Consider the following 72,089-nt stretch of genomic DNA (forward strand, 5'->3'; position numbering starts at 1 on the left):
GATATCTGGCCAGCGACATCGCGCATCGACTCCCCGAGAAGGGGCAGCTCATCCCCACTCCTAGGCCCCATGAGAGGGTGGTATTTCTCCCCCATTTCCTCCGCGGACTGGGCTTCCCTCTGCATCCATTTGTCCGGGGGCTCATGTTCTACTACGGCCTGGATTTCCACGATCTGGCCCCAAACTTCGTCCTCAACATCTCGGCGTTTATCGTCGTGTGTGAGGCTTTCCTCCGCATCCACCCTCATTTCGGCTTATGGCTAAAGACCTTCAACGTCAAGCCGAAGGTGGTGCGCGGCAGCCAGGCGGAGTGCGGCGGTGCCATGGTTGGCAAGATGGCCAACGTCCTGTGGCTCGAGGGCTCCTTTGTGGAGACCCTGAAGGGGTGGCAATCGGGGTGGTTTTACATCACCGAGCCGTGCGACCCCGAATGGGTCGCAGCCCCCGAGTTTCGGTCCGGACCCCCTACGTGGCTCACCTCCTGGAAGGTGACCGGCCTGTCGTGGGATAAAAAAGGAGAGCTGACCGGACTCCAAACATGCATCCAAACCCTGGTGGACAAGAAGCTCAAGCTTGTCAACGTAGTCCAGGTTATGTTCATCCGCCTGATCCTCCCGTGTCAACGACGGGCCTTCAAACTGTGGGAGTTCGACCCGGCACAGCATCAAACTCTAAACAGGCTCTTTGACACGACGTACGAAGATGCCTAGAGGATGCTTTTCAAGGGCGCCGAGCCTCCCGCATCCACTGCCGAGGATCGCGGATTCAGTACTCAGCATCACGCTCATGCGGTAAGCTGTTTTTGTCCTTTCACAGGGTATCAGTTTTTCATAGTTTGACTCTATGCGGGATCTGAGTTCCCTTATCTTTGATAGGATTGGGTGGCGACGTCCGACAGATCAACTGTCCGGCTCCTCTGCCCGAAGGCCCAGCGGACGCTTGCTTGGCGAAGCTGCTGGTTCCGGCGCCCTATGTGGTGCCGGAGAAGAAGGCCACGAAAAGGGCCATGGGGACTCGAAAGAGTGCCCGGCGCCAGGAGGTGTCGGATTCGTCATCCGACGGTCCCGAAGCGCCTTCCTCTCATGAAGACGAGGAGGAAGAAGAAGAGACCTCTCCCCCTCCAGCGGGAGGAGACAAGAAAAGGAAGGCCGCCCTCTCTGAGGAGGCCGGAGGGTCCAAGAAGGGGAAAACCCTTCCTCCGGACTGCTCCACCGACGCCGACGACGACGAAGAGGAGTGGCAGCCCAGGGCCAAGCCCCTGGCGAAATCGTAAGTGTCCGGATACCAGAGTAATTCATAGTATTCGTTTTTTGCACAGCTTTCCCTTATGTCAAATATGTTTATGCAGCCCACCCAAAGACCGGCTCGACGCATCGTCGAGCGGCTCACTGGACCCGTCGGAGGTGAACTCGCTTCCGACGGCTTCATCCCCCCGCCCTGCGGACGACACCGAAGTGTTGTCCCAACAGGTTCCAAGCCGGGAGGAGGTGGTCCTGGAGGCGTCGCAAGGTGACCTCCCGGACTCCAGGAGTAAAGGGGATGAAACCCTCCAGGGCTCTAAGTCCAGCTTAAGGCCGGACACAGCTCCAGAATCTTCAAGGGTTCCAGAGTCCGGCGGGCGACCTCCTTCCAAGAGGAGCAAGCCTACCGTTCTGGTGACCTCCGTCCAACCGGAGGCGCCGGACAATATGTTGGAGGCGCTCCAAGGTGCCTCCATCGACGAGGGGCACCGCACTATTATGAGTGCGGTGATCCAGAAGGTTCAGTCCGCCAAAAGCGGACTGGCTGAAGCTTGTACAAGCCTTTTAACAGGCTTTGAGGTAAGTAAAGAATGTTCAAATAATGTTACTGCATAGACAGTAGTCCCTGATGCTCTGTTGGGCGTTCGGGAAGAAAAGCCGAATAGAGGATCAAAGAATTCATAGGAGTCTAACAAAAGGAGTCAATATGCGTATGCAGGCTTCTCTGCTAGCGTCCGCCGCACTGACCGCGAAAGTGGACATGCTGAAGCAGAGTCTCGAGAAGTCCGAGCAAGAGCTCGGGCGTGCCAAGAAGCAGCTCGAGGAGAAGGAAGGTAAGAAATACCCTGTTTGAATATGTATATAAAAAATGTGCAATTGCAAAAAATGACAGGATTGACATGGCTATTGTAGGGGCCACATCTGAGGTGGCGACCCTTAAGCAAGCGCTGCTCGAGGCCGAGAAGAGTGCGGCCGTGGAGCGCACCGAGCGGGAGAGGTATGAGGCTGAGGTTGGCAAGGTGCGGCAAGAGCTCTTGGTTCTCATGAAGAAACATGAGAGTTTGGAGCTTGACTCGAAGACGCGAGCGTCCGAGCTCGTGGAAGCTATAGAAAATGCCAAGTCTGCCAAGGCCAAGTCCCAGGAGACCCTCCAGGAGTTGGATGAGGTGAAGAAGATTGCGGCGGGTAAGGCATTCTTTATGCAAAGCAAACACATAAACGTGAGTTACCTGTTACTTACCCGAATCCGGAGCTCTCCAGGAGCGTTCGCAGATCTTCCCCAGAGTGTATCCGATGCCGCCGCATTCTATCAAGCCGAGGAGGGTAGCTCGACAGAGAAGGTGTTCTGGTCTCAGTACGCTGAGGCCGGACACCCCGTGCCCCTGAACGACCAGCTGAAGCAACTGGTCGAGCTCCACAAGGCGGCCGAACAGGCCATGAAGGGCCTCCTAGTTCGGCTGTGGCCTGGAGAGGCTCTGCCTGGGAGCTATTTCGGGCTGGTGCGGCGGTTGGTGGAGGCCTGTCCGAGGCTTGAAGACATCAAGCGCTCCGTCTGCATTGAAGGTGTCCGTAGGGCCCTTGCCCGTGCTAAGGTGCACTGGGGCAAGCTGGATGCGGAGAAGCTTGTGAAGGACGGGCCACCGCCGGGGAAAGAGCATCGCAAGCCCGAGAATTATTATAAGGATGTTCTGAAGGTTGCCCGCCTTGTTGCGGATGAATGTACCAAGGATGTATTTTTTGAGTAAAACCCGCTCATGTTATCCTGTGCGCTGAAAACTTGTTCATATGCGCTAAGCAATGCTGCTTGAATTTAAAATATTACCTTCTGTGCGGCTGTTTATCGATACTGAGAGATGGCGAGTCGTCGGCTTCTGCCCCCGTGCCGCTAGTGCTGGGGTGTTCGGGGATAAACCTGGGCGCTCTTTTCCCCATATTTGGGTCCTTCGAGGGAGGCGCTCAGCCCAACGAACGAGGCAATCAGACTATAATGCGTGAACACTCTCACTTAGCCATAGAATTCTATAATTTTAAATTTCGGTGAAGCCCCTAGTATTCGAAAGACCGATTTCGGGGCGCTATCCACGCCTTGGCCGGATAGAGCCGACTCCTCGCCCGAAGCGGCATAAGTCTTTAGGGACTCGAAAAAACCTCTCGAATAGCGACCAGCTCTCGCTTCATCATGACAGTCAGTTTTAGCTTTCTCCACTGAGGTGCTCGGCCCAGCTCAACTGGGGCACAATCGCAGTGGTTCTCCTAGTGCTACCTTAGCCAATATAGCGGAACGTAAGGCACCAAAACATAGGAGCCGAGCAAACCCAACTATTGACCCAAGACATGATTCGGAGCCGATGCATGTAATGCTATAAGTTCAGGGTGCCACACTTGTTAAAGTATTCGGACTTCTCACACCATGTTGAGGGGTACTGAAGCCCCTGGCGTATTTTGGCCATACCAAAGTGTACGGGTGCAACATGTCATTAAGGAACATATATATATATATTAAAAAAAGGTAATGCAAAAAATAGACGAAAGCTATGCATTGTTCATTAAAATAGCTGCGATCAAAGCAGAACGATACAAGTGATGCGATAAATGAAAAGTTGGACTATTTAACTTGTCTGCTTCAGGGGCAAGCTGCGGGATAGTATGCGAAATAGGTATACTGCTCGTGATAGAGACCACCTGGGATTTCCATAATGCGCCATGGCTTGTCTGCTTCCCTGGTCCTTGCATCGTTTGTGCGGCAATTGAACTGCCGAACAAGCCTTCCGAAGAGTAGAGTCCTGGAAGTAAGAGAAAAGTATAAAAAAAAGTCGGCAGCCCCTGGTGCAGTTTAAGCCGTGTTTTGGGCGTGCCGTGATGGTGCCCCTCCCCCTATGCCCATGGTATTTCTAGAGCGTAGTTATGTACGCGAAGTACTGGCGTCGCCTTTTTGCGGGGGTTGGGGTTGGGGCCGCATTGCTACGCCTGCTTGGAACGTGCCAGGCGGTCTTGTTGTAGGTTACTCCGGCGCGCTTGACTGTGTCCGGACGTTTAATGGCCGGACTGGAGAACTGCCTGGAGAGGCTGCTTTGTACTTCCGCTGCAAGGGCCACCGTGTGCTCCTCCGTTCGGAGGGAGCGTTCGGTGTTTCCATTGACCGTAATTACTCCTCGAGAGCCTGGCATCTTGAGCTTAAGGTATGCGTAGTGCGGGACCGCATTGAACTTGGCTAATGCGGTTCGGCCGAGCAGTGCATGGTAGCCACTGTGAAACGGGACTATGTCGAAGATTAACTCCTTGCTTCGGAAATTATTCGGAGATCCGAAGACCACTTCAAGTGTGACTAAGCCTGTACAGCTGGCCTCTACACCTGGTATTACGCCTTTAAAGGTCATTTTGGTGGGCTTAATCCTCGAGGGATCTATGCCCATTTTCCGCACTGTATCATGGTAAAGCAGGTTCAGGCTACTGCCGCCGTCCATAAGGACTCTAGTGAGATGAAATCCGTCAATAATTGGGTCGAGAACCAATGCGGCGAATCCGCCATGACGGATGCTAGTGGGATGGTCTCTTCGATCAAAGGTGATCGGGCAGGAGGACCATGGGTTGAACTTTGGGGCGAATGGCTCTACCACGTATACGTCCCTTAACGCGCGCTTCCCTCCCTCTTAGGGACATGGGTGGCGTATATCATGTTCACCGTCCGCACTTGTGGGGGAAAACCCTTCTGCCATTGTTGTTCGGCGGCCGGGGCTCCTCGTCGTCATTGCTATGCAGCCCCTTGTCCTCATTGTCGGCGCTTAATCTGCCTGCCTGCTTGAACACCCAACAGTCCCTATTGGTGTGATAGGCCGGCTTTTCGGGGGTGCCATGTATTTGGCACAAGCGGTCGAGTATTCGGTCCAAGATGGACGGGCCCCTAGGATTCCTTTTGAATGACTTTTTCAGCTGACCGGATTTAGAGCCTCTGAATCCGGCATTAACTGACGTATCCTTAGCATTGTCGCCGTTGATGCGGCGCTTCTGCTGGTTGCGACGCGACCTGCCACTAATGTCCTTGGTGTCCGAACAACCAGGGTTCTTAGTCATATTGTTGCTACGAGCAAGCCAGCTGTCTTCTCCCGCGCAAAAGCGGGTCATGAGTGCCGTGAGTGCTGCCATAGATTTCGGCTTCTCCTGTCCTAGGTGCCGGGCAAGCCACTCGTCACGGATATTATGCTTGAAGGCTACTTTTTGCGTCTGGACAGTCGAGTATTTGATTTTTCTTTGTTAGGAACCGTGTCCAGAATTGCCTGGCCGATTCGTCTGGCTGCTGAATTACGTGGCTTAGGTCGTCAGTGTCTGGGGGTCGCACATAAGTGCCCTGGAAATTGTCGAGGAATGCGGCTTCCAGGTCCTCCCAACAGCTGATTGACCCTATTGGCAGGCTGTTAAGCCACTGCCGGGCTGGTCCTTTAAGCTTGAGTGGGAGGTATTTGATGGCGTGGAAATCATCGCCGCGGGCCATGTGGATATGAAGGAGATAATCCTCGATCCATGCCGCGGGATCTGTTAAGCCATCATATGATTCGATGTTTACGGGTTTGAAACCCTCGGGAATTTGATGATCCATTATTTCGTCTGTGAAGCACAATGGCTGTGCGGCGCCTCTGTACTGGGCGACATCATGACGTAGCTCCAATGAGCTTTGTCTACTGTGTTCGGCGCTGCCGAATTTGTGGCCGGCGTGACGGTTATCGTCTCGAGCCGTGGGGCGCCTACGCGATCCGTAGATCGATCTTATTTGCCTTGCCTTGTCCTCCAACATGTCTTGTAAGTCCGGCGCATATTCCCGTGCCTTGGTGCGGGGTGCGGCTTGGGTGGACGGCCATGAGGCCTCTCTGTCGCGGCCACGAGGTGGCCTGTCGGCCGCGTCGAGTGCTTCCTCCTATAATCGGGGTAGCAACTTGCGCTTCGAGTAGCACTTGGAGGGGCGTTCGGGTTTATGCTCTTCGGCCACAAGGACTTCAGTCCATCTATCGACTAGCCGATCTTGATCAGCTTTAAGCTGTTGCTGTTTTTTCTTGAGGCTTCTTGCCGTGGCCATAAGCCTGCATTGAAAACTCTCTTGTTCGACGGGATCCTCTGGCACGGCGAATTCGTCGTCGTCGAGGCTTGCCTCGTCTTCGGAGGGAGGCATACAATTATCATCCTTGACCTCTCTGTCGGTCGCTCTCTCATGAGGGCTGGTTTCTCCATCCTCCTGTGCTAAATATTGCTCGGGGGGATGCTCTTCGGTGCTTTCCGGGGTATTATTATCTCCCGTGCTGGAATCGCCGTTTTTGTGTTGGCAGGATTTTGAGCGGCGCCGCTGACGCCGGCGCTTTTGCTGTTTCTTGGAGGGGTCATCCTCCGCTGTTCCATCGCCCTCTCCCTCTTTTGGGGTGTCCACCATGTATATGTCATATGACGAGGTGGCTTTCCAGGGCCTAGTAGGCGCTGGTTCTTCATATCTCCTTCATCGGTGTCCATACCGTCGATGTCTTCGGAGTCGAAGTCGAGCATGTCAGTTAAGTTGTCGACAGTGGCTACAAAGTGGGTGGTGGGTGGGTTTTGAATTTCTTCATCGTCCGTACCCCAACCTTGCTGACCGTAGTCCGGCCAGGGCTCTCCTGACAAAGAGAGAGACTTCAGTGATTTCAGGATATCGCCGAAAGCCGAGTGCTGAAAGACGTCCGCGGCCATGAACTCCATGATCGGCGCCCAATCGGATTCGCTTGGCAGGGGCACGGAGGGTTCGGAGTCCGGAGAAGAATCCGGCTCCATGGAGTCACGAGTCTTGCAGAGTACGGGGCTGGTGTTCGACTCAGCCGCCGTTGGGATCGCAGCCCCCGAGGTGGTGTCCAACCACCCATCCTCAATCAGCACGGTCGGCTCCAAACTAGGGGTCGGAGCCGATGCGGGTGCGGCCTCCAGGGCACTGTTCGGCGGCAGAGCTAGATCATGCTCGTCGTGATAGTGCGGCGCGCTCGGCAGTGGTTCGAATCCGTCGAAGATCAAGTCCCCGCGGATGTCGGCCGTGTAGTTTAAACTTCCGAATCTGACCTGACAGCCAGGGGCGTAGCTTCGACCTGCTCTAGATGGCCGAGTGAATCGGCCCGCAGTGCGAAGCCGCCAAAGACGAAGATCTGTCCGGGGAGGAAGGTCTCACCCTGGACTGCATCGCCATTGATGATCGTAGGAGCCATCGGGCCTAACAGCGATGGCACAGAGGAACTCTCAATGAAAGCACCAATGTCGGTGTCAAAATCGGCGGATCTCGGATAGGGGGTCCCGAACTGTGCGTCTAGGCTGGATGGTAACAGGAGGCAGGGGACACGAAGTTTTACCCAGGTTCGGGCCCTCTCGATGGAGGTAAAACCCTACGTCCTACTTGATTAATATTGATGATATGGGTATTACAAGAGTTGATGTACCACGAGACCAGAGAGGCTAAACCCTAGAAGCTAGCCTATGGTATGATTGTTGATGTGTATGTCGTCCTACGGACTAAAACCCTCCGGTTTATATAGACACCGGAGAGGGTTAGGGTTACATAGAGTCAGTTACAATGGTAGGAGATCTGAACATCCGTATCGCCAAGCTTGCCTTCCACGCCAAGGAAAGTCCCTTCCGGACACGGGACGGAGTCTTCAATATTGTATCTTCATAGTCCAAGAGTCCGGCTGAAGGTATAGTTCGGCTATCCGAACACCCACTAATACAGGACTCCCTCAATCGCGGTGATGATGACGGCCCCCGGTGGCACTCCGGTGCCACCGGAAGCGAGGGGGAGAGAGTCCCCCTCCTTATTCTTCTTCCTTGACCTCCTCCCTAGATGGGAGAAGGGTTTCCCCTCTGGTCCATGACCTCCATGGCACGGGAGGGGCGAGAGCCCCTCCGAGATTGGATCTGTCTCTCTGTCTCTCTCTGTTTCTGCGTTCTCAGATTCTTCCCTTTCACCGTTTCTTATATTACCGGAGATCCGTAACTCCGATTGGGCTGAAATTTTAACACGATCTCTATCCGGATATTAGCTTTCTTGCGGCGAAAGAAGGGCATCAACCACCTTACGGGGTGGCCACGAGGGTCAGGGGCGTGCCTGCCCCCCTGGGGTGCGCCCCTGCCTCGTGGGCCCCTCGAGCATCGTCTCGCGTGGATTTTTCTTCCCAAAAATCATATATATTCCAAAAAAATCTTCGTCAGTTTTTATTCCATTTGGACTCTGTTTGATATGGATATTCTGCGAAACAAAAAACATGCAACAAACAGGAACTAGCACTGGGCACTGGATCAATATGTTAGTCCCAAAAATAGTATAAAAAGTTGCCAAAAGTATATGAAAGTTGTAGAATAATGGCATGGAACAATCAAAAATTATAGATACGACGGAGACGTATCACTCATCGACCGCTATCCAGCATGCATCTAGATTATTTAGTTAAAAATAGAGTAACGCCTTAAGCAAGATGACATGATGTAGAGGGATAGACTCATGCAATATGAAGGAAACCCCATCTTGTTATCCTCGATGGCAACAATACAATACGTGCCTTGCTGCCCTTACTGTCACCGGGAAAGCACACCGCAAGATTGAAACCAAAGCTAAGCACTTCTCCCATTGCAAGAAAGATCAATCTAGTAGGCCAAACCAAACTGATAATTCAAAGAGACTTGCAAAGATAACCAATCATACATAAAAGAATTCAGAGAAGATTCAAATATTATTCATAGATAGACTTGATCATAACCCCACAATTCATCGGTCTCAACAAACACACCCCAAAAGAAGAATACATCGAATAGATCTCCACAAGAGAGGGGGAGAACATTGTATTGAGATCCAAAAAGAGAGAAGAAGCCATAGCTACTAACTATGGACCCGTAGGTCTGAGGTAAACTACTCACACTTCATCAGAGAGGCTATGGTGTTGATGTAGAAGCCCTCTGTGATCGATGCCCCCTCCGCGGAGCTCCGGAACAGGCCCCAAGATGGGATCTCGTGGATACAGAAAGTTACGGCGGTGGAATTAGGGTTTTGGCTCTGTATCTGATCGTTTGGGGGTACATAGGTATATATAGGAGGAAGGAGTACGTCGGTGGAGCAACAGGGGGGCCACGAGGGTGGAGGGCGCGCCTAGTGGGGGTGGGCGCGCCCCCCTACCTCGTGCCCTACTGTTTTCTTTCTTGACGTAGGGTCCAAGTCTCCCGGATCATAATCTTCCTAAAAATCACGTTCCCGAAGGTTTCATTCCGTTTGGACTCCGTTTGATATTCCTTTTCTTCGAAACCCTAAAACAGGCAAAAAAAACAGCAATTCTGGGCTGGGCTTCCGATTAATAGGTTAGTCCCAAAAATAATATAAAAGTGGATAATAAAGCCCAATAATGTCCAAAACAGTAGATAATATAGCATGGAGCAATCAAAAATTATAGATACGTTGGAGACGTGTCAAGCATCCCCAAGCTTAATTCCTGCTCGTCCTCGAGTAGGTAAATGATAAAAGCAGAATTTTTGATGTGGAGTGCTACTTGGCATAATTTTAATGTAATTCTTCTTAATTGTGGTATGAATATTCAGATCCGAAAGATTCAAGACAAAAGTTCATATTGACATAAAAATAATAATACTTCAAGCATACTAACAAAGCAATTACGTCTTCTCAAAATAACATGGCTAAAGAAAGTTATCCCTACAAAATCATATAGTCTAGCTATGCTCTATCTTCACCACACAAAATATTTAAATCATCCACAACCCCGATGACAAGCCAAGCAATTGTTTCATACTTTTGACATTCTCAAAACTTTTTCAATTTTCATGCAATACATGAGCGTGAGCCATGGATATAACACTATAGGTGGAATAGAGTGGTGGTTGTGGAGAAGACAAAAAAGGGGAAGATAGTCTCATATCAACTTGGCGTATCAACGGGCTATGGAGATGCCCATCAATAGATATCAATGTGGGTGAGTAGGGTTTTCCATGCAACGGATGCACTAGAGCTATAAGTATATGAAAGCTCAAAAAGAAACTAAGTGGGTGTGCATCCAACTTGCTTGCTCATGTAGACCTAGGGCAATTTGAGGAAGCCCATCATTGGAATATACAAGCCAAGTTCTATAATGAAAGATTCTCGCTAGTATATGAAAGTGATAACATGAGAGACTCTCTACTATGAAGATCATGGTGCTACTTTGAAGCACAAGTGTGGTAAAAGGGTAGTAACATTGTCCCTTCTCTCTTTTTCTCTCATTTTTTTATTTGGGCCTTTTTTATGGCCTCTTTTCTTTCTTTTTTTATTTGGGCTTCTTTGGCCTCTTTTATTTATTTTTCGTCCGGAGTCTCATCCCGACTTGTGGGGGAATCATAGTCTCCATCATCCTTTCCTCACTGGGACAATGCTCTAATAATGATGATCATCACACTTTTATTTTTCTTACAACTCAACAATTACAACTCGATACTGATACGTCTCCAACGTATCTATAATTTTTGATTGCTCCATGCTATATTATCTACTGTTTGGGGAAATATTGGGCTTTATTATCCACTTTTATATTATTTTTGGGACTAACCTATTAACCGGAGGCCCAGCCCAGATTTGCTGTTTTATGCCTATTTCAGTGTTTTGAAGAAAAGGAATATTAGACGGAGTCGAAACGGAACGAAATCAACTGGAGAAGTTATTTTTGGAAGGAAACACACCTGATGGACTTGGACCCCACGTCAGAAGATACGGGAGCTGCCGATGAGGGTGGGGGCGCCCCCCCCCTAGGGCACGCCCCCTGCCTCGTGGGGCCCCCGTGGCTCCCCTGATGTGCTTCTTCTGCCTATATAACTCCATATACCCTAAAACTTCCAGAACACACAATAGATCGGGAGTTCCGCCGCCAGAAGCCTCCGTAGCCACCAAAAGACAATCGGGACCCTGTTCCGGCACCCTGCTGGCCATCTTCATCATCCCGGTGCTCTCCATGACGAGGAGGGAGTAGTTCTCCCTCGGGGCTGAGGGTATGTACCAGTAGCTATGTGTTTGATCTCTCTCTCTCTCGTGTTCTTGATTTGGCACGATCTTGATGTATCGCGAGCTTTGCTATTATAGTTGGATCTTATGTTTCTCCTCCCCCTCTTCTCTCTTGTAATGAATCGAGTTTCCCCTTTGAAGTAATCTTATCGGATTGAGTCTTTAAAGACTTGAGAACACTTGATGTATGTCTTGCCGTGGATATCTGTGGTGACAATGGGATATCACGTGATTCACTTGATGTATGTTTTGGTGATCAACTTGCGGGTTCCGCCCATGAACCTATGCATAGGGGTTGGCACACGTTTTCGTCGTGATTCTCCGGTAGAAACTTTGAGGCACTCTTTGAGGTTCTATGTGTTGGTTGAATAGATGAATCTGAGATTGTGTGATGCATATCGTATAATCATACCCACGGATACTTGAGGTGACATTGGAGTATCTAGGTGACATTAGGGTTTTGGTTGATTTGTATCTTAAGGTGTTATTCTAGTACAAACTCTAGGGCTGTTTGTGACACTTATAGGAATAGCCCAACGGATTGATTGGAAAGAATAACTTTGAGGTGGTTTCGTACCATACCATAATCTCTTCGTTCGTTCTCCACTATTAGTGACTTTGGAGTGACTCTTTGTTGCATGTTGAGGGATAGTTATATGATCCAATTATGTTATTATTGTTGAGAGAACTTACACTAGCGAAAGTATGAACCCTAGGCCTTGTTTCCACGCATTGCAATACCGTTTACGCTCACTTTTATCACTTGTTACCTTTCTGTTCTTATAATTTCAGATTACAAATACTCATATCTACTATCCATATACCACTTGTATCACCATCTCTTCGCCGAACTAGTGCACCTATACAATTTACCATTGTATTGGGTGTGTTGGGGACACAAGAGACTCTTTGTTATTTGGTTGCAGGGTTGCTTGAGAGAGACCATCTTCATCCTACGCCTCCTACGGATTGATAAACCTTAGGTCATCCACTTGAGGGAAATCTACTACTGTCCTACAAACCTCTGCACTTGGAGGCCCAACAACATCTACAAGAAGAAGGTTGTGTAGTAGACATCAAGCTCTTTTCTAGCGCCGTTGCCGGGGAGGTGAGTGCTTGAAGGTATATCTTTAGATCTTGCAATCGAGTCTTTTAGTTTCTTGTTTTATCACTAGTTTAGTTTATAAAAGAAAACTACAAAAAAATGGAATTGAGTTTGTCTCATATGCTTCACCTTTTTAATATCTTTCGTAAGTATGATGGAAAGGATAATTGTGCTCAAGTGCTAGAAGAAGAAATCTACAAAATGTTTGGCACTAAATCTTTGAATGATGAGCATGATTGCAATGTTGTTAGTACGAATTCTTTGAATATCCATGATGCTAATGATGATTGCACTAGTTATGATGAAAATGCCTCCTATAAACATGTCAATTTTTGTGGAGTAGACTGGGTTTGCAAGTACACACCAAATAGGGAAGATAGATATTGCAAGAGGCATAAGTACTTAGAAACCAAATTGTTGCAAGAAGAGCTATATGAATGTGCTGAAAGATTCAATATTTTTCGTGCTCCTTGTGAACTTTGCAATGAACATGGTCATTTAAAGCTCCAATGCTATTTGTTTCATGATCAAGTCGTGTCCAAATATTGTGATAATTTGATTACCCTTGAGCATCATAAAGAGCTTAGCCTTCTTTTGGGTTATGAAGAAATGAAACGTATAACTAAGGATATTCCAAAATTTGCCCTTGATAAAGTTCTTCGTTTTGATCTAGAAAATATTTATATGTATTGTGCGGTGAATTGCATTGAAAATCCTTATATTACCAATTACATAAAGAAAAGAAAACAAATAGAGGATGAAGAGAATACTAATGAAAGGGAAGAGACTTCCCAATATTCTCCTATTATTTCTTATGATGAATCAGGTAACGAAGAGGAGCCCTCTATTCAACCAATCTCATTAATAAGGAACTCCAAAAAGAGGATTGAACCCACACATGATGTGGTGAAGAAGAAGAAAAGAAAAAGGAAGAGAGGTAAAAAGATATCTCTCCCAAATAATGTTGCTCCTATTACTATTGTGCCTCATGAAAATATAATTGTGGAAGATAATGATACTTCTTATGATCTTGAAAATCTTTTTGGCACTTGCTTGGAAGAATATAATAATTGCCATACTATCGGTGCTATCTATACTATTAATGATGAGAGTGATTATGCTTATGATATGAAAAGGCCCAAGCTTGGGGAAGCTATGTTTGATGAGGATGACATATTTGAGAATATATTTGCTACAATTAATGTTTGTCCCAAGCTTGGGGATGCTATGCTTAATGAAGATGATATTTTTAGTCTCTCAAGTTTTGATATGCAAGTTTATAATGATGATAGCATGCCTCCTACTTATGATAATTATTGTGATGATACATATGCTATAAAAAGTAGTGATTATATTTATGAAACTTGTCATGATTATTATTACCTCTTCTCTGAACATTACTCTTTTAATGTGGAACCAATTTATAGTATCCAAGTCTCTTATGATACTTCCACTATCCCGAATGAGAAGAATTTTGCTTATATGGAGAGTAATAAAATTTCTATGCTTGTAGATCATGAAAAGAATGCTTTAGGTGCTGGTTATATTGTTGAATTCATTCATGATGCTACTGAAAATTATTCTGAGGGAGGAACATATGCTTGTAGGAATTGCAATAATATCAAGTTTCCTCTCTATGTGCTCAAAATCTTGAAGTTGTTCTACCTTCATATGCAAGTTGATTATTGTTCCCACAAGTTGTTTTCTCACAAAATCCCTATGCATAGGAAGTGGGTGAGACTTAAATGTGTTAGTCATATTCTTCATGATGCTCTCTTTATGTTTCAATTCTTATCCTTTATGTGAGCATCATTGAAATCATCATGCCTAGCTAGGGGCGTTAAACGATAGCGCTTGTTGGGAGGCAACCCAACTTTATTTTTGTTCCTTGCTTTTTGTTACTGTTTAATAATAAATAATCCATCTAGCCTCTGTTTAGATGTGGTTTTATGTGTTTAATTAGTGTTTGTGCCAAGTAGAACCGTTGGGAAGACTTGGGGAAAGTCTTTGTGATCATGCTGTAAAAAACAGAAACTTTAGCGCTCACGAGAATTGCTGCCATTTTTATTTGGAAAGTGATATTTAGTTAATTCTTTTTGCAGATGATTAATAGATAAATTCCTCAGGTCCAGAAATTTATTTGAGAATTTTATGAGTTCCATAAGTATAAGTTTGATCCAGATTACTACAGACTGTTCTGTTTTTGACAGATTCTGTTTTTCATGTGTTGTTTACTTATTTTGATGAATCTATGGCTAGTAAAATAGTTTATAAACCATAGAGAAGTTGGAATACAGTAGGTTTAACACCAATACAAATAAAGAATGAGTTCATTACAGTACCTTGAAGTGGTGATTTATTTTCTTATACTAACGGAGCTTACGAGTTTTCTGTTAAGTTTTGTGTTGTGAAGTTTTCAAGTTTTGGGTAAGGATTCGATGGACTATGGAATAATGAGTGGAAAGAGCCTAAGCTTGGGGATGCCCTGGAAGGCATCCCCTCTTTCGTCTTCGTTCATCGGTAACTTTACTTGGAGCTATATTTTTATTCGCCACATGATATGTGTTTTGCTTGGAGCATCAATTTATTTTGTTAGGATTTGCTTGCTGTTATTTAGAATAATGTTTTGCGTCTTTTATTTCAATAAAAGTGGCATTGATAGCCTTTATTATGCCTATGTTACAAGTATACATGTTGCTGTTTGAAAACAGAAAGTTTACCGCAGTTGCAATAATTCCCTAGAAAAGTCAGAATGTGATAAAATGTTGAAACCTTTTGCATATTAAGATCTGATAAATTTACTACAGTGGGAATTTTCTTTCATAATTTTTGGAGCTAGGGAAGTATGGATGTTGCAGCATTCTTTACAGACTATCCTGTTTAGGCAGATTGCTGTTATGTTTGCATTGTTTGCATATGTTTGCTTCTTTAATGATTCTATTTGAGTATAGGACTATTAAATATGCAGAGGAATTTAGTATGCAATGTTGAATAATAATTTTAGTGATTTGCTATAGTAGAGTGTGATAAGGTTTTTGCAATGGTTTATACTAACTTATCTCACGAGTCCTTGTTGAGTTTTGTGTGGATGAAGCTTTTGAGATTTAGGGAGACCTTGATATGAGAGGAATTAAGGAGACACAAAAACTCAAGCTTGGGGATGCCCAAGGCACCCCAAGATAATATTTCAAGAAGTCTCAAGCATCTAAGCTTGGGGATGCCCCGGTTGGCATCCCACCTTTCTTCTTCAATAATTATCGGTTAGTATCGGTTGATCCTAAGTTGTTGCTTCTTCACATGATGTTTGCTATTCTTAGATGTCATTTTCTTTTGCTTTGCTTTCTGTTTGAATAGAGTACCAAGATCTGAAATTATTAAATGTTAGAGAGTCTTCACATAGTTGCATAATTATTTGACTACTCATTGATCTTCACTTATATCTTTCGGAGTAGTTTGTCATTTGCTCTAGTGCTTCACTTATATCTTTTAGAGCACGGTGGTAGATTTGTTTTATAGAAACTATTGATCTCTCATGCTTCACTTAGATTATTTTGAGAGTCTTAAATAGCATGGTAATTTGCTTAAGATCCTAATAAGCTAGGTATACAAGATTTATAATAAAATTCTCTTATGAGTGTGTTGAATACTAAGAGAAGTTTGATACTTGATAATTGTTTTGAGATATCGAGATGGTGATATTAGAGTCATGATAGTTGAGTAGTTGTGAATTTGAGAGATACTTGTGTTGAAGTTTGTGATTCCCGTAGCATGCACGTATGGTGAACCATTATGTGACGAAGTCGGAGCTTGATTTATTTATTGATTGTCTTCCTTATGAGTGGCGGTCGGGGACGAGCGATGGTCTTTTCCTACCAATATATCCCCCTAGGAGCATGCGCGTAATACTTTTCTTTGATAACTTGTAGGTTTTTGCAATAAGTATATGAGTTCTTTATGACTAATGTTGAGTCCATGGATTATACGCACACTCACCCTTCCACCTTTGCTAGCCTCTCTAATACCGTGCAACTTTCACCGGTACCATAAACCCACCATATACCTTCCTCAAAACAGCCACCATACCTACCTATTATGGCATTTCCATAGCCATTCCGAGATATATTGCCATGCAACTTTCCACCATCTAGTTCATCATGACACATTCATCATTATCATATTGCTTAGCATGATCATGTAGTTGACATAGTATTTTTGGCAAAGCCACCATTCATAATTCCTTCATACTTGTCACTCTTGATTCATTGCTTATCCCGGTACACCGCCGGAGGCATTCATATAGAGTCATACTTTGTTCTAGTATCGAGTTGTATCATTGAGTTGTAAATAAATAGAAGTGTGATGATCATCATTCAATAGAGCATTGTCCCAAAAAAAAGGCCAAATAAAAAAAGGGGCAATGCTACTATCTTTTTTCCACACTTGTGCTTCAAAGTAGCACCATGATATAGCAAGTCTCATATATTGTGCTTCAAAGTAGCACCATGTTCTTCATATAGAGAGTCTCATATGTTGTCACTTTCATATACTAGTTTCTTTTGTTGAGCTTTCATACATTTATAGCTCTAGTGCATCCGTTGCATGGCAATCCCTACTCACTCACATTGATATCTATTGATGGGCATCTCCATAGCCCGTTGATACGCCTAGTTGATGTGAGACTATCTTCTCCTTTTTGTCTTCTCCACAACCACCATTCTATTCCACCCATAGTGCTATGTCCATGGCTCACACTCATGTATTGCGTGGAGATTAAAAAAGTTTGAGAACATCAAAAGTATGAAACAATTGCTTGGCTTGTCATCGGGGTTGTGCATGATTTAAATATGTTGTGTGGTGAAGATGGAGCATAGCCAGACTATATGATTTTGTAGGGATAACTTTCTTTGGCCATGTTATTTTGAGAAGACATAATTGCTTTGTTAGTATGCTTGAAGTATTATTATTTTTATGTCAATATAAACTTTTGTCTTGAATCTGTCGGATCTGAATATTCATATCATAGGTAAGAAGAATTACATTGAAATTATGCCAACTAGCATTCCACATCAAAAATTATGTTTTTTTATCATTTACCTACTCGAGGACGAGCAGGAATTAAGCTTGGGGATGCTTGATACGTCTCCAATATATCTATAATTTTTGATTGCTCCATGCTATATCATCTACTGTTTTGGGCAATATTGGGCTTTATTATCCACTTTTATATTATTTTTGGGACTAACCTATTAACCGGAGGCCCGGCCCAGATTTGTTGTTTTATGCCTATTTCAGTGTTTTGAAGAAAAGGAATATCAGACGGAGTCGAAACGGAACGAAATCAACTGGAGAAGTTGTTTTTGGAAGGAAACACACCTAATGGACTTGGACCCCACGTCAGAAGATATGGGAGCTGCCCACAAGGGTGCCCCCCTAGGGCGCGCCCCCTGCCTCGTGGGGCCCCTGTGGCTCCCCTGACGTGCTTCTTCTACCTATATAACTCCATATACCCTAAAACTTCCACAACGCACAATAGATCGGGAGTTTCGCCGCCAGAAGCCTCCGTAGCCACCAAAAGTCAATCGAGACCCTGTTCCGGCACCCTGCCGGAGGGGGCAATCCCTCTCTGGTGGCCATCTTCATCATCCCGGTGCTCTCCATGACGAGGAGGGAGTAGTTCTCCCTCGGGACTGAGGGTATGTACCAGTAGCTATGTGTTTGATCTCTCTCTCTCTCGTGTTCTTGATTTGGCACGATCTTGATGTATCGCGAGCTTTTCTATTGTAGTTGGATCTTATGTTTCTCCTCCCCCTCTTATCTCTTGTAATGAATCGAGTTTCCCCTTTGAAGTAATCTTATCGGATTGAGTCTTTAAAGACTTGAGAACACTTGATGTATGTCTTGCCGTGGATATCTATGGTGACAATGGGATATCACGTGATTCACTTGATGTATGTTTTGGTGATCAACTTGCGGGTTCCGCCCATGAACCTATCCATAGGGGTTGGCACACATTTTCGTCGTGATTCTATGGTAGAAACTTTGGGGCACTCTTTGAGGTTCTATGTGTTGGTTGAATAGATGAATCTGAGATTGTGTGATGCATATCGTATAATCATACCCACGGATACTTGAGGTGACATTGGAGTGTCTAGGTGACATTAGGGTTTTGGTTGATTTGTGTCTTAAGGTGTTATTCTAGTACGAACTCTAGGGATGTTTGTGACACTTATAGGAATAGCCCAACGGATTGATTGGAAAGAATAACTTTGAGGTGGTTTCGTACCCTACCATAATCTCTTCGTTCGTTCTCCACTATTAGTGACTCTGGAGTGACTCTTTGTTGCATGTTGAGGGATAGTTATATGATCCAATTATGTTATTATTGGTGAGAGAACTTACACTAGAGAAAGTATGAACCCTAGGCCTTGTTTCCACGCATTGCAATACCGTTTACGCTCACTTTTATCACTTGTTACCTTGTTGTTTTTATAATTTCAGATTACAAATACTCATATCTACTATCCATATACCGCTTGTATCACCATCTCTTCGCCGAACTAGTGCACCTATACAATTTACCATTGTATTGGGTGTGTTGGGGACACAAGAGACTCTTTTTTATTTGGTTGCAGGGTTGCTTGAGAGAGACCATCTTCATCCTACGCCTCCTACGGATTGATAAACCTTAGGTCATCCACTTGAGGGAAATTTGCTACTATCCTACAAACCTCTGCACTTGGAGGCCTAACAACTTCTACAAGAAGAAGGTTGTGTAGTAGACATCAGATACTTAGAACAAAATATGACTCTATGTGAATGCCTCCGGCGGTGTACCGGGATATGCAATGACTCATGAGTGACATGTATGAAAGAATTATGAATGCTGGCTTTGCCACAAATACGATGTCAACTACATGATCATGCTAAGCAATATGAAAATGATGGAGTGTGTCATAATAAACGGAACGGTGGAAATTTGCATGGCAATATATCTCGGAATGGCTATGGAAATGCCATAATAGGTAGGTATGGTGGCTGTTTTGAGGAAGGTATATGGTGGGTGTATGATGCCGGCGAAAGGTGCGCGGTATTAGAGAGGCTAGCGAAGGTGGAAGGGTGAGAGTGCGTATAATCCATGGACTCAACATTAGTCATAAAGAACTCATTTACTTATTGCAAAAATCTACAAGTTATCAAAGCAAAGTATTATGCGCATGCTCCTAGGGGGATAGATTGGTAGGAAAATACCATCGCTCGTCCTCGACCGCCACTCATAAGGAAGACAATCAATAAATAAATCATGCTCCGACTTCATCACGCCTGGGGAGGGTAGGTGCGCCCCCTACCTCGTGGCCTCCTCTTTTGTGCCTTGACGTAGGGTCCAAGTCTCCCGGATCATAATCTTCCTAAAAATCATGTTCCCGAAGGTTTCATTCCGTTTGGACTCCGTTTGATATTCCTTTTCTTCGAAACCCTAAAACAGGCAAAAACAGCAATTCTGGGCTGGGCCTCCGGTTAATAAGTTAGTCCCAAAAATAATATAAAAGTGGATAATAAAGCCCAATAATGTCCAAAACAGTAGATAATATAGCATGGAGCAATCAAAAATTATAGATACGTTGGAGACGTATCAAGCCACCATTCATAATTCTTTCATACATGTCACTCCTGATTCATTGCATATCCCGGTACACCGCCGAAGGCATTCATATAGTCATATTTTGTTCTAAGTATCGAGTTGTAATTATTGAGTTGTAAGAAAAATAAAAGTGTGATGATGATCATTATTAGAGCATTGTCCCAGTGAGGAAAGGATGATGGAGACTATGATTCCCCCACAAGTCGAGATGAGACTCCGGACGAAAAATTTAAAAAAAAGAGAGAGAAAGAAAAGAGGCCATAAAAAAGAGAAAAGGCCCAAATAAAGAAATGAGAGAAAAAGAGAGAAGGGACAATGTTACTATCCTTTTACCACACTTGTGCTTCAAATGTAGCACCATGATATTCATAGTAGAGAGTCTCTCATGTTATCACTTTCATATAGTGGGAATTTTTCATTATAGAACTTGGCTTGTATATTCCAATGATGGGCTTCCTCAAAATGCCCTAGGTCTTCATGAGCAAGCAAGTTGGATGCACACCCACTTAGTTTCTTTTTGAGCTTTCATATACTTATAGCTCTAGTGCATCTGTCGCATGGCATCCCTACTCACTCACATTGGTATCTATTGATGAGCATCTCAATAGCCCGTTGATACGCCTAGTTGATGTGAGACTATCTTCCCCCTTTTTGTCTTCTCCACAACCACCATTCTATTCCACCTATAGTGCTATATCCATGGCTCACGCTCATGTATTGCGTGAAGATTGAAAAGTTAGAGAATGTCAAAAGTATGAAACAATTGCTTGGCTTGTCATCGGGGTTGTGCATGATTTAAATATTTTGTGTGGTGAAGATGGAGCATAGCCAGACTACATGATTTTGTAGGGATAACTTTCTTTGGCCATGTTATTTTGAGAAGACATAATTGCTTAGTTAGTATGCTTGAAGTATTATTATTTTTATGTCAATATGAACTTTTGTCTTGAATCTTTCGGATCTGAATATTCATACCACAATTAAGAAGAATCATATTAAAATTATGCCAAGTAGCACTCCGCATCAAAAATTCTGTTTTTATCATTTACCTACTCGAGGACGAGCAGGAATTAAGCTTGGGATGCTTGATACGTCTCCAACGTATCTATAATTTTTGATTGCTCCATGCTATATTATCTACTGTTTTGGACATTATTGGGCTTTATTATCCACTTTTATATTATTTTTGGGACTAACCTATTAACCGGAGGCCCAGCCCAGAATTGCTATTTTTCCCTGTTTTAGGGTTTCGAAGAAAAGGAATATCAAACGGAGTCCAAATGGAATGAAACCTTCGGGAACGTGATTTTCTCAACGAACAAGACCCGGGAGACTTGGACCCTACGTCAAGGCACAAAAGAGGAGGCCATGAGGTAGGGGGCGCGCCTACCCTCCCCAGGCGCGCCCTCCACCCTCATGGGCCCCCTGTTGCTCCACTGACGTACTCCTTCCTCCTATATATACCTACGTACCCCCAAACGATCAGATACGGAGCCAAAAACCTAATTCCACCGCCGCAACTTTCTGTATCCACAAGATCCCATCTTGGGGCCTATTCCAGAGCTCCGCCGGAGGGGGCATCGATCATGGAGGGCTTCTACATCAACACCATAGCCTCTCCGATGAAGTTTGAGTAGTTTAGTTAAGACCTACGGGTCCATAGTTAGTAGCTAGATGGCTTCTTCTCTCTTTTTGGATCTCAATACAATGTTCTCCCCTTCTCTTGTGGAGAACTATTCGATGTAATCTTCTTTTTGCGGTGTGTTTGTTGAGACCAATGAATTGTGGGTTTATGATCAAGTTTATCTATGAACAATATTTGAATCTCCTCCGAATTCTTTTATGTGTGATTGGTTATCTTTGCAAGTCTCTTTGAATTATCAGGTTGGTTTGGCCTACTAGATTGATCTTTCTTGCAATGGGAGAAGTGCTTAGCTTTGGGTTCAATCTTGCGGTGTCCTTTCCCAGTTACAGTAGGGGCAGCAAGGCACGTATTGTATTTTTGCCATCGAGGATAACAAGATGGGGTTTTCATCATATTGCATGAGTCTATCCCTCTACATCATGTCATCTTGCTTAAGGCGTTACTCTGTTTTTAACTTAATACTCTAGATGCATGATGGATAGCGGTCGATGAGTGGAGTAATAGTAGTAGATGCATGCAGGAGTCGGTCTACTTGTCTCGGACATGATGCATGTATACATGATCATACCTAGATATTCTCATAACTATGCCCAATTCTGTCAATTGCTCAACAGTAATTTGTTCACCCACCGTAGAATACTTATGCTCTCGAGAGAAGCCACTAGTGAAACCTATGGCCCCTGGGTCTATCTTCATCATATTAATCTCCTACTACTTAGTTATTTCCTTTGCTTTTTTACTTTGCTTTTATTTTACTTTGCATCTTTATCACAAAAATACCAAAAATATTATCTTATCATATCTATCAGATCTTACTCTCGTAAGTGGCCGTGTAGGGATTGACAACCCCTATTCGCGTTGGTTGCGAGGATTTATTTGTTTTGTGTAGGTACGAGTGACTTGCACATAGCCTCCTACTGGATTGATACCTTGGTTCTCAAAAACTGAGGGAAATACTTACGCTACTTTGCTGCATCATCCCTTCCTCTTCGGGGAAAACCAACGCAGTGCTCAAGAGGTAGCACCCACCGGGGAGGCCGACAAGGCTGCCGCTGAGGAGGCCGACAAGGGGCCTGCCGGGGAAGCCGGCGGGACCGTTGCCGAGGAGGAGGAGGAGGTTCCTCCTCTGCTGCTTCCGGCTCCGGCAAGTACCTGAGGGTGGGTGACGATTTGTTCGTCCACCTTCTAGGCGCGTCGAGCACCAGGACACCCATTGAGGGAGAGGTGTTCGACGACGAGGTGCTTGCCGCTGCCGGGCTTGAGGTCGTCGACGAGCCGATCGTTGACGGCGATGGCTCGCGGGAAGAGCGGCTCCTCCACGCCATGGGCGCCAGCTTCCGGAAGCTCCAGGCGCTCCATCGCGCCCGCCTGGACAAGGCTAAGTCCAAGACGGTGGTGGTGGAGAGGGCGGAGGCGGACCTCCAGAAGCGCGTTGCCGAGGCGCAGGACTGGTTCTGCGAGGCCCACAAGGAGCTCAAGGCGGCCCAGGGTGAGCAGGCCAAGCGCGACGTGGAGCTCACCATGAAGCTCGCCGACGTCGAGAAAGCTCAGGAGGCGGCGAAGAACTTGGCGGAGGCCGCCGAAGCTGCTCGGACCCAGCGTGAGGCCGCGCTGAACTCCCAGGAGGATGACCTTGCTGCGCGTGAGGAGAAGCTTGCCACCATGCTTCGCAGCAAGGATGCAGAGGTGGAGAAGCTTGTCTTGCAGCGGACCAGCGAGCTAGAGCAGAGGCACAAGGAGGCACTCCATTCCTAGGCCTAGGTTCACGCCGGCAAGGTGGAGGAGCTGGAGGCAGAGCGCGACAGGCAGAAGGAGCAGGCCCTGAAGCTGTCCCGGGAGAAGGACACCCTCAACAGTGCCCTGACAGAGGCGCAGGGCGCGGCCATGAAGGAAATATGCCCTAGACGCAATAATAAAGTTATTATTTATTTCCTTATATCATGATAAATGTTTATTATTCATGCTAGAATTGTATTAACCGGAAACATAATACATGTGTGAATACATAGACAAACATAGTGTCACTAGTATGCCTCTACTTGACTAGATCGTTGATCGAAGATGGTTAAGTTTCCTAGCCATAGACATGAGTTGTCATTTGATTAACGGGATCACATCATTAGGAGAATGATGTGATTGATTTGACCCATTTCGTTAGCTTAGCACTTGATCGTTTAGTTTGTTGCTATTGCTTTCTTCATGACTTATACATGTTCCTATGACTATGAGATTATGCAACTCCCGTTTACCGGAGGAACACTTTGTGTGCTACCAAACGTCACAACGTAACTGGGTGATTATAAAGGTGCTCTACAGGTGTCTCTGAAGGTACTTGTTGGGTTGGCGTATTTCGAGATTAGGATTTGTCACTCCGATTGTCGGAGAGGTATCTCTGGGCCCTCTCGGTAATGCACATCACATAAGCCTTGCAAGCATTGCAACTAATAAGTTAGCTGCGGGATGATGTATTACGAAACGAGTAAAGAGACTTGCCGGTAACGAGATTGAACTAGGTATTGAGATACCGACGATCAAATCTCGGGCAAGTAACATACCAATGACAAAGGGAACAACGTATGTTGTTATGCGGTCTGACCGATAAAAGATCTTCGTAGAATATGTAGGAGCCAATATGAGCATCCAGGTTCCGCTATTGGTTATTGACCGGAGACGTGTCTCGGTCATGTCTACATTGTTCTCAAACCCGTAGGGTCCGCACGCTTAACGTTACGATGACAGTTTCATTATGAGTTTATATATTTTGATGTACCGAAGGTTGTTCGGAGTCCCGGATATGATCACGGACATGACGAGGAGTCTCAAAATGGTCAAGACATGAAGATCGATATATTGGACGGCTCTATTCAGACACCGGAAGTGTTTCGGGTGATTTCGGAGAAAACCAGAGTGACGGAAGGGTTACCGGAACCCCCCGTGGAAGTATTGGGCCTTAGTGGGCCTGAGGGGAGAGAGAGGGAAGCAGCCCAGTAGGTGGCGCCCCCCCCATGGGGAGTCCGAATTGGACTAGGGGAGGGGGCGCGGCCCCTCTTTCCCTCTCCCTCTCCCTCTCTTTCCTTCCCCCTTCTCTCTTCCTAGTTGGACTAGGAAAGGGGAGTCCTACTCCTACTAGGAGGAGGACTCCCCCCTCCTTGGCGCGCCCAAAGGGCCGGCCGGCCTCTTCCCCTTGCTCCTTTATATATAGGGGCAGGGGGGCACCTCTAGACACACAAGTTGATCTTCGTGATCGTTCTCTTAGCCGTGTGCGGTGCCCCCCTCCACCATAATCCTCGATAATATTGTAGCGGTGCTTAGGCGAAGCCCTGCGATGGTAGAACATCAAGATCGTCACCACACCGTCGTGCTGACGGAACTCTTCCCCGACACTTTGCTGGATCAGAGTCCGGGGATCGTCATCGAGCTGAACGTGTGCTAGAACTCGGAGGTGTCGTAGTTTTGGTGCTTGATCGGTCGGGCTGTGAAGACGTACGACTACATCAACCGCGTTGTGCTAATGCTTCCGCTTCCGGTCTACGAGGGTACGTAGACAACACTCTCCCCTCTCGTTGCTATGCATCACCATGATCTTGAGTGTGCGTAGGAAATTTTTTGAAATTACTACGTTCCCCAACATGCCGGACGTGAGGTATGTCCCGGAGCGGGGCATGAGCGCCAATTGCAGCCTGACCATGTTCTTCGAGAAGGTCGTCGGCGCTCTGGAGCGGCTCCATGCCAACCGAGTGGCCTCACTGGCCGACGAGTCCCGGAGGTTTTGCCAGGGTGCCATGACCAAGATTCTCACCAAGGTGGCGCACTGGTACCCCGACGTCGACTTCGACACCGTGCTGGAGAGCTTGCCGGAGTTAACTAACCTTGCGCCGCTCAGGGAGCGCATCGAGCCCATCATCAGCCGAGTCGGCGGAATTCTGAGGGTGGAGGGCCAGCGTCGGGATTAGGCATCCCGTTTCTTGTTTATCGCCGCTGCAGGTTCACAACCAAGACAATTGCTATCTCTAGTTAGAACCGCAGCAACAATTTGATGTAACATAACTCTGCAGCACTTTTTAGTATCATGCATGTTATTTTCATGTTCAACTAGTCCTTGTATGTCCACCCTACGTAACTAGGTAGGCTTGCCGGCGCGTAAACCCAGGGCGGCGTCGTAGGGACGGATCCCCATTGGCCTGCCGGGTGTGCTTGCTGCCGGGCAAACCACCTTACCGCCCTTAGCGCGGCCGCCCGAACTGTCGAGTTTGACTCGAGTCAGAGTCAGGAGCGTTGCCAGGTGCGGAAGGCTACCCCACCACTCTCGACGCAGCAGCTTTGAGCTGTTGAGCGGACTCGAAATAGAACAAAGGTGTTGCCAATCGCGGGGGGGGGGGGGCTTGCGTGCAGGTTTCCCATACATAGGCCAGATCTCCGAGGACGATAACCTTAAGCGTAAGAGGAAATAATCCAAGGCTCTGAATGACTTAGCTTTTCTGTCGCCGAGACAGCGTCGTTCCTCCAGCCGCCTTCTTCTCAGAAACCGAAAGCGATGAAGAACCGCTAGGCTAACTACCAGACCAGATTCTCACAATTGCGCCCCCTACCTAGCGCGCCAAGGATGTCGGTGTGGAACGACACCTATGGGATCACAAGAGTCCCTACTACGGTTGCCGGGGCGCAGGGTTGCAAGGAGAGCAGGGCTAGTAGATAGCACAAGGATCGTTTACCCAGGTTCGGGACGCGAGGATGCGTAAAACCCTAGTCCTGCTTTGGTGGGTGTATTTTTGAGAGTTCTTGAGCTCTCAAACTAGCCGTGGTCAGCGTGTGGTTCCAAAGAGCCCAATCCCCATCCTCGTTGCCTCGGGCCTCCTTTTATAGGAAAAAGGGGTTGCCACAGTGGCACACAAGAGGTGGAAAGGTCTACAGTGGCACGAGGTTATCCCTCGTATTACAGGACAAGGTGCATTTAATGCATCGCTTAGGTGTCCTCTTGCTTTATCGGGGACGGGGGCGAGGCCCGTCCCGTCCGCCGCCGCTCCTCCTCGCTTCGACACGCGGCTCGGCTAGGGATGCATGCGGTGCCATGTAGGCAGGCAGGCGGCTGAGTTGGTGCGGTGGTGGAGCCTTCACGAAGATTTGCATGCCGCCACGCAGGCGCTTGATGAGTTGGCCTGGGAGCTGCATGTTGCCACACAGGTGCCCGCCCAGCTGGTTGGGCTGGCAGCTGCATGTGAACGGCGGTGGAAGCTTGGTTGACGTGGGCTTGGTGGTGGCCTTGCCGGCGTCTTTGGCGAGGGCCTTGCCGGGTGGCCCGGCAAGGGTCTCGCCGTGGCGTGTTGTTGTCCCCGACAAGGATCTTGCCAAGAATTGTCGTCTTCTAATATGATCTTGAATATGTCTTCAAAGATCTATAGGCCACCACAGGGGTGTCTTCCCGAGCCCTGGCCCCACGCTGATGATGGCACTGGGGGTCGTGGGCTCAAGGGTGGCTCGCACTGTTGGTGCGGGGCGAGCTGTCCCGGCAAGAGTCTTGTCGAGGCCGCTGAGGCCACCCGGCAAGGGTCTTGCCGGGGGAACTTGCTTCGTCCCCCTGCTCCTTGTGGTCTTGGCCTTGGCGTTGCTTTGATTGTCTTGGGCTTCGATCTTACCTTGGCTCACCTCCCTCGTTCTGCTTGGTGAGGCCGTGGGCGCGGCTCTGACTGCCCGTGCACAGGGAAAAGGGGTACAAAGATGCACCCCTATTTTTGTACACCGACACCAAGTCCTCTGGATCACGTTTGTTCCAAAAGTCACGCTCCTGGAGGTTTCATTCCGTTTGTACTCCGTTTGATATTCCTTTTCAGCGGAACACTGAAATAGGCAAAAAAACAACAATTTGCACTGGGCCTTGGGTTAATAGGTTAGTCCCAAAAATAATATAAAAGTGTATAATAAAGCCCATTAAACATCCAAAACAGAATATATAACAGCATGGAACAATCAAAAATTATAGATACGTTTGAGACGTCATACTCATCGTTTAAGCTCAAAATGGGTTACCATTTTTTGTTTAAGCATTTTGATGTATTCACATCTGTTGATCTGCTTTGACCCATGACTTGGGGTAAAGCTTCTCTTAGATGGAATAACATACCTTGGGTGGTGGTGTTGAACTTGATCATGTAGTTGAACTTGTGTGGGATGCTCAAGGTTGATGTAGCTCATCGATGAGTTGGGAGCACCGCTTGTAGTTTGAGTTCTTCTACCTACATTGGTTAGTCTTGCAAGGAAGAGCACAATGACAATCATGAAATTTGATACCAAATGAAATTTGATATAGAAAAATTGTCAAAGGATATGTTGAAAGGATTCATGCTTCGTTGTCTTCAACCACCATATTGTAGAGACTTGGTGACGTAGAGATTGCTCAAGATGTGAGTGATTTGCAATATCATAGATTTGATTCATCCAAGTACCTACAAGGGTTAGATAGCATGCAAGGGTGCAAATATATCCCAAACATATCATCATCATAAGAGAAATATCAAGGATTAGTCAAAGACACATGCCTTGCATGTATCCAAATGGAGTTTCTACTCCAACTTTGAAGCATCAATGATGTTCAATTCACCTCTCAAATGGCAAAATACTTTCTCATCAAGTGGTTTGGTGAATATATCCGCCAATTTCTTATCGGCATGAACATGCTTAAGATCAATGTCTCCTTTAGCAACATGATCTCGAATGAAATGATGACGAATTTCAATATGCTTAGTGTGAGAATGTTGCATGGGATTGTGAGCAATCTTAATAGCACTTTCATTGTCACAAAGCAATGGAACATGTTTCACATAGATCCCAAAATCTTTAAGAGTTTTGGTCATCCAAAGTAATTGAGCACAACATGAACCGGCGGCAATGTATTCCGCTTCGGCGGTAGATAAGGATACCGAGTTTTGTTTCTTGGAGGACCAAGACACAAGAGATCTACCAAGAAATTGACAAGTACCCGAAGTGGACTTTCTATCAACCTTGTCTCCGGCATAGTCCGAGTCGGAATAGCCAATAAGATCAAAAGAAGACCTCTTAGGATACCAAATGCCAAAATTTGGTGTATGATTAAGTATCTCACTATCCTTTTCATAGCCTTAAGATGACATTCTTTGGGGGCCGCTTGATATCATGCACACATGCACACACTTAGCATAATATCGGGACGGGAGGCACATAGATATAACAATGAACCAATCATAGAGCAATAAACCTTTTGGTCAGCCGGCTCGCCATCCTTGGTCAAGTCAAGATGTCCACTAGTAGGCATGGGTGTATTCATACCTTTGCATTCTTGCATGTTGAACTTCTTGAATAAGTCCTTGGTATACTTTGTTTGATAAACAAAGGTACCCTCCTTAGTTTGCTTGATTTGTAAACCAAGAAAGAACTTGAGTTCACTCATCATAGACATCTCAAACTTCTCCGACATTAGCTTTCCAAACTTTTCACTAAATTGAGGGTTAGTTGAACCAAATATGATATCATCAACATAAATTTGGCACACAAATAATTCACCATTAACCCTTTTAGTAAAAAAGAGTAGAATCTATCTTTACAATCTCAAAGCCTTTTTCAATAAGGAACTTGGTCGAGCATTTATACCACGCTCTAGGATCTTGTTTAAGACCATAAAGAGCTTTGTGAAGTTTGTAAACATGGTCGGGTTTATTAGGATTAACAAAGCTGGGAGGTTGTTTAACATAAACTTCCTCCTCAATTTCACCATTTAGAAAAGCACTTTTAATGTCCATTTGGTACAAGGTAATATCATGGTGATTATCATAGGCAAGTAAGATGCGGATGGACTCAAGTCTAGCAACGGGAGCATATGTCTCACCATAGTCCATACCTTCAAACTGAGTGTAGCCTTGGGCGACAATACGTGCTTTGTTGCGAACTACTTGTCCATCTTCGTCTTGCTTGTTGCGAAACACCCATTTGGTACCGATGATGTTGTGGTTGTTGTCGGGCTTCTCGACCAATGTCCACACTTGGTTCCTCTCAAAGTTGTGTAGCTCTTCATGCATGGCATTTATCCAATCCGGATCTTCCAATGCTTATTCAACCTTCATAGGTTCAATGCTAGAGATGAATGAATAATGTTCACAAAAATTTGCCAAACAAGTTTTAGAGTGAGTGATTCTCCCAGCTTGGATATCATTGAATATTTGCTCGGCAGGATGGTCTCGTGAAACTCTTGCTCTAACTCATGAGAGCTTTTGTCTGGGTCGGGGTGGAACATCTTCTTCATCATCTTGTTATTCCTCTTGGCCTTCTTCATTGTTGACGTTGTCGTTCTCTTGTCGAGGTGGAGAAGGAGGTTGATGAGGCTCATCTTGGTGTACTTCCTCGTTTTCTTCATCTTGGTGTGTCCCACTTGTGGATGCTTCCATGTCAACTCTTGGTTCACCTTGTCGTGAGGTGGAAGCTTCCACTTGGGCGGACGAGGTACTCTCCTTCACCTCCGTTGGATGAATCTTGCCAATAGACAAGTCTTGGATTGCTTTCGAGGGGTCTTTATCTCCTACATCAATTGACAATTGCTCTACTTGCGAGCCGTTAGATTCATCAAACATCACATCTACCGTCTCTTCAACCTTTCGGGTGCAATTTTTGTAGACACGGTAAGTGTGAGAGTTTGAGCCATAACCAAGTAGGAAACCCTCATGAGATTTAGGAGCAAATTTAGAATGACGATGCTTATCAAGAATGTAACACTTTGAGCCAAAAACTCAAAAGTATCCAACTTGGGGTTTGTTACCGGTGAGAAGCTCGTATGCCGTCTTGTCGAGTAGCTTGTGAAGATACAAGCGATTTGTTGCATGACAAGCTGTCTCAACCGCTTCCGCCCAAAAGTGTTTTGGAGTCTTGTGCTCATCAAGCATCATTCTCGCCATCTCAATAAGAGTCCGGTTCTTCCTCTCAATAACTCCATTTTGTTGAGGCGTGTACATAGCCGAGAACTCGTGTGAGATCCCTTCTTCGTCAAGAAAGGTATCCACATTTGCGTTCTTGAACTCCGTTCCGTTGTCGCTGCGAACCTTCTTGATCTTCACTTCAAATTGATTTTGGGCCTTCCTAGCGAAGTTCTTGAAGATCTTTTGGACCTGTGATTTATCATCAAGAAAGAACACCCACGTAAATCTTGAAAAATCATCGACTATGACTAGACCAAATGAGTTTCCGCCGAGACTTTTGTAGGCATTGGGACCAAAAAGATCCATATGAAGTAGCTCGAGCGGTCTTTCTTGTGGTCATGATGTTCTTCACGGGGTGACTCCCTCCAACATGTTTTCCTGCTTGACAAGCACTGCACAATCTACCCTTGTCAAAAATAACATCTTTTACTCCAAGGATATGATCACCTTTAATAAGCTTATCAAGATTTCGCATGCCCACATGACCTAATCTTCTATGCCACAACCAACCTTTAGAAGATTTAGCAATTAAGCAAGTTCTAGGTTGAGCCTTTTTAGTGAAGTCAACAATGTATAGATCACCTTACGTATACCAGTAAAGACCATTTTATGATTATCTCTATGAAACACTTGGCAATCTACTTCAGTAAATAGGACATTGAAACCAAAGTCGGCAAGTCTAGATACAGAAAGTAAATTATAGCCAAGGGATTCAACGAGCATAACATTTTGTATGGATCTATCATGTGAGATGGCCACCTTACCAAGGCCAACCACCTTACCCTTTGAGTTGTCACCAAACTTTGGAGGGCCATTGTTTTCAGCAAGCTCGCGAAACATATCCTTATCTCCGGTCATGTGATCGGTACATCCACTATCAAGAACCCATTCCTTTCCTCTAGCCATGTAGCCGCGAAGATTATCCATAAGACCAAAATGTCTCATAGACTCATCGAGATCAAACTCACGATCATCGTCCTCATCATAGTATCCATGTTCAACATCGTCTTGTGATTGATCAATTCCTAGAGAGTGATTCATTAGATAAGTGATCATCAGAATGTTCATATTTATGAATTCTAATGGCTTTGGAGATGATATTACTAATGATTCCAACATCTCCTTTGGCACGCATGAGGTTAGTAAGCTCAAATAAACAATCACCAAACTTAGGATCATTGGAATTCATCTTACTCAAGTCAATAGACTTATGAAGAATTTCATCTAAGTTTTGCAAGGAATAGTTTGGAAATCATTCCTCGAGAAATCTCCATATGGTATAAGCCCAATCAAGAGCAGGCAAGATAGCAATCAAGTTTATAGGTAATCCTCTAGTGATTAAATTTACAGTTCTAAGATTGCGGATCATGTCAATAGACTCATCAAGGGTAGGATGCAAAGGATCAACATGAGGTGCACAAGGGCTAGTAATGTACTTGTTCAAATGATATTCATTAAAAATATCAAGCATCTTGATGTCTACTACACAACCTTCTTCTTGTAGACGTTGTTGGGCCTCCAAGTGCAGAGGTTTGTAGGACAATAGCAAATTTCCCTCAAGTTGCTGACCAGAGGTTTATCCATCCGTAGGAGGCGTAGGATGAAGATGGTCTCTGTCAAGCAACCCTGCAACCAAATAACAAAGAGTCTCTTGTGTCCCCAACACACCCAATACAATGGTAAATTGTATAGGTGCACTAGTTCGGTGAAGAGATGGTGAAACAAGTGGTATATGGATAGTAGATAAAGGTATTTGTAATCTGAAATAATAAAAACAGCATGGTAGCAAGTGATAAAAGTGAGCGTAAACGGTATTGCAATGATAGGAAATAAGGCCTAGGGTTCATACTTTCACTAGTGTAAGTCCTCTCAACAATACTAACATAATTGGATCATAAAACTATCCCTCAACATGCAAGAAAGAGTCACTCCAAAATCACTAATAGTGGAGAACGAACGAAGAGATTATGGTAGGGTACGAAACCACCTCAAAGTTATTCTTTCCAATCAATCTGTTGGGCTATTCCTATAAGTGTCACAAACAGCCCTAGAGTTCGTACTAGAATAACACCTTAAGACACAAATCAACCAAAACCCTAATGTCACCTAGATACCCCAATGTCACCTCAAGTATCCGTGGGTATGATTATACGATATGCGTCACACAATCTCAGATTCATCTATTCAACCAACACAAAGGACCTCAAAGAGTGCCCCAAAGTTTCTACCGGAGAATCATGACGAAAACGTGTGCCAACCCCTATGCATAGGTTCATGAGCGGAACCCGCAAGTTGATCACCAAAACATACATCAAGTGAATCACGTGATATCCCATTGTCACCACAGATATCCACGGCAAGACATACATCAAGTGTTCTCAAATCTTTAAAGACTCAATCCGATAAGATAACTTCAAAGGGGAAACTCAATTCATTACAAGAGAGTAGAGGGGGAGAAAACATCATAGGATCCAACTATAATAGCAAAGCTCGCGATACATCAAGATCGTATCACCTCAAGAACATGCGAGAGAGAGATCAAACACATAGCTACCGGTACATACCCTCAGCCCCGAGGGAGAACTACTCCCTCCTCGTCATGGAGAGCACCGGGATGATGAAGATGGCCACCAGAGAGGGATTGCCCCCTCCGGCAGGGTGCCGAAACGGGTCTAGATTGGTTTCGGTGGCTATGGAGGCTTCTGGCGGCGGAACTCCCGATCTATTGTGCGTTATGGAAGTTTTAGGGTACGACGATATATATGGGTGCAGGAAGTACGTCGGAGGAGCCACGAGGGCCCCACGAGGCAGGGGGCGTGCCCTAGGGGGTGGGCGCGCCCCCCCCCTCGTGGGCAGCCCGTGTCTCCCCTGACGTGCACTCCAAGTTCCCTCGGTTGCTTTCCTTCCAAAAATAACTTCTCCAGTTGATTTCGTTCCGTTTCGACTCCATTTGATATTCCTTTTTCTCGAAACACTAAAATAGGCATAAAACAACAAATCTGGGTTGGGCCTCCGGTTAATAGGTTAGTCCCAAAAATAATATAAAAGTGGAAAATAAAGCCCAATATTGCCTAAAACAGTAGATAATATAGCATGGAGCAATCAAAAATTATAGATACGTTGGAGACGTATCAAGCATCCCCAAGCTTAATTCCTGCTCGTCCTCGAGTAGGTAAATGATAAAAAGATAATTTCTGATGTGGAATGCTAGTTGGCATAATTTCAATGTAATTCTTCTTACTTGTGATATGAATATTCAGATCCGAAAGATTCAAGACAAAAGTTCATATTGACATAAAAATAATAATACTTCAAGCATACTAACTAAGCAATTATGTCTATTCAAAATAACATGGCCAAAGAGAGCTGTCCCTACAAAATCATATAGTCTGGCTATGCTCCATCTTCACCACACAAAATATTTAAATCATGCACAACCCCGATGACAAGCCAAGCAATTGTTTCATACTTTTGGTGTTCTCAAACTTTTTCAATCTTCACGCAATACATGAGCGTGAGCCATGGATATAGCACTATAGGTGGAATAGAATGGTGGTTGTGGAGAAGACAAAAAGGAGAATATAGTCTCACATCAACTAGGCGTATCAACGGGCTATGGAGATGCCCATCAATAGATATCAATGTGAGTGAGTAGGGATTGGCATGCAACGGATGCACTAGAGCTATAAGTGTATGAAAGCTCAAAAAGAAACTAAGTGGGTGTGCATCCAACTTGCTTGCTCACGAAGACCTAGGGCATTTTGAGGAAGCCCATCATTGGAATATACAAGCCAAGTTCTATAATGAAAAATTCCCACTAGTATATGAAAGTGACACCATAGGAGACTCTCTATCATGAAGATCATGGTGCTACTTTGAAGCACAAGCGTGATAAAAGGATAGTAGCATTGCCCCTTCTCTCTTTTTCTCTCATTTCTTTTTTTATTTAGGTCGTTCTCTTTTTTATGGCCTCTTTTTTTCTCTCTTTTTTCTCTGGGCTTTTTTGGCCTCTTTTATTTACTTATTTATTTTCGTCTGGAGTCTCGTCCCGACTTGTGGGGGAATCATAGTCTCCATCATCCTTTCCTCACTAGGACAATGCTCTAATAATGATGATCATCACACTTTTATTTACTAACAACTCAAGAATTACAACTCGATACTTAGAACAAGATATGACTCTATATGAATGCCTCCGGCGGTGTACCGGGATGTGCAATGATGCATGAGTGACATGTATGAAAGAATTATGAATGGTGGCTTTGCCACAAATACAATGTCAACTACATGATCATGCTAAGCAATATGACAATGATGAAGCGTGTCATAATAAACGGAACGGTGGAAAGTTGCATGGCAATATATCCCGGAATGGCTATGGAAATGCCATAATAGGTAGGTATGGTGGCTGTTTTGAGGAAGGTATATGGTGGGTTTATGGTACCGGTGAAAGTTGCACGGTACTAGAGAGGCTAGCAATGGTGGAAGGGTGAGAGTGCGTATAATCCATGGACTCAACATTAGTCATAAAGAACTCACATACTTATTGCAAAAATCTATTAGTTATCGAAACAAAGTACTATGCACATGCTCCTAGGGGGGTAGATTGGTAGGAAAAGACCATCGCTCGTCCCCGACCGCCACTCATAAGGAAGGCAATCGATAAATAAATCATGCTCCGACTTCATCACATAACGGTTCACCATACGTGCATGCTACGGGAATCACAAACTTCAACACAATTATTTATCAAATTCACAACTACTCAACTAGCATGACTCTAGTATTACCATCCTCATATCTCAAAACAATCATCAAGTATCAAACTTCTCTTAGTATTCAACACACTCATAAGAGAATTTTATTATTAATCTTGTATACCTAGCATATTAGGATTTTAAGCAAATTACCATGCTATTTAAGACTCTCAAAATAATCTAAGTGAAGCATGAGAGTTCATCTATTTCTTCAAAATAAAACTACAACCATGCTCTAAAAGATATAAGTGAAGCACTAGAGCAAATGACAAACTACTCCGAAAGATATAAGTGAAGATCAATGAGTAGTCGAATAATTATGCAACTATGTGAAGACTCTCTAACATTTAATAATTTCAGATCTTGGTATTCTATTCAAACAGCAAGCAAAGCAAAATAAAATGACATCTAAGAATAGCAAACATTATGTGAAGAAGCAAAAACTTAGGATCAACCGATACTAACCGATAATTGTTGAAGAAGAAAGGTGGGATGCCAACCGGGGCATCCCCAAGCTTAGATGCTTGAGACTTCTTGAAATATTATCTTGGGGTGCCTTGGGAATCCCCAAGCTTGAGCTTTTGTGTCTCCTTAATTCCTTTCATATCAAGGTCTCCCTAAATCTCAAAAGCTTCATCCACACAAAACTCAACAAGGACTCGTGAGATAAGTTAGTATAAACCATTGCAAAAACCTTATCATACTCTACTGTAGAAAATCACTAAAATTATTATTAAAAATTGCATACTAAGTTCCTCTGCATATTTAATAGTCCTATCCTCAAATAGAATCATTAAAGAAGCAAACATATGCAAACAATGCAAACATAACAGCAATCTGCCTAAACAGGATAGTCTGTAAAGAATGCTGCAACATCCATACTTCCCTAGCTCCAAAAATTATGAAAGAAAATTACCACTGTAGTAAATTTATCAGAGCTTAATATTCAAAAGGTTTCAACATTTTTTCACATTCTGACTTTTCTAGGGAATTATTGCAACAGCGGTAAACTTTCTGTTTTCAAACAGCAACATGTATACTTGTAACATAGGCATAGTAAAGGCTATCAATGCCACTTTTATTGAAATAAAAGATGCAAAACATTATTCTAAATAAAAGCAAGCAAATCATAACAAAATAAATTGATTATCCAAGCAAAACACATATCATGTGGCGAATAAAAATATAGCTCCAAGTAAAGTTACCGATGAACGAAGACGAAAGAGGGGATGCCTTCCGGGGCATCCCCAAGCTTAGGCTCTTGGATATCCTTGAATATTACCTTGGGGTGCCTTGGGAATACCCAAGCTTAGGATCTTGCCACTCCTTATTCCATAGTCCATCGAATCTTTACCCAAAACTTGAAAACTTCACAACACAAAACTTAACAGAAAACTCGTAAGCTCCGTTAGTATAAGAAAGTAAATCACCACTTCAAGGTACTGTAATTAACTCATTCTTTATTTATATTGGTGTTAAACTTACTGTATTACAACTTCTCTATGGTTTATAAACTATTTTACTAGCCATAGATTCATCAAAATAAGTAAACAACACATGAAAAACAGAATCTATCAAAAACAGAACAGTCTGTAGTAATATGGATCAAACGTATACTTCTGGAACTCATAAAATTCTCAAATAAATTGCTGGACCTGAGGAATTTATCTATTAATCACGTGCAAAAAGAATTAACTAAATATCACTTTCCAAATAAAAATGGCAGCAATTCTCGTGAGCGCTAAAGTTTCTGTTTTTACAGCATGATCAACAAGACTCTCCCCAAGTCTTACCAAAGGTTCTACTTGGCACAAACACTAATTAAAAGCATAAAACCACATCTAAAAAGAGGCTAGATGAATTATTTATTACTAAACAGGAGCAAAAAACAAGGAACAAAAATAAAATTGGGTTGCCTCCCAACAAGCGCTATCGTTTAACGCCCCTAGCTAGGCATGATGATTTCAACGATGCTCACATAAAAGATAAGAATTGAAACATAAAGAGAGCATCTTGAAGAATATGACTAGCACATTGAAGTCTAACCCACTTCCTATGCATAGGAATTTTGTGAGCAAACAACTTGTGAGAACAAGAATCAACTTGCATAGGAAGGTAAAACAAGAATAACTTCAAAATTTTAAGCATATAGAGAGGAAACTTGATATTATTGCAATTCCTACAAGTATATATTCCTCCCTCATAATAATTTCAGTAGCATTGTGAATTAATTCAACAATATAACCAGCACCTAAAGCATTCTTTTCATGATCTACAAGCATAGAAAATTTATTACTCTCCACATAAGCAAAATTCTTCTCGTGAATAATAGTGGGAGCAAACTCAACAAAATAACTATCATGTGATTGAAAATTAAGATCAAGATGACAAGTTTCATGGTTATCATTATTCTTTAAATCATATGTGTCATCACAATAATCATCATAGATAGGAGGCATGCTTTCATCATAATTAATTTGCTCATCAAAGCTTGGGGGACAAAAAATATCATCTTCATCAAACATAGCTTCCCCAAGCTTGTGGCTTTGCATATCATTAGCATCATGGATATTCAAGGAATTCATACTAACAACATTGCAATCATGCTCATCATTCAAATATTTAGTGCCAAACATTCTAATGCATTCTTCTTATAGCACTTGAGCACAATTATCAGAATCCTTATTTTCATGATAGATATTAAAAAGATGAAGCATATGAGGTAACCTTAATTCCATTTTTTGTAATTTTCTTTTATAAACTAAACTAGTGATAAAACAAGAAACTAAAAGACTCGATTGCAAGATCTAAAGATATACCTTCAAGCACTCACCTCCCCGGCAACGGCGCCAGAAAAGATCTTGATGTCTACTACACAATCTTCTTCTTGTAGACGTTGTTGGGCCTCCAAGTGCAGAGGTTTGTAGGACAGTAGCAAATTTCCCTCAAGTGGATGACCTAAGGTTTATCAATCCGTAGGAGGCGTAGGATGAATATGGTCTCTGTCAAGAAACCCTGCAACCAAATAACAAATAGTCTCTTGTGTCCCCAACACACCCAATACAATGGTAAATTGTATAGGTGCACTAGTTCGGCGAAGAGATGGTGAAACGAGTGGTATATGGATAGTAGATAAATGTATTTGTAATCTGAAATAATAAAAACAGCAAGGTAGCAAGTGATAAAAGTGAGCGTAAACGGTATTGCAATGATAGGAAATAAGGCCTAGGGTTCATACTTTCACTAGTGTAAGTCATCTCAACAATACTAACATAATTGGATCATAAAACTATACCTCAACATGCAATAAAGAGTCACTCCAAAGTCACTAATAGCGGAGAACGAACGAAGGGATTATGGTAGGGTACGAAACCACCTCAAAGTTATTCTTTCCAATCAATCCGTTGGGCTATTCCTATAAGTGTCACAAACAGCCCTAGAGTTCGTACTAGAATAACACCTTAAGACACAAATCAACCAAAACCCTAATGTCACCTAGATACTCCAATGTCACCTCAAGTATCCGTGGGTATGATTATACGATATGCGTCACACAATCTCAGATTCATCTATTCAACCAACACAAAGGACCTCAAAGAGTGCCCCAAAGTTTCTACCGGAGAATCACGACGAAAACGTGTGCCAACCCCTATGCATAGGTTCATGGGCGGAACCCACAAGTTGATCACCAAAACATACATCAAGTGAATCACGTGATATCCCATTGTCACCACAGATATCCATGGCAAGACATACATCAAGTGTTCTCAAATCTTTAAAGACTCAATCCGATAAGATAACTTCAAAGGGGAAACTCAATTCATTACAAGAGAGTAGAGGGGGAGAAAACATCATAGGATCCAACTATAATAGCAAAGCTCGCGATACATCAAGATCGTATCACCTCAAGAACATGAGAGAGAGAGAGATCAAACACATAGCTACTGGTACATACCCTCAGCCCCGAGGGAGAACTACTCCCTCCTTGTCATGGAGAGCACCGGGATGATGAAGATGGCCACCGGAGAGGGATTGCCCCCTCCAGCAGGGTGCCAGAACGGGTCTAGATTAGTTTTCGGTGGCTACGGAGGCTTCTGGCGGCGGAACTCCCGATCTATTGTGTGTTTTGGAAGTTTTAGGGTACGACGATATATATGGGTGCAGGAAGCACGTCGGAGGAGCCACGGGGGCCCCACGAGGCAGGGGGCGCGCCCTAGGGGGGGGGGCGCGCCCCCCATCCTCGTGGGCAGCCCGTGTCTCCCCTGACGTGCACTCCAAGTTCCCTGGGTTGCTTTCCTTCCAAAAATTACTTCTCTAGTTGATTTCGTTCCGTTTCGACTCCGTTTGATATTCCTTTTTCTTGAAACACTGAAATAGGTATAAAACATCAAATCTGGGTTGGGCCTCCGGTTAATAGGTTAGTCCCAAAAATAATATAAAAGTGGAAAATAAAGCCCAATATTGCCTAAAACATTAGATAATATAGCATGGAGCAATCAAAAATTATAGATACATTGGAGACGTATCACATCTCAATTTTCCATTCATGAAAGAACTCTCCATCAAGTATAGGGACTCTACGTCTAAGACTTCCCAATGTAGACTCATCCATTTTCCTCCAATGGTGATTAAACCAAACCAATGGAGACCAATGCTCTGATACCAATTGTAGGATCAAGAAGAGGTATCTAGAGGGGGTGATTAGACCCTCAATAAAGAAAAGTACCGGTTTTTAGTTTCTTCAAGTTAAGGTGGAGTTTTAGCACAAGTTTAAACATTCACAATACATTTCAAGCAAGCATGGCAAGAGTATATGAACATTGGAAAGTAAAGCATGCAAGTTGCAAGAATGTAAAGGGATGGGATTGGAGTATGCAAACGCAATTGGAGACACGGAGATTTTTGGCGTGGTTCTGATAGGTGGTGCTATCGTACATCCACATTGATGGAGACTTCAACCCACGAAGGGTAACGGTTGCGCGAGTCCACGGAGAGCTCCACCCACAAAGGGTCCACGAAGAAGCAGCCTTGTCTATCCCACCATGGCCATCACCCAACAGGGACTTGCCTCACTAGGGTAGATCTTCACGAAGTAGGTGATCTCCTTGCCCGTACAAACTCCTTGGTTCAACTCCACAATCTTGTCGGAGGCTCCCAAGTAACACCTAACCAATCTAGGAGACACCACTGTCCAAAAGGTAATAGATGGTGTGTTGATGATGAACTCCTTGCTCTTGTGCTTCAAATGATAGTCTCCCCAACACTCAACTCTCTCTTACAAGTTTGGATTTGGAAGAAAGATGATTTGAGTGGAAAACAACTCGGGGAAGGCTAGAGATCAAGATTATTGTGGTTGGAATGGAATATCTCGGTCTCAACACATGAGTAGGTGGTTCTCTCTTAGAAAATGAATGGTAAAAGTGCAGGCACGTTCTGATGGCTCTCTTCATGAATGAAGAGTGGGTGGAGGGGTATATATAGCCTCCACACAAAATCTAGCTGTTACACACAATTTACCAAACTCGGTGGGACCGAATCATAAAACTCGATCAGACCGATTTAGTCAAAATGTGAATGTTAGGAATTTTGGTGGGACCGATATGATCAACTCGGTGGGACCGAATCATAAAACTCGATCAGACCGATTTAGTCAAAATGTGAATGTTAGGAATTCTGGTGGGACCGATATGATCAACTCGATGGGACCAATGTGATAGGGTTAGGGTAAAACCTCAACTCGGTTTGACCGATTACACAAACTTGGTGGGACCGATTTTGGTAATAAGCAAAACAGAGAGTTGGCCAACCAAACTCGGTGGGACCGATTGCATATCTTGGTGAGACCGAAATTATTACAACAGGTAAGAGAGAGTTTGCAAGCCCATCTCGGTGAGACCGAGATCCCATCCGTGAGACCGAACTGATTAGGGTTTCTGGCAATGGCTATGTCAAATGAACTCGGTGGCGCCGGATAGATCAAATCGGTGGGGCCGAGTTTGACTTTTGGTTTGGGACATATGTGGAAATGAGAAAGTGGTTGGGGGCTTTGGAGCATATCACTAAGCACTTTGAGCAAGCAGGCCATTAAGCAACACCTCATCCCCTTCTAATAGTATTGGCTTTTCCTATGGACTCAATTTGATCTTGGATCACTAGAAATGAAAATGTAGAGTCTTGAGCTTGAGTCAATCTTTGTCCTTAGCATCTTGAAGGGGTTCCACATCCTCTTGTCCAAGCCACTCCACTGTTGAACTCATCTGAAATATACTAGGTAAAAGTATTAGTCCAACAAGAGATATGTTGACATTAATTACCAAAATCACCCAGGGAGCACTTGTGCTTTCAGAGACATTCAGCTCGACAAATCTGATCTTGTTGTGGTCTCCTCTGCCATGACGTTAGATCTGGCCGAGGAACCACATGCTATATCCGCCCAAGCACTGATATTCTATTTGGCTTGGGGCAGAAGATACACTTTGCCGGACCAAGCTTAGAGCTTGGATTCGGCGACACAATATGGTGTCTAGGCAAGCCAGGCCCTGTAAAAAGTACCAGGACCAACATTAGATTGACCTTGGGAAAATTCATTGAAGGCGCCAATGTTAGATTGGATCGGGGTGCTACTTTCGCTCCCGCCCACCCTGATACGTCTCCAACATATCTATAATTTTTTATTGTTTCATGCTACTATATTATCAATCTTGGATGCTTTATATGCTACTCCCTCTGTCCCAAAATAAATGTCTCAACTTTGTACTAACTTTAGTACAAAGTTGTACTAAGGTTGAGAGACACTTATTTTGGGACGGGGGAGTATTTTATATCATTTTTTGGACTAACCTTGCGAGTTCCTGTTTTTGGCTTGTTTTTTGGCTTTTCAGAAAATCAGTATAAAACGAAGTCCAAACACAATGAAACTTTACGGTGATTTTTTGTGGACCAGAAGGGACCCTGGAAGCTTTGCGAGGTGGCCAGAAGAGCTACGAGAGAGCCACGAGCTCACATGGAGCGCTCAAGGGGGTAGGCGCCCCCCAGCTCGTGGGCCCCATGCGACTCCGTTTAACCTAATTCTACCTCTATAAATTCCCAAATATTACCAAACCAATAGAGAGCCACCCGAAACACCTTTTCCGCCACGGCAAGTCTTTGTTCTTCCGCGATCCCATCTGAAGGCCTTTTCTGGTACTCTGCTGGAGGGGAATCGATCACAGAGGGCTTCTACATCAACCTTACCGCCTTCTGATGACGCGTGAGTAGTTCACCATAGACCTAAGGTCCATAGCTAGTAGCTAGGTGGCTCCTTTTCTCTCTTTGATCTTCAATACAATGTTCTCCTCGATCTTCTTGGGGTCCTATCCGATGTAATCTTCTTTTGTGGTGTGTTTATTGGGATCAGATGAATTGTGGGTCTAGGATCAAATTATTCACTGAAAGTAATTTAGTCTTTTCTAAAATTTATTATGCATGATTGTTATAGCTTTCTATTTCTATCCTATCTATCCGTTTGGTTTGGCCAACTAGATTGATTTATCTTCAGTGGGAGAGCTGCTTTGTAATGGGTTCAATCTTGTGGTGCTCTATATCCTAGTGATAGAAGAGGACAAGACACGTATTTGTACGGTTTCCATTAAGGGTAAAACGATGGGGGTTTATTCATAGATTGGGTTTACTTTGTCTACATCATGTCATCTTGCTTAGGGTGTTACTACGCTTTTTATAGACTTAATATCATAGGTGCATGTTTTATAGCAGTCGATTGGTGGAGTAATAGTAGTAGATGTAGGCAAGTGTCGGTCTACTTGTCTCGAGCGTGAGGCCTATATACATGATCATTGCCATGAATACGTCATAACCATGTGCTTTTCTATCAATTGATCAACAGTAATTTGTTTACCCACCGTATGCTTTGTGTTCGAGAGAGAAGCCTCTAGCGAAAACTATGCCCCCCGGGTCTACCTTAATCGTATTATAAAAACGGAATTTCTTTGCTACAGTTTAATTACTTTTATTTTGTTTGACAATTTATCTATCTACCTATTCAAGATTTGATCCTTGCAAGTAATGAGTTCAAGGGGATTGACAATCCTCTTGCCCGCGTTGGGTGCACGTATTTGCTTTTGTGTGTGCAGGTGTTGTTAACAAGGCTTTGCGTGATTCTCCTATTGGTTTGACAAACCTTGGTTCTCACTAGGGGAAATACTTATCTCTACTGTGCTGCATTTCCCCTCCTCTTCGGGGAAAATCCCAACACAGCTAACAAGTAGCAACCACCCTTGTCGAGTACTGCTCGGATAAATCGGGACTGGCCGACATCTAGGATTTATCCCTAGTCATGCAAAAGACAAAATAGACAACCCCACAATTATGGACATGTTTTTTGTTCACAAGCAATGGATTTCCAGATTGCACGGATCAGAAGCCATAGTGACATTCCGCCAAAACGTTGACGATGAAGGGATTACGAGGGAAGTCTGCCAACAATGTCTTAGGACTTTTGCCGAACTCTCTGACCTAGTGACAAAATATTGCATCATGGACAATGCCTGGATAACCAATCAATGGTGCTAAAACCCTAGCTCGGATTTAACGGAAGCGGAAGAAGGAAGTGTATGCTCACGCGTAAGTCATAACTGACGGTCCAAGCGCAACAACGCCGATAAGTTTGACGAGCAGCATTCATGAAAGAGAAACCGCTTGAATAATGTTGGAGCCAAATCACAACCGGATACTATACTCGATGAGCCATGTGCAATTCACTCCACCTCTTTGGATAAACTGGTCTCCCATAAACTTAGGAACTGTTGGATCCTCGGGCAGGTGGCGAAAGGAGGACTAGAGTTCCTCGGCAACCCCAACACCCATATAGGCTGAGGTGTAGCAATCAACCACAAACCAAGGGAAGCACCCACCCCGAAGCCAGGGATGCCCTTATGATATATGAGACCCACTCCTCAAGAAATCAATGGAAAAGAGCTCTTCGAGTGATCCGCCATGTTGACTGTACGACAACTTCTGAAACATATGGTCTGACATTCTGATCACCTTTGATCATCAAGATCAATCGATAGGAGTCCACGGTCAAGGAGTTGTAGCTCTCATCCTCGACGGTTATCATTTGTCCAGAGTCCTGATGGATGGAGGCAACAGCCTCAACCTCATCTACGAGGATACTCTTCAAAAGATGCAGTTTGATAGATCTCGCATCCAGACGAGCAGGACCACGTTTAAAGGAATAGTCCTCGGAAAAGAAGCACGGTGCACTGAAGGTTATGCTTGATGTGGTATTCGGATTGCCTAATAACCACACGGTTGAGGAGTTAATTAACCTTCGACATAGTTCCAATCCGGAGTGGCTACCACGCGCTGCTCAGACGATCCGCTTTTGCTAAGTTTCACGCTTTACCCCATTACGCATATATGAAACTAAAGATGTCAGGGCTAAACAATGTGATTACAATAAAACAGCAACCGTGATCGGTCGCTTCGAGCCGAGAACGAGACTACAACTCTGGCCCTCGAGGCCGAATCTGAAGCCTTGGCAGCCGAGGAGTTATTCAAGCTACGGATGATTGTTGACAAGGATGATGTTGTTCTCGCTAACGCTCCAAGTCAACATCTTTCAAACCAGCGAACGAAATTGTCAAGTTCCAAGTTCATCTCGATGACTCATCTAAAACAACCTCTAATGGACCTAGCATGGATGCCACGCTGGACGAGGCACTCCATGGTTTTTTTCAGGAAAACAGACATATTTTCCCAACACCCTTCTGATATGCCAGGCACCTCGAGGAATGTTGTTGAACATAGCCTTAGCAACATTGTCAGATTTAAATCAGTCAATCACGCACTATGGAGGTTCTCTAAACCCAAATGACAAGCCATGCGGGAGAATTGGCCAAAATGCTAGAAGTCGGATTCATCTGAGAAGTCAAACACCCTGATTCATTCGTAAACCTGGTTATGGTGTCGAAAAAGGACAAGTCTTGATGCCTCTGTGTCGACTTCAAGGACGTTAACAAAGCTTGCCCAAGGACCCATTTCCTCTACCTCGGATTGACCCGATCGTCGACGCCATGGTTGGACATGACCTGTTATGCTTTCTAGACGCATACTTGGCATACCATCAAATAAAGATGAAGGAATCTGACAAGGAGGCAACTACTTTCATTACCCCCTATGGTCCATTTCGCTTCAACACCATGCCATTTGGGCTAAAAAACGTTGGCGCTACTTATAGTGAATGATACAAACTTGCCTACACCTACAGATCAACAGGACTGCCGAAGCATATGTGGACAATTGGTCGTGAAGACCAGGCATGCACACACACTATTTGATGACTTGCGTGAGACATTTAAAAACCTCCATGCATATAACATCAAATTAAATCCAAAAAATGCGTTTTTGGCGTCCCATCCAAAAAGCTCGTCGACTTCATTATCTCTTGACGAGGGATTGAAGCAAACCCTAACAAGATTAGTAGGTACCACCCCTTTCCCGACTGCTTAAACAGACCAAGGGCATCAAGTGGATACCCGAGCTCGGCTCTAGAGGAAATTAAAATACATCTGGCCACTAATCCCATCTTAGCCGCTCCTCACCAAGTGAGCCAATGTTGCTATACATCTCGGCAACCAACCAAGCGTCCTAGACATCGAGCACGACATGGAAGGGCGCAAGTTAAAAGTGCAAAGGTCGGTATACTATGTTTCGGAGGTACCCACCCAGTGTAAAATGAGGTACCATCATTACTATAAGATAGCCTATACAATTTTTATGGCTTCTCGGAAACTCCAACACTATTTTCAAGAATGCTCGGCAACAGTGGCTTTCGAGGTACTGCTTAACGACATCATCAATAATCGGGACGCCACCAGTCGCATTGTGAAGTGGGCCATTGAGCTCCTCCCATTCGAAATCCTTTATCGACCACGCCGGCTATCAAATCCCAGGTGTTGGAAGATTTTGTGGCAGAATGGACGGAAGCCGAGCTCCCTAAAGAGCACACAAATTATTCTAACTGGGTAATGTACTTCGATGGGTCTAAAATGCTCGCTGGAATAGGAGTTGGGGTGGTTCTCATCTCACCCATAGGCGAAACCATGAAGCACGTACCCCAGATCATGTACACCGACTCCAACAATGCAAAGGAATATGAGGCACTACTCCATGGACTTTGGATTGCAGTATCCATGGGCATCCAACATCTAGAAGTCCGAGCCGATTCCAACCCTGCGATCTCCAAGATCAATGGCGATTTCGACGCCAAGGACCCAAAAATGTCAGCCTACAGGGACACATTAATAACCATGTCAGCTCATTTTGAGGGTTTAGAGTTCCATCACATCTGGTGGGACAACAATCAAGTTGCACACACGCCGTCAAGGATGGGTTCATGACGTGAACCCATACCCTAGAACTCATAGTTTAAAAAACCGAATAGGAAATCAAACCGGTAAAGCTATCAATTTAAGTTTTTACAGATTGGACCGCTTGTTCACCAGTTCGATTGTCATTTATTAAGCAATAAAATAATAAATTTACCAATAAATACACCAATCAATAGATAAAAAATGATTAGTGGGAGATGACCGTAAGGCGTCCTGGTCCTCCTACTTGGATGCTCCTGGTCCAGACTCTGGATCGGAGCGGAGGAAGATTGGAGTTAGACGTACCAGCCCGACCAGGCGGCGGCGATTCCTCTTCCCAGCTTTCAACATAGGTGGCGCAGGACGACGCGATGCGGGAGTGGCAGCATGGACTGGTGGCCTGGTGCTGCCGTGCGGAGCGGTGAGGGGGAGGCGGCGTCAACGCATCATGGCGCCCGGCAAGAGTTGCGCCAGAGGGGGGTGGCTGCGCCAGACGGGGTTTGTCTGTGGACAAAATCAAGAGAAATGGTCCCAATTCGGCCGAAACCCTACCAAAAGAGGGGTTTTCTTCCTTTTCCGATCCTACCCCCAGCTTGTTCGCACAAAAACGAGTCGATTGAGGGGCCTTTTCAAGAAATGACATCCAACCGTCCAGTTTTCTATGAACCGCCCGTTCATTGGTTTTTAGAAAAACCAGCGGTTCAATCTACTTTTTTCCGTCCGACCGCGGGTCCGGTTTGGTTTTTTAAACTATGCTTGGAGACCATTATAAGGGTTTCAAGATCATAAGTATGCTGGGCGGCTTTGCTATTAAAATATTGTCAAATATTGATGAAATGGACGGCGTAGAATAGGTCATGGACGTCCAACTATTTGCGTGGGTTTTTGTTTCAAAGAGCCATCCGCAATTCTCAATGGCGACCCTATCGTATTTCCAATTTGCGTTTACTTGGAAAAAAAAAACAATGCACACTCCAAACAGCCCCACAGTCCACGCTCACGTGCCCTCCGAAGTCGCCACTTGGCGGTGCCACAATCCCTTGCTTAACAACCACGCTCGAAGGGCAATCCCGTCATTCCACCCGGGTCCCGCTCCTCCCACCCGAAAAATTTCAAAATCCGGAAGACCCCAACGGGCCACCCGACGCCAACGCGAGCGGAGCCGCCCGATCCTCCTCATCGGACGGCGAGGCGCCTCGGCCGTCCGATCCGGTGCCCTAGCCCCACGCGCCGCTATAAAAAACCCGCCCCCATTTTGGCCTCACCAAGAACAACACACACGCTCTCTCCCCCAACCCAACCCAATCCCCATCCCCCCTCACTCCCCCACGCGCGACGCGACCGCTTCAATCCTCTCCCAAGGTAACGCCGCAACCCAATCTTCCCTCCGCTCCTCAGTTTTCCGGTGGATTTCGTTGGGTTCTCCGCGCCTAGTTTGCTTCGATTTGTTCGGGATTTAAGCTGTGGTTTCCGACGGATCTGACGCGGAATCCCGGCTCGATTCTGCAGGGAGGCGAAGATGAGGGAGATCCTGCACATCCAGGGCGGGCAGTGCGGGAACCAGATCGGGTCCAAGTTCTGGGAGGTGGTGTGCGACGAGCACGGCATCGACCCCACGGGGAGGTACGTCGGCACCTCCGACCTGCAGCTGGAGCGCGTCAACGTCTACTACAACGAGGCCTCGTGCGGCCGCTTCGTGCCGCGCGCCGTGCTCATGGATCTCGAGCCCGGCACCATGGACTCCGTGCGCACGGGGCCATACGGCCAGATCTTCCGCCCCGACAACTTCGTCTTCGGCCAGTCCGGCGCCGGCAACAACTGGGCCAAGGGCCACTACACCGAGGGCGCGGAGCTCATCGACTCCGTCCTCGACGTCGTCCGCAAGGAGGCCGAGAACTGCGACTGCCTGCAAGGTACTTTCCCCTTTCTTCAGGAGTCGCTCCGGTTACCCCGTTCCGCAGATTCCGGCGAGCGGTTCTGACTTTTGCTCGTGTGCTTGTCGTCAGGCTTCCAGGTGTGCCACTCCCTCGGCGGGGGCACCGGTTCCGGCATGGGCACGCTGCTGATTTCCAAGATCAGGGAGGAGTACCCGGACCGGATGATGCTCACCTTCTCCGTGTTCCCATCCCCCAAGGTGTCTGACACCGTGGTCGAGCCCTACAACGCCACCCTCTCGGTTCACCAGCTGGTGGAGAACGCCGACGAGTGCATGGTGCTGGACAACGAGGCGCTCTACGACATCTGCTTCCGCACCCTCAAGCTGACCACACCTAGCTGTAAGCAGATCTGTGACATCCTGCTTGTGGTGAATTATAGCACTGGACAGTCAGCTGTAGGAGAAGCTCGTTTGTCAATTGTCATATTGTGGTAGTTCTGTTTCGGTGATACAAACTGACTGCCTGTAGTGTCTGAAAATGCTGTCAGCAACCTGTCCTGACTGGTTGATGCCATTAGTTACTTATATCATCTGACAACCATCTAAGTAGTGACTTCTTCTTTTTACGTTGAAGAAGTTAATTTTCCAAGTGTCATACCTTGCAAGTTTTATTTTGATCGTATGAACTGACTGCAGCCTGTAGTGTCCACAATGCAATTACCAACTTATTCCAACTGGGTTGATGCCATGTTGGAAGCTGAATTTGTTTTATCTGCCGGGAACATGTTCGTTCTAGAGATGATATTTTGTAGTTGGTGCTTTTAGCTTGTTTGAGCGCTGAGATTAGATGTAGCTGGAGTGATTTTTGTGCTCTGTACATAGGTAGCTAACCACCTGTCATTAAGTAATGATGGGAAAAGGTGTTTAATTATTAAACTGATAAATGCTGGTAGATGTAGTGTGACTTCAGAGTGGTTGTTCTGTTGTAGCTTTCTCAGCACCTTGATGTGATGCATGCTATTTGCTTGAATTGAACCTAGACATCATTACGCACAGTTTTTCTAATCTGAGTGAAAGTGACCCTGATTCCACTTGATAAGACTATACATATTAATTTTGTTAGTTAGGTTTGCTGCTAGTCCATTTTCTTTGAATATTTTCCTGCTGAAGTGTAGGTTGTGGTAAGAAAAAATTCCAGCTAATATGGTAGTTGCTTGTTAAATACTCCTTATTATGCCAGTATTGCTGATCTGTGAATCTTTGCCTTTTTGTTGACAGTTGGTGACCTGAACCACTTGATCAGTGCCACCATGAGCGGTGTCACCTGCTGCCTCCGCTTCCCAGGACAGCTGAACTCAGACCTCCGCAAGCTTGCCGTCAACCTGATCCCCTTCCCGCGCCTCCACTTCTTCATGGTGGGCTTTGCGCCGCTCACATCTCGTGGGTCGCAGATGTACCGCTCCCTCACTGTCCCTGAGCTCACACAGCAGATGTGGGACTCAAAGAACATGATGTGTGCTGCTGACCCACGCCATGGCCGCTACCTCACAGCCTCGGCCATGTTCCGTGGCAAGATGAGCACCAAGGAGGTTGACGAGCAGATGATCAACGTGCAGAACAAGAACTCTTCCTACTTCGTGGAGTGGATCCCAAACAACGTCAAGTCAAGCGTGTGTGACATCCCACCACGCGGCCTCTCCATGGCGTCCACCTTCATTGGCAACTCCACCTCCATCCAGGAGATGTTCCGGCGTGTGAGCGAGCAGTTCACCGCCATGTTCAGGAGGAAGGCTTTCTTGCATTGGTACACTGGTGAGGGGATGGACGAGATGGAGTTCACTGAGGCCGAGAGCAACATGAACGACCTTGTCTCTGAGTACCAGCAGTACCAGGACGCCACTGCCGACGAGGAGGGCGAGTACGAGGAAGAGGAAGACCTGGAGCAGGAGTAAGATCGGTGACAAATTCATCTCTCCGTTTATGTGGTATTGTGGTTTTCGTACAACTGGAGCTTGTTACTAGTAGAGACTAGAGAGTACCATGGCTACAACTCTGCTGCTTGTTTGCGTGTCTTGGCATGTATATTTGTACTGTGTTCACTCGATGCTATGTTTCTTTGCTTGAATTATTTATTCTATGTGAGGTTTCAAGCAAGTGGATTTGAAATACAGTACTAGAATGCTTTGAAGTTTGAACAATGATGTCCTGTCCCTGATTCGGTTCACCTGAATTGAAATTTCAGTGTCAGTCTACTCGCTGCAGAACTTGAAAATCTCGGATTTGTGAGAAATATACATGTTTGTGATGGAGGCAGATTGTAGTTTCTTTGATATATCTTTTACTTGTACTGCTCCTTAAAATTCAGCTTTGCTTCAGAAAACACAAGCCAAACATGATATTGCTGCTTAAAAAAACTAAAATCTGGAGTGCTCCAGAAAACTCTAGAAGCTGGATTTGAGGGAAATTACACACCACTGCCACCACTAAATGGACCTTCGTTTCTCCCCCTTAATTAAACTAGCGCACGTCTTTTGTTTGCCAGGCCAGGGTGTTGTATCAATGGACATTGTACGAGTAGTTCTCTCCTTGATGAACTGAACCTTGGCACTGTTGACTGTTGTCGCCGAATTGCTTGATAAAAAAACAATTGTTCAACTGTTCTTCTTTAGATTGCACCATTAAATTAGTGGTGCTATTTCACAATTAATTTGCATCCAGTTTCTTGATATTTAATTTTGTAGAAGATATGTATTATTCAATTTAGGAAATGAGATGTATTAGTCCATATCAAAATATAACTATATCTACTTAGAAAAAAATAGGATATCACCCTACCATGGTAAACAACGGACTACACAGCTAGCAAGTTCTAGGTTGTCATAGGCGAAATATTTCCTTCTTCAAAATTCCCGCAAGGAACCATAAGTGAAATCATGCTGGAAAAACTTGGCTTGAGAGCTCAACTAATTGCGCCTTTGATAAAGTGCAAAACATAGAGATATAAAGGGCAATTTGAGAAACATTATGTCCTTTCTTTGCACACAACTCCATAGTTCTTTTTTAGATCATAACTCCATAAGTTTTTTAGATCATAACTCCATAATCCCATAACAACATAAACACAATTCCCATAGTATGCAAGTTGTGTATTAAGATACTAAGACTACCACTCAGTTTACCGCCCAGTCTTTTGACAAATTTCAACCAGGGGTTCGCTCTGACAGGCCCATCAGTTTCTCATATGTATGCTGGCATCGACTTGCTTTGTACTCCCTCCATTCCAAAATAGACGACTCAACTTTGTATTAACTTTAGTACAAAGTTAGTACAAAGTTGGGTCATCTATTTTGGAACGGAGGGAGTAGTTAACAGGGCCCAGACTTTGGTTTCTGATTCGGTTCACCTGAATTGAAATTTCAGTGTCAGTCTACTCGCTGCAGAACTTGAAAATCTCGGATTTGTGAGAAATATACATGTTTGTGATGGAGGCAGATTGTAGTTTCTTTGATATATCTTTTACTTGTACTGCTCCTTAAAATTCAGCTTTACTTCAGAAAACACAAGCCAAACATGATATTGCTGCTTAAAAAAACTAAAATCTGGAGTGCTCCAGAAAACTCTAGAAGCTGGATTTGAGGGAAATTACACACCACTGCCACCACTAAATGGACCTTCGTTTCTCCCCCTTAATTAAACTAGCGCACGTCTTTTGTTTGCCAGGCCAGGGTGTTGTATCAATGGACATTGTACGAGTAGTTCTCTCCTTGATGAACTGAACCTTGGCACTGTTGACTGTTGTCGCCGAATTGCTTGATAAAAAAACAATTGTTCAACTGTTCTTCTTTAGATTGCACCATTAAATTAGTGGTGCTATTTCACAATTAATTTGCATCCAGTTTCTTGATATTTAATTTTGTAGAAGATATGTATTATTCAATTTAGGAAATGAGATGTATTAGTCCATATCAAAATATAACTATATCTACTTAGAAAAAAATAGGATATCACCCTACCATGGTAAACAACGGACTACACAGCTAGCAAGTTCTAGGTTGTCATAGGCGAAATATTTCCTTCTTCAAAATTCCCGCAAGGAACCATAAGTGAAATCATGCTGGAAAAACTTGGCTTGAGAGCTCAACTAATTGCGCCTTTGATAAAGTGCAAAACATAGAGATATAAAGGGCAATTTGAGAAACATTATGTCCTTTCTTTGCACACAACTCCATAGTTCTTTTTTAGATCATAACTCCATAAGTTTTTTAGATCATAACTCCATAATCCCATAACAACATAAACACAATTCCCATAGTATGCAAGTTGTGTATTAAGATATACTAAGACTACCACTCAGTTTACCGCCCAGTCTTTTGACAAATTTCAACCAGGGGTTCGCTCTGACAGGCCCATCAGTTTCTCATATGTATGCTGGCATCGACTTGCTTTGTACTCCCTCCATTCCAAAATAGACGACTCAACTTTGTATTAACTTTAGTACAAAGTTAGTACAAAGTTGGGTCATCTATTTTGGAACGGAGGGAGTAGTTAACAGGGCCCAGACTTTGGTTTCTGATTCGGTTCACCTGAATTGAAATTTCAGTGTCAGTCTACTCGCTGCAGAACTTGAAAATCTCGGATTTGTGAGAAATATACATGTTTGTGATGGAGGCAGATTGTAGTTTCTTTGATATATCTTTTACTTGTACTGCTCCTTAAAATTCAGCTTTACTTCAGAAAACACAAGCCAAACATGATATTGCTGCTTAAAAAAACTAAAATCTGGAGTGCTCCAGAAAACTCTAGAAGCTGGATTTGAGGGAAATTACACACCACTGCCACCACTAAATGGACCTTCGTTTCTCCCCCTTAATTAAACTAGCGCACGTCTTTTGTTTGCCAGGCCAGGGTGTTGTATCAATGGACATTGTACGAGTAGTTCTCTCCTTGATGAACTGAACCTTGGCACTGTTGACTGTTGTCGCCGAATTGCTTGATAAAAAAACAATTGTTCAACTGTTCTTCTTTAGATTGCACCATTAAATTAGTGGTGCTATTTCACAAATTAATTTGCATCCAGTTTCTTGATATTTAATTTTGTAGAAGATATGTATTATTCAATTTAGGAAATGAGATGTATTAGTCCATATCAAAATATAACTATATCTACTTAGAAAAAAATAGGATATCACCCTACCATGGTAAACAACGGACTACACAGCTAGCAAGTTCTAGGTTGTCATAGGCGAAATATTTCCTTCTTCAAAATTCCCGCAAGGAACCATAAGTGAAATCATGCTGGAAAAACTTGGCTTGAGAGCTCAACTAATTGCGCCTTTGATAAAGTGCAAAACATAGAGATATAAAGGGCAATTTGAGAAACATTATGTCCTTTCTTTGCACACAACTCCATAGTTCTTTTTTAGATCATAACTCCATAAGTTTTTTAGATCATAACTCCATAATCCCATAACAACATAAACACAATTCCCATAGTATGCAAGTTGTGTATTAAGATACTAAGACTACCACTCAGTTTACCGCCCAGTCTTTTGACAAATTTCAACCAGGGGTTCGCTCTGACAGGCCCATCAGTTTCTCATATGTATGCTGGCATCGACTTGCTTTGTACTCCCTCCATTCCAAAATAGACGACTCAACTTTGTATTAACTTTAGTACAAAGTTAGTACAAAGTTGGGTCATCTATTTTGGAACGGAGGGAGTAGTTAACAGGGCCCAGACTTTGGTTTCTTGATCCCGATGGGTGCCTATCTGTATGTATTCTACTTCTTGGGGCATGAAACCTTCTCCTTGGGGCAAAGAAGTATAAGCTCAATGCAAATAAATAATGCATACCCCCAAGCACAAGCACCATGAAGAGGAATTGCCCCTTCTTCATCTTTGCACTGTAAGATTGCTCCTCCTTGCCGCAAAAGCTGAGCAGAGTAAAAGGTTCAGAAAGACAGAAAAATATTCAAGATAGCAATGCAAACCTGCACACAAGGTACACGGCCATATAAGCATATCAGGTGAAGCACAATACCTCATCAGAAGACTTGCAATTCAGCTGTTGTAGCCTGATACCTGCCACCACCTAATACTCTCGTCAGTTTTTTGTCGGGCCTAGGGATCATAACTATTGCAATTTCATTATTCGATATGCCTTTAACATTACAAAAAATCAAAACAAAAAGAACTCTGCAGGAGCACAAGCTACATGCCAATATGATTTTTGCCTTAACTTGAAAGGAATGGTAGAAGCAAACAGTTCTCCAGTCAGTTTTTATTTTCTTTGAATAAGTACTTATAAATTCTAACACTTTTTTGCTAGTAACAGAACATCATGTCTTAGAAAGAAGCTTTGTTTTCTATGCCACCCACCATGGAACATATATCAACCAGTTAATAATTAATGCACCTTTGCTTCTAAGTAAGACATAGGAATAGTGTTTGTTTTTGGTGCAAGGGCAAACGGCTAACCACATATCAAAATCAAGTAAGGCTTAAAAAATGTCAGCACAATGCCTTCTGCTTTAGCATAACCTGATGAATACGAAATAAAACAACCTTCTCTAAATGTGAAAAGCAGCAAATTGGAGCATTTCAGAAGCATATTTCTGTTTGACTCAAATGACATGTGAACAATGCCTAAATTCATAGAAGATAATTGCCAAGTTTGGATGCAAATTTAATTCATACCCAAACCTTGCAATCAGGTATAGACCATCAGAACCTCATCATTCCCATACCAAAAACACCTCACAGTTCACATGCATCAGAGCTGAAGCCAGTTTATTCAACAACAATGAAGGCACTAATCGGCGACTAATCCACTCACCCTCCTGCAGGAAGTTGAAAAGCATGTAGTTAAAACGTGTTGTTTGTTCTGCAATCAAATTTAGATGGAGTACTCTTCACTTGCATAGATACAACAACTCTGATCTCTAAAACCTAACCACAATAGCAAGGATCTGGATAAAATGGAGGCAAAACTTGAATTCAACCTAGGCAACGTGGGCGCTCTCCTGACTTCTACGTGGTGTCAAGCTATGCCGTGTACGTTGTTACATCCAAACTGTAGTTAGTTTTCAGTTCTTCTGTATCAGTCTGACAACATTAAGATAAGCCAGATGCCCAGATCATCATGACACATTGTCAGAGAGACAAATAGCATGTTCTCATGATGAATTTAGAGATGCCGTTGTGAATAATTATTAGCAGTTTCATAGTTATATAATGTGTGAAGTAGATCAGATATAGGAAACTTAATAAGAAAAAATGCTTGAAACGAAAGAGTTTATGTTATTTCTCCCTGATAACTGTGAGTTTAGTGAACCAATATATCTGGTTTGTGTTTCGCAGTCTAATTCTGTACATGCTTACATAAATTGGGTCAGCCAAAAACAATGGTGAATTGGTGAGCAACATTCTTAAACAATATGAGCCTCAACCTTGATGAGACATCGAAACAGTGATTTTCAAAATATAACTCTACATAATGTACAATGACACTGAAGAATTACAGTTTCCATCTATCTCTCTCACAGCATGCACGTTCATTCAGCATGACATGGGTACAATATGGATAACTCAAAAAACAAACTAAGAATTTCAAAATGATGTGAAGAAAAAATTGGTCAGAACTGCAAAAGGAGATGATCTCAAAGTTATTTTACACTAACCACTCACCCTCTTAACATCAGGTAAGGTTATCAACTAACAGACTTGCCAAATTAACACTTATTTATCTTTTATAAATGAAAACAGTAGTACTTTCTCGTATCAGATGACACTTTTATCTGACTTGCCGGCTAGCTGGACAGACAAAGCATCAACAGTTAGTTTTTTGTTCTTCTGTATTAGTCTGACAACATTAAGAAACATAAAGTGCAAAAGAAATAAATTTAGTTTTTCTGTTGTGTGAGAATAAGGAAAGAACAGAGAAACAATAAAGCTATTCTTGCCTTGCTGATCTGAAAATAGCAGATAAGTTGTTGGAGCTTAGTTGATTGTCCTCATAATCCTACTGTAAATTGACTTGTGCATCAACCTAACTACTTATGCATGTCTATCTAGCTGTGTACAATTAAGCATGCGAAAAAAAACACATTTTAGGCATCAGTGCCAACTGATCCCTCAAATATGATATTAATTCTACAAATGGAAATGATAAGGTTTGTTTTTCTCAAGCTGAGGGTATAAGATGCAAGAATAAAGAGATAATGTTAGTCTTTGTTCGTCATCTGAGAAGCAGGTAAACCAGCTATACTAAATCCAACTGAAAAGGCCAACAATAATAAATAGGTAAGCTGCTCACTGCTCACGGCTTCATGCATATATTCCGCATGGCTGCCACGGTCTAATTGCACTTGAATCAAACAAAGCAACTTCACATGAGTCACCAATGACATCACTGAACACATCATACATAAGTCAAAAGGATGCAACATACATGGACAGAACAATATGCATAGAAAAATGGCAGGTGCATATCCCATACTTAACCACTACCAAAATACCAAATAACGTTGATCCGATCTAATCAAACTCTACTCCTTCCAGCAACAAGCTACATTTGAACTGAATTGCACAAGCAACTAACCTTCTAACCTTCTTGAAAACCTGGATCACCTCCCTGAACCTTGGGTGTACATTAGGGCTTCTCTCCATGGGCCTGTTCAAAATCATGTGAACACAGTTACAGCATCTACTTTAGTTCAGCTAAATATGGTACAACCAAGTATATATATCCTATATAGAATTCTGAACTTCTAACTGCCTTGTCATTCTTTTTATTCCAATGTACCGAGCTTGATCTGGTTTGAGGGCTTCTAGATCATGTTTAGAAATGTTATCTTGTAAACATTTTTAAGCAAGAACCAGGGAACTTAGTGTAGTTACAAAGACACCATGTCTGACCAAGCACCAATGCCAGCTCTAAATGCAGTCACCATTTTTCAGCAGGAACTTAGTTCATGTACAATCCGAAAACATGCACTTAAGTTCCCTTCCATCCTGCAATCCAAACAACATGCACGTAAGTTCCCTTCCATATGCAATCTAAGAACATGTACTCAAGCAGGCTAGTCTAAAAATCTGCACTTAAGCAGCTCTAATCCGTCTCTGCTCCAGCTCTTTCCTTAATCCACCACCTGCTCCAGCTCCTTCCTCAATTTGCCTCGAATCCCTTGTACCACATATCCTGAAACAAATCATCATCAACAAACTTTAGTATCTTCGATGGAGAATTATGGAGGTATACGCTACCGCGAAGTACCGACCTGAAGTTGAGTAGTGGCCTTAGAGACATAGATCTAAAACTGGTAGGCTCAATAGTTGGTAAGAAACACTCATATAATTAGAGAAAATGTATGTAAACTTTTTAAGTTAGCAAGTGCTATCAGCTAGCACCATGGCCGTCTCTGATTGTGTTTGTCGAACATGCTACAATATAGTACAAAATAAATAATTTTGATGAATACAGAGTAATAATGAGTGAGCGGAAGTGTTAAGCTTAATCAATAAAAAGCCTAAAGCTCTCCAGCCGAGCCTAGACCTGTCATGTAAATGTATCATATTCTGCCTACACATTATGCATACCAATCTCTTCGTCGTCTCGACCTACACCGCTAACTTATTAAAATCCTATCCATCAAAATTTATCTCATGACAGTATCTAGCACTTGGTCTTACCTGGCTATGTCTGCCGGTCTGGCCGTCACATGGCCCTCCTCCGGAGAAGCACGCGTCAGCGCCGTTCAGGCCGTCCATGGTGCAAGACCAGAAATAAGGAGGTGCGAGACCAGAAATTCATCCGGCAACAACTACCATTTTTCACAGTTGGAATAAGTTAACAACCGCCACATCGAACCTGTGCTAAAATACATGACCCACCTTCAGTTGCCTGGCTAACTATGGACACGTGAAATGAGTAAGAGAAGATTGATAATTGCATAACCATGAAATTACAACAAGAATAATTCAGGAGAGGGAAGCTACTGAACCCCGTTACATAGGAACAAATTCAGCTTGTCATTTGATTCTTGGCATGGAATGGGATGCCAAATTAAAAATTGATTTATACAACCAAAATTGGACACATTTATGAAAATCAAATTAACTTTCAATGTATTCATATTCTGGAAATCGTCATGTAAAACTATGACCACTCATGAGAACATATATATAGAGAGACAAATCAAACAACATGACAGGTGCTAGATTGGGTGTCATTACTAATTTACAATTATTGGTAGAGGAACAGATCATAATTTCTTTGCTAAATGGGAAAAAACAACTGTTTCATCAGTGATGTATGGCAGTGACTTACTATTACCAGTTAACTAATGTCATCATGCAGACATAGAAATACGAATTAAAAAAAACTTGTCTCATGGATGCCTCCTTATGCCTATGCTCCTCCGACAGGTGCTCGGATCCAACAGCATGTCCTCTTCCTGCAGGGAATCAGTACAGATACACATGTGTGTGAGAGAAAGTAGACCCAAAAGGAAGAACACAGAGGGGTGCTGTCCTACGTACCTCTTCCACAATCCACAGTGTGTGCGTCTTCGCTGTGCTCTCTCTCTCTCTCTCTCTCTCTCTCTCTCTCTCTCTCTCTCTCAACCGCTTATGTAGATCCAGACCGAGCATGGGGCAGATTTCGCACAGTGCGACGGAAAAGAAGAAAAACCGGGCAGCGAGGGGCGGCGTGCTCCAGTGTGGGCCGTGCGTGTGTCAGGCGCCGCTGCAAGGCAAGGCGTTGCGGGCGGGCGAGAAGGAGGCACTGAGGAGTAGGAGGACGACGGGGTGGGCGCTCTTGGGGAAGGCGGTGTCGCGCGGGGAGGAGCCGAGGAGCGACATTGTCGCGTGGGTAGGAGGGGCAGGCGACGTCGCGTCGGCGGGCGGCGGGGAGCGGCGATGCTTTCGGCTAGTTGGTGTCGCGAGGACGGCCGCGACTGCCGGGAAACGCCCCCATCCAACCCCGCGCGCCAGGCGGCCGTCGGAGCCCGCTCGCCGGCGAGCACCTCCTCAGCCGCCCCCAGGACTCTCCTTCTTTTCCCCTCTCCTCTCCCGAAGATGCGCCGCCGCCCGAGTCGGCTTGACCCGCATCCACGGCTAGCATCCCAGGCGACCTGTCGCGCGACGAACCTGCCACCGCTCGCCAGCCCAACCGTCCGCCCGCATCTCTAGCGAACGGCATATGGCGGGAGGGCGGCTAGCGAACGACGGGAGGATGGGGGAGGCCAAGCCGAGAGGAGGAGGATGCGAGCGGCGAACGGCGGGAGGCGGCGGGAGGATGGGCGGCCCGCCCGTGCTGTGGGGAACGACTGGTGTGCGGGCATGGATGAGGAGGAGCGGACGGAAGTCCTTTTTTTTTCTTTTGGCGGGGCGAGCGGGCGGAAGTCGTGCGGGCGTGGTGCGCACATTGCGCAGCGGTTTCTTTTTGCGAACGGCGGGGGGGGGTAGCGATGGATGGATTAGTTGATTACCCCGTGGCTTGCAGCGTTAAACATCAAAGGATTACGAGCCATTAGATTTTGTAGATGGATGGATCCGATTGTTTGGATCTGCCGCTCTCTTTCTTTTATAGTGGTAGTAGATAGATCGTTTTCATCAAATTCCCTATTCTTGAAGCTGGAGCTACATGGAAGCCAAACATTCTCTTAGGTAGTGCTACAACTTTTGTATGAAACTGTTCCAAAGTAGATTTGGTGGAGTGAAACTAATTTTGGTGAAGCGGAGTAGTTCAAAACAAGCCCTATAATGAAGCTGGTGATTGCGATTATAAATGGCAGCCCCTTTCTTTAACACCCCCACCCCACCCTCGTAATTTAATCCTCACCAACAAATTGCTATAATTCTCTCACCAAACACAATCCTGTCGCATGGCAGTGATTCTAGCTCTGCGGCTAGAAATTAAAGAAATTCAATGCGAAGTGATGGAGGGAGTACTAAATTGACATACAGTATAACAAGTACATTCGAGGTTGTCCTCCGACCACCCGTCATGCCGGTTTGGCCACCCTAGCCATGGGCGATGTACCGCGTGTCTATTTTAGCTACAATGCGACATCCTCGTCTCGTATATGAGGTTCAGGTTACACGTGCTCGACTTACACATTTTTTTTTACAAGTCCAACTCTAGCACAACTTTCACCATTGACACGTATCCTACCTAATGTGTCTATTTTAGCTACTGTCAATTTTCACCATTGACCTTGCATTTTACACTGGTTATTTTGTCCGTTTCGAACTGAAGAAAAGCCCTTTCAATCTTGCTGATGCTATGCAACACACTCAGTGGGATGAGCAGGGTGATGTGGTAGATTGCTTGGGAGGTGATTTAACAAAACCACCATGAGCCATGGTGGTGATGTTTTTGCATCCCAAAAAACAAGTCGTTTGGCAATCTTGTCTTCAATGAACTAGAAAAATCAGCCCTTTTAAGTTGCCAAACCGAAAGTGGGAGACCCAGATATTTGTTTTGGAATGAAGCATGGGCGGCCGGGAGGCTCCCAAGGATAGCATCCAAGTTTTTTTGCCACAATAAATAGGAACGACAAAGATCTTTTGGAAATGTGTGGATAGTCCAGTGAATTCTCCAAAGCAACGGAGAATGCACGCAAGATTGTCAATGTCCTCTTTAATGGGGCTCATGAAAACAAGTACATTGTCTGCATAAAGTGAAGTTATCATTGTAGTACCAGGTTTCTCTAATCTTGTGAAGAACGCCATGCTTATTGCTAAATTAAGTATTTGTTGAAGGGGATCAATGGCAATGACGAAAAGGAACGAGGATAGGGGGTTCCCTTGGAGCCGGCCACACCAATTGAGAAGGGCTCGTGAAGGTGAGGAGTGCAATAGGACGGTGACCCAATTCCTAAATTTTCTCTAGAACCCTCTCCGTCGGAGGAGGTCAAGAATGTACTCCCACTGGACTGAGTTGAATGCCTTATGAGTGTTGAGATTGAATAACAAGGATAACCTTTTGCTTTTGTGCAGTCTCCACGCAAGGTTACACACATACATGAAGTTGTCGTGGATACTTCTCTTGATAAAGGCACTTTGTGTTGGAAATATGCCCTAGAGGCAATAATAAATTGGTTATTATTATATTTCCTTGTTCATGATAATCGTTTATTATCCATGCTAGAATTGTATTGATAGGAAACTCAGATACATGTGTGGATACATAGACAACACCATGTCCCTAGTAAGCCTCTAGTTGACTAGCTCGTTGATCAATAGATGGTTACGGTTTCCTGACCATGGGCATTGGATGTCGTTGATAACGGGATCACATCATTAGGAGAATGATGTGATGGACAAGACCCAATCATAAGCCTAGCACAAAGATCGTGTAGTTCGTATGCTAAAGCTTTTCTAATGTCAAGTATCATTTCCTTAGACCATGAGATTGTGCAACTCCCGGATACCGTAGGAGTGCTTTGGGTGTGCCAAACGTCACAACGTAACTGGGTGGCTATAAAGGTACACTACAGGTCTCTCTGAAAGTGTCTGTTGGGTTGGCACGAATCGAGACTGGGATTTGTCACTCCGTGTAACGGAGAGGTATCTCTGGGCCCACTCGGTAGGACATCATCATAATGTGCACAATGTGATCAAGGAGTTGATCACGGGATGATGTGTTACGGAACGAGTAAAGAGACTTGCCGGTAACGAGATTGAAAAAGGTATCGGGATACCGACGATCGAATCTCGGGCAAGTATCGTACCGATAGACAAAGGGAATTGTATACGGGATTGATTGAATCCTTGACATCGTGGTTCATCCGATGAGATCATCGTGGAACATGTGGGAGCCAACATGGGTATCCAGATCCCGCTGTTGGTTATTGGCCGGAGAGTTATCTCGGCCATGTCTGCATGACTCCCGAACCCGTAGGGTCTACACACTTAAGTTCGATGACGCCAGGGTTATAGGGAATAGATATACGTGGTTACCGAATGTTGTTCGGAGTCCCGGATGATATCCCGGACGTCACGAGGAGTTCTGGAATGGTCCGGAGGTAAAGATTTATATATGGGAAGTCCTGTTTTGGTCGCCGGAAAAGTTTTGGGTTTATCGGTAATGTACCGGGACCACCAGAAGGGTCCCAGTGGTCCACCAAGTGGGGCCACCATCCCCGGAGGGCTGCATGGGCCAAGTGTGGGAGGGGACCAGCCCCTGGTGGGCTGGTGCGCCCCCCCCCCCCACCAAGGCCCAAGGCGCAAGGGAGAGTGGAAGGGGGCAAACCCTAGGCTCAGATGGGCCTAAGGCCCACCTAGTGGTGCGCCCCCCCTAGATGGGATCTAGGCTGGCCGCCACCCCTAGGGGTGGAAACCTAGGTGGGGGCGCAGCCCCTCCCCTCCCCCTATATATACTTGAGGTTTTGGGCTGCCATAGACACGATTCAATCTCCTTCTTGGCGCAGCCCTACCCCTCTCCCTCCTCGTCTCTTGCGGTGCTTGGCGAAGCCCTGCTGAAGTACCACGCTCCTCCACCACCACCATGCCGTCGTGCTGCTGCTGGATGGAGTCTTCCCCAACCTCTCCTTCTCCCCTTGCTGGATCAAGGCGTAGGAGACGTCACCGGGCTGTACGTGTGTTGAACACGGAGGTGCCGTCCGTTCGGCACTAGGATCATCGGTGATTTGGATCACGACGAGTACGACTCCATCAACCCCGTTCTCTTGAACGCTTCCGTGTAGCGATCTACAAGGGTATGTAGATGCACTCTCCTTCCCCTCATTGTTGGTTTCTCTATAGATAGATCTTGGTGACACGTAGGAAAATTTTGAATTTCTGCTACGTTCCCCATCAGTGGCATCATGAGCTAGGTTTATGCGTAGTTTCTATGCACGAGTAGAACACAAAGTAGTTGTGGGCGTTAGTTTTGTTCAATATGCTTACCGTTACTAGTCCAATCTTGATTCGGCGGCATTGTGGGATGAAGCAGCCCGGACCAACCTTACACGTACGCTTACGTGAGACCGGTTCCACCGACTGACATGCACTAGTTGCATAAGGTGGCTGGCGGGTGTCTGTCTCTCCCACTTTAGTCGGATCGGATTCGATGAAAAGGGTCCTTATGAAGGGTAAATAGCAATTGGCATATCACATTGTGGTTTTTGCGTAGATAAGAAACGTTCTTGCTAGAAACCCATAGCAGCCACGTAAAACATGCAAACAACAATTAAAGGACGTCTAACTTGTTTTTGCAGGGTATGCTATGTGATGTGATATGGCCAAGAAGAATGTGATGAATGATATGTGATGTATGAGATTGATCATGTTCTTGTAATAGGAATCACGACTTGCATGTCGATGAATATGACAACCGGCAGGAGCCATAGGAGTTGTCTTTATTTATTGTATGACCTGCGTGTCATTGAACAACGCCATGTAATTACTTTACTTTATTGCTAACCGGTAGCCATAGTAGTAGAAGTAATAAGTTGGCGAGACAACTTCATGGAGACACGATGATGGAGATCATGATGTCATGCCGGTAACGATGTTGATCATGGAGCCCCGAAGATGGAGATCAAAAGGAGCAAAATGATATTGGCCATATCATGTCATTTTTTGATTGCATATGATGTTTATCATGTTTATACATCTTATTTGCTTAGAACGACGGTAGCTTAAATAAGATGATCCCTCACTAAAATTTCAAGAGAAGTGTTCTCCCTAACTGTGCACCGTTGCGAAAGTTCGTCGTTTCGAAGCACCACGTGATGATCGGGTGTGATAGATTCTTACGTTTGAATACAACGGGTGTTGACGAGCCTAGCATGTACAGACATGGCCTCGGAACACATGCGAAACACTTAGGTTAACTTGACGAGCTTAGCATGTACAGACATGGCCTCAGAACACGGAGGACCGAAAGATCGAACATGAGTCGTATAGAAGATGCGATCAACATGAGATGTTCACCGATGATGACTAGTCCGTCTCACGTGATGATCGGACACGGCCTAGTTGATTCGGATCATGTATCACTTAGATGACTAGAGGGATGTCTATCTGAGTGGGAGTTCATAAGATGAACTTAATTATCCTGAACATAGTCAAAAGGTCTTCGCAAATTATGTCGTAGCTCGCGCTTCAGTTCTACTGTTTAGATATGTTCCTAGAGAAAAATTAGTTGAAAGTTGATAGTAACATTTATGCAGATAATAGAAGGCTTATGTCCTTAATGCACCGCTCAGTATGCTGAACCTCGAACGTCGTCTGTGGATGTTGCAAACATCTGACATACACGTTTTGATGACTACATGATAGTTCAGTGCGTAATGCTAAATGGTTTAGAATTGAGGCACCAAAGACGTTTTTGAAACATCGCAGAACATATGAGATGTTCCAAGGACTGAAATTGGGATTTCAGGCTTGTGCCCACGTCAAGAGGTATAAGACCTCCAACGATTTTCTTAGCCTGCATAATAAGGGAGAAAAGCTCAATCTTGAGCTTGTGCTCAGATTGTCTGAGTACAACAATCGCTTGAATCGAGTGGGAGTTGATCTTCCAGATGAAATAGTGATGGTTCTCCAAAGTCACTGCCACCAAGCTACTAGAGCTTCGTGATGAACTATAACATATCAGGGATATATATGATCCTTGAGCTATTCGCGACACCGTGAAAGTAGAAATCAAAAGGGAGCATCAATCGTTGATGGTTAGTAAAACCACTAGTTTCAAGAAGGGCAAGGGCAAGAAAGGGATACTTCATGGAACAACAAATCAGTTGCTGTTCTAGTGAAGAAACCCAAAGTTGAACCCAAGCCCGAGACTAAGTGCTTCTGTAATAAGGGGAACAGACACTGAAGCAGAACCACCCTAGATACTTGGTAGATGAGAAGGCTGGCAAGGTCGACAGAAGTATATTGGATATGCATTATAATGTGTACTTTACTAGTACTCCTAGTAGCACCAGGGTATTAGATACCGGTTCGGTTGCTAAGTGTTAGTAACTCGAAACAAAAGGCTACGGAATAAACGAAGACTAGTTAAAAGGTGAGATGACGATATGTGTTGGAAGTATTTCCAAGGTTAATCAAATATCGTACGCTCCCTCTGCCATCGAGATTGGTATTAAAACCTAAATAATTGTTATTTGGTGTTTGCGTTGAGCATAGACATGATTGGATTATGTCTATCGCGATACGGTTATTCATTTAAGGAGAATAATGGTTACTCTGTTTATTTGAATAATACCATCCCAATCGTAGTAATACACATTTTCATGCCAAAGGTATAAGATAGTAATGATAGTACCACACAAATGTGGCACTGCAATTTGAGTCATATTGGTATAAAACGCATGAAGAAGCTCCATGTTGATGGATCTTTGGACTCACTCATTTTTGAAAGGATTGAGACATGCAAACCATGTTTATTGGTAGATATGCATGAAGAAACTCTATACAGATGGATCGTTTGGAGTCACTTGATTTTGAATCACTTGAGACATGCAAATCATACCACATGGGCAAGATGACTGAAAGCCTCGTTTTCAGTAAAATGGAACAAGAAAGCAACTTGTTGGAAGTAATACATCTTGATGTGTGCAGTCCAATGAGTGCTGAGGCGTGTAGTGGATATCATTATGTTCTTACTTCATAGATGATTTGAGTAGATGTTGAGTATATTTACTTGATAAATCACGAGTCTGAATTATTGAAAGGTTCAAGTAATTTCAGGGTGAAGGTGAGAGATCGTCGTGACAAGAGGATAAAATGTCTATGATATGATCGTAGAGATGAATATCTGAATTACGAGTTTGGCACAGAATTAAGACATTGTGGAAATTGTTTCACAACCGATACAGCCTGGAACACCATAGTGTGATGGTGTGTCCGAACATCATAACTGCACCCTATTGGATATGATGCATACCATGATGTCCCTTATCGAATTACCACGATAGTTTATGGGTTAGGCATTAGAGACAACCACATTCACTTTAAATAGGGCACCACGTAATTCCGATGAGATGACACCGTATGAACTATGGTTTAGAGAAACCTAAGCTGTCATTTCTTAAAAGTTTGGGGCTGCAACGCTTATGTGAAAAAGTTTTAGGCTGATAAGCTAGAACCCAAAGCGGATAAATGCATCTTCATAGGACACCCAAAACAGTTGGGTATACCTCCTGTCTCAGATCCGAAAGCAATAAGGGATTGTTTCTAGAATAGGGTCCTTTCTCAAGGAAAAGTTTCTCTCGAAAGAATTGAGTGGGAGGATGGTGGAGACTTGATGAGGTTATTGAACCGTCTCTTCAACTAGTGTGTGGCAGGGCACAGGGAGTTGTTTCTATGGCACCTACACCAATTGAAGTGGAAGCTTATGATAGTGATCATGAAACTTCAGATCAAGTCACTACCAAACCTCGTGGGATGACAAGGATGCGTACTAATTCAGAGTGGTACGTAATCCTGTCTTGGAAGTCATGTTGCTAGACAACAATGAACCTACGAGCTATGGAGAAGCAATGGTGGGCCTGGATTCCAAAATGGCTCAAGGCCATATAATCCGAGAGAGGATCCATATATGAAAACAAAGTGTAGACTTTGGAAGAACTACTTGATGGTCGTAAGGCTGTTAGGTACATATGGATTTTAAAAGGAAGACGGACAATGATGGTAAGTATCACCATTAAGAAAGCTCGACTTGTTGTTAAGATGTTTTCCGACAAGTTCAAGGAGTTGACTACGATGAGACTTTCTCACTCATAGCGATGCTAAGAGTCTGTTGGAATTATATTAGCGATTACTGCATTCTTGCAGACAGGATGCCAAAACATTGTTTCCTCGACGATTTTCTTGAGGAAAGGTTGTATGTGATACAACCGGAAGGTTTTGTCAATCCTGAAAGATGCTAACAAGTATGCAAAGCTCCAGCAATCCTTCTAAGGACTGGAGTAAGCATCTCGGAGTTGGAATGTATGCTTTGGTGAGATGATCAAAGTTTTTGGGTGTATACAAAGTTTATGAGAAACTTGTATTTCCAAAGAAGTGAGTGGGAGCACTATAGAATTTCTGATGAGTATATGTTGTTGACATATTGTTGATCAGAAATGACGTAGAATTTCTGGAAAGCATATAGGGTTATTTGGAAAGTGTTTTTCAATGGAAAGCCTGGATTAAGCTACTTGAACATTGAGCATCAAGATCTATATGGATAGATCAAAACGCTTAATGGTACTTTCAAATGAGCACATACCTTGACATGATCTTGAAGGTGTTCAAGATGGATCAGTCAAAGAAGGAGTTCTTGCCTGAGTTGTAAGGTATGAAGTTAAGACTTAAAGCTCGACCACGGCAGAAGAAATAGGAAGGACGAAGGTCGTCCCCTATGCTTTTGTCATAGGCTCCATACGGTATGCCATGCTGAGTACCACACCTGATGTGTGCCTTGCCACATATTTGGCAAGAGGGTACAAAGGTGATCTAGGAGTAGATCACCAGATAGCGGTCTAAATTATCCTTAAAGGAATAAGGATATGTTTCTCAGTTATGGAGGTGATAAAGAGTTCGACGTAAAGAGTTACGTCGATGCAAGCTTAACACCTATCCGGATAGCTCTGAGTAGAGATACCGGATACGTATAATGGATCAACAATTTAGAAAAGCTCCAAGTAGAACAGTTATTTGAAATGGCTCCAAATGTAGCATAGTAGTTGCATCTACAAGATGACATAGAAATTTGCGAAGTACATACAGATCTGAATGCTGCAGACCCGTTGACTAAAACCTCTCTCACAAGCATAACATGATCAAACCCAGAACTCTTTGGGTGTTAGTCACATGGGGATGTGACCTTGAGTGTTAATCACATATCGATGTGAACTGGATTATTGACTCTAGTGCAAGTGGGAGACTGTTGGAAATATGCCCTAGAGGCAATAATAAATTGGTTATTATTATATTTCCTTGTTCATGATAATCGTTTATTATCCATGCTAGAATTGTATTGATAGGAAACTCAGATACATGTGTGGATACGTAGACAACACCATGTCCCTAGTAAGCCTCTAGTTGACTAGCTCATTGATCAATAGATGGTTACGGTTTCCTGACCATGGGCATTGGATGTCGTTGATAACGGGATCACATCATTAGGAGAATGATGTGATGGACAAGACCCAATCCTAAGCCTAGCACAAAGATCGTGTAGTTCGTATGCTAAAGCTTTTTCTAATGTCAAGTATCATTTCCTTAGACCATGAGATTGTGCAACTCCCGGATACCGTAGGAGTGCTTTGGGTGTGCCAAACGTCACAACGTAACTGGGTGGCTATAAAGGTACCACAGGTATCTCCGAAAGTGTCTGTGGGTTGGCACGAATCGAGACTGGGATTTGTCACTCCGTGACGGAGAGGTATCTCTGGGCCCACTCGGTAGGACATCATCATAATGTGCACAATGTGATCAAGGAGTTGATCACGGGATGATGTGTTACGGAACGAGTAAAGAGACTTGCCGGTAACGAGATTGAACAAGGTATCGGGATACCGACGATCGAATCTCGGGCAAGTATCGTACCTGAGACAAAGGGAATTGTATACGGGATTGATTGAATCCTTGACATCGTGGTTCATCCGATGAGATCATCGTGGAGCATGTGGGAGCCAACATGGGTATCCAGATCCCGCTGTTGGTTATTGACCGGAGAGTTGTCTCGGCCATGTCTGCATGACTCCCGAGCCCGTAGGGTCTACACACTTAAGGTTCGATGACGCTAGGGTTATAGGGAATAGATGTATGCTGGTTACCGAATGTTGTTCGGAGTCCCGGATGAGATCCCGGACGTCACGAGGAGTTCCGGAATGGTCCGGAGGTAAAGATTTATATATGGGAAGTCGTTTTGGTCACCGGAAAAGTTTCGGGTATCGGTAAGTGTACCGGGACCACCGGGAGGGTCCCGGGGGTCCACCAAGTGGGGCCACCAGCCCCGGAGGGCTGCATGGGCCAAGTGGGAGGGGACCAGCCCCAGGTGGGCTGGTGCCCCCACCAAGGCCCAAGGCGCAAGGAGAGTGGAAGGGGGCAAACCCTAGGCTCAGATGGGCCTAAGGCCCACCTAGTGGTGCGCCCCCCTCTCTCCCCCCTTGGCCGCCCCCCTAGATGGGATCTAGGGCTGGCCGCCACCCCTAGGGGTGGAAACCTAGGTGGGGGCGCAGCCCCTCCCCTCCCCCTATATATACTTGAGGTTTTGGGCTGCCCAAGACACGATTCATCTCCTTCTTGGCGCAGCCCTACCCCTCTCCCTCCTCGTCTCTTGCGGTGCTTGGCGAAGCCCTGCTGGAGTACCACGCTCCTCCACCACCACCACGCCGTCGTGCTGCTGCTGGATGGAGTCTTTCTCAACCTCTCCCTCTCTCCTTGCTGGATCAAGGCATGGGAGACGTCACCGGGCTATACGTGTGTTGAACGCGGAGGTGCCGTCCGTTCGGCACTAGGATCATCGGTGATTTGGATCACGACGAGTACGACTCCATCAACCCCGTTCTCTTGAACACTTCCGTGTAGCGATCTACAAGGGTATGTAGATGCACTCTCCTTCCCCTCATTGTTGGTTTCTCTATAGATAGATCTTGGTGACACGTAGGAAAATTTTGAATTTCTGCTACGTTCCCCATCACTTTGGGCCCGTGATCTTAAAGTGTTCATATGTGGACCAAGCCGCATGGTACATATAATGGCGGGAGATATCTATTACTTACTGAAGTAATATTGTGCTAAAATGTTATGCATATTTATAAAGGATATACGATTAACACATTGTCAATCCATTACACTGTTTGCTTCATCGAATGTTCAGTTGTACTTGTTTATCGCTCCTCAAAATATCTAGGATGATAGAGGCGAGGGTGTCCCGATGTTTCGATGAGATGGAGGCTATCGTTTTCTGTGGGAGTCGACCTTGACGATCCGACTACGAACGTGCGAGACGTCGCGCCTTAGCAATCGCTAAACCAACTTCCGAGGGGCTATTGACCACGCCGGAGCACGATCAACCTGACCACGAGGGCCTGTTTCCTGCAAGCAAACGAAGAACAAGCAAGAAACTGAGATTGCAATCTGCATATTGCGAATATAAGATGAAAGCTTTATTGATCAAGGTGGGGTTCTATGACGTCTTGGTCTGGTCGTTGGACACAAACGAAGTACGCGAAGTTGCAGCTATGGCGAACTTTTAATCTAAACAAAACCTAAAGTCTAAACGACGCCCTAAAGGCTGTATATATGGAGGAAGAGAGGGGAATTTCGTGGCCCTTGAGGGTGGGGTCCGAAACCAACCCTAACTCTTGTTTCCCCACACATACGGACTCTAAAAATAGCCTATACATAAGTATTTCGAAATTACATGGGCCTGGCCCATTAATAAGGTGACGCAGCACCTAGAATAGCCTATGGACGAATATTATGAAGTGGCATCTTGTATATTTCGTCCAAGGCTTCATGCACTCCTTATGGCGGCTTCAAAGTCCTGAAATCATCACTTGTAACTCCGTTCTTGATCCCCTTGCGCATGCCATCAACTCCATGCGTGTTCTTGCTCCAATGTTCATCCTTCTCCAAGCTAGGCCCTTCATTTGTAAGCAAAACAAATGTATCCAATTTAGGCAGCATCATAATCTCATGAACATTAGAATCATTACCAAGAAACGAAAGTACCTGGTAATTTAATTGGCGTGCGCGAGCTCTAGTAATTGGTCCAGTATATGTAACAGTAGGGGCTGTGGGTGTAACAATGGTATTGATGTCCTCATCATCCTCCCCTTCTTGAAATGAAGTCGTCCTCGACGGAAGTCATCTTCCTCACCCAAATAAGGCTTTAAATCTGCAATGTTAAAAGTGGGACTAACCCCAAAATCTACAGGTAGCTCAAGTTTATATGCATTATCATTTATTTTCTCTAACACCTTAAAAGGACCATCAGCACGTGGCATTAGCTTTGATTTGCGCAAATTAGGAAATCTATTCCTTACGCAAATGTAACCAAACAAGATCTCCAGGTGCAAACACAACATGTTTTCTACCCTTATCTCCAGCAAGTTTATATTTAGCATTCATACGCTCAATGTTTTCCTTAGTTAACTCATGCATTTTTAAAATCAATTCAGCATGTTCTTTAGCATCAAAATTAACCTTCTCCGAAGATGGAAGAGGCAACAAATCAATAGGTGCACGAGGTAGGAAACCATACACAATTTCAAAAGGGCACATCTTAGTAGTAGAATGCAATGAACGATTATAAGCAAATTCAATATGAGGCAAGCATTACAGCTCAACATCCCGTCTCATCTTTTGCCAAAAGAAATGTGTAGCAAGTATATCCTCCGTCTTCTTGACGCCAAAGTGTCCCATTAATCCTCCTCCATGCGCCTCCTGCAACAACAAAAGACGAACGGAGCTAGCTGGAATGCATAGCTTGTTAGCACGAAACACAAATCCATCGTTAAGAACGAACTTGTTCCAAGTTCT

At 44.4% G+C, this 72,089-nt stretch overlaps 2 protein-coding genes and 1 long non-coding RNA gene across 25 annotated transcripts; 1 reads left to right on the forward strand and 2 right to left on the reverse strand.

Moving 5' to 3' along the window:
- Window positions 1-47,928: 47,928 nt before the first annotated feature.
- LOC125518317 (tubulin beta-1 chain) lies at window positions 47,929-50,793 on the forward strand. Its single transcript, XM_048683198.1, has 4 exons — window positions 47,929-48,081; window positions 48,229-48,632; window positions 48,726-48,995; window positions 49,874-50,793. Exons 2-4 carry the CDS (start codon window positions 48,239-48,241, stop codon window positions 50,545-50,547), a joined length of 1,338 nt encoding a protein of 445 aa, XP_048539155.1. The 5' UTR covers window positions 47,929-48,081; window positions 48,229-48,238; the 3' UTR covers window positions 50,548-50,793.
- On the reverse strand, window positions 50,542-52,924 carry LOC125518415. The gene is made up of 2 exons (XR_007288003.1): window positions 51,999-52,924; window positions 50,542-50,820 (listed from the first exon to the last, which is right to left on the reverse strand). It is a non-coding gene; the product is annotated as an uncharacterized LOC125518415 (long non-coding RNA).
- A 1,041-nt stretch (window positions 52,925-53,965) lies between these two features.
- LOC125518328 lies at window positions 53,966-60,022 on the reverse strand. Of its 23 annotated transcripts, none has more exons than XM_048683211.1 (8): window positions 59,136-60,022; window positions 58,930-59,050; window positions 58,287-58,464; window positions 57,495-57,795; window positions 57,196-57,267; window positions 55,432-55,435; window positions 54,637-54,687; window positions 53,966-54,529 (listed from the first exon to the last, which is right to left on the reverse strand). In XM_048683211.1, exons 4-8 carry the CDS (start codon window positions 57,545-57,547, stop codon window positions 54,377-54,379), a joined length of 333 nt encoding a protein of 110 aa, XP_048539168.1. In that variant the 5' UTR covers window positions 57,548-57,795; window positions 58,287-58,464; window positions 58,930-59,050; window positions 59,136-60,022; the 3' UTR covers window positions 53,966-54,376. The 23 variants fall into 23 exon arrangements, 5 of the variants coding, with proteins under 5 accessions (XP_048539168.1, XP_048539179.1, XP_048539164.1 ...); XM_048683222.1 differs by having other exon boundaries at window positions 58,287-58,469; XM_048683207.1 differs by having other exon boundaries at window positions 58,924-59,050.
- Window positions 60,023-72,089: the final 12,067 nt, after the last annotated feature.

Source organism: Triticum urartu, chromosome 1 (assembly GCF_003073215.2).
Source record: "Triticum urartu cultivar G1812 chromosome 1, Tu2.1, whole genome shotgun sequence".
In the NCBI taxonomy this organism is placed as follows: Eukaryota; Viridiplantae; Streptophyta; class Magnoliopsida; order Poales; family Poaceae; genus Triticum; species Triticum urartu.

What these genes read in the sequence shown, in the direction of transcription:
- LOC125518317 (XM_048683198.1), top strand. Translation starts at nt 48,239, where the DNA reads ATGAGGGAGATCCTGCACATCCAGGGCGGGCAGTGCGGGAACCAGATC. An exon ending in GAACTGCGACTGCCTGCAAG is followed by an intron (nt 48,633 to 48,725) that starts GTACTTTCCCCT and finishes GCTTGTCGTCAG; the next exon opens with GCTTCCAGGTGTGCCACTCC. An exon ending in CAAGCTGACCACACCTAGCT is followed by an intron (nt 48,996 to 49,873) that starts GTAAGCAGATCT and finishes TTTTGTTGACAG; the next exon opens with TTGGTGACCTGAACCACTTG.
- LOC125518328 (XM_048683211.1), bottom strand. Translation starts at nt 57,547, where the DNA reads ATGGTGACTGCATTTAGAGCTGGCATTGGTGCTTGGTCAGACATGGTG. An exon ending in TGGTCAGACATGGTGTCTTT is followed by an intron (nt 57,268 to 57,494) that starts GTAACTACACTA and finishes GATTTTGAACAG; the next exon opens with GCCCATGGAGAGAAGCCCTA. An exon ending in ATTGCAAGTCTTCTGATGAG is followed by an intron (nt 54,530 to 54,636) that starts GTATTGTGCTTC and finishes TACTCTGCTCAG; the next exon opens with CTTTTGCGGCAAGGAGGAGC.